At 50.0% G+C, this 72,089-nt stretch overlaps 3 protein-coding genes and 1 long non-coding RNA gene across 6 annotated transcripts in view; 1 reads left to right on the top strand and 3 right to left on the bottom strand.

The window, feature by feature from the left end:
• Positions 1 to 143, bottom strand: part of LOC142910687 (uncharacterized) — a 4,733-nt gene extending 4,590 nt beyond the window's left edge. The window contains exon 1 of the mRNA XM_076060067.1: positions 1 to 143. This exon is cut by the window's left edge and continues 376 nt beyond it. The gene's annotated coding sequence lies outside the window, so the exon portion shown is untranslated.
• A 26,186-nt stretch (positions 144 to 26,329) lies between these two features.
• On the bottom strand, positions 26,330 to 29,871 carry LOC142910686 (beta-1,4-galactosyltransferase galt-1-like). Its single transcript, XM_076060066.1, has 2 exons — positions 29,325 to 29,871; positions 26,330 to 28,178 (listed from the first exon to the last, which is right to left on the bottom strand). Exon 2 carries the CDS (start codon positions 28,092 to 28,094, stop codon positions 26,715 to 26,717), a length of 1,380 nt encoding a protein of 459 aa, XP_075916181.1. The 5' UTR covers positions 28,095 to 28,178; positions 29,325 to 29,871; the 3' UTR covers positions 26,330 to 26,714.
• A 7,701-nt stretch (positions 29,872 to 37,572) lies between these two features.
• Positions 37,573 to 54,601, bottom strand: LOC142910685 (protein LSM14 homolog B-like). 2 transcript variants are annotated; one of them, XM_076060065.1, is made up of 8 exons: positions 54,398 to 54,601; positions 50,444 to 50,601; positions 48,696 to 48,903; positions 45,680 to 45,832; positions 44,811 to 44,963; positions 43,255 to 43,357; positions 41,822 to 42,059; positions 37,573 to 38,229 (listed from the first exon to the last, which is right to left on the bottom strand). In XM_076060065.1, exons 1-7 carry the CDS (start codon positions 54,516 to 54,518, stop codon positions 41,852 to 41,854), a joined length of 1,104 nt encoding a protein of 367 aa, XP_075916180.1. In that variant the 5' UTR covers positions 54,519 to 54,601; the 3' UTR covers positions 37,573 to 38,229; positions 41,822 to 41,851. The 2 variants fall into 2 exon arrangements, with proteins under 2 accessions (XP_075916180.1, XP_075916179.1); XM_076060064.1 differs by having other exon boundaries at positions 54,383 to 54,518.
• A 9,823-nt stretch (positions 54,602 to 64,424) lies between these two features.
• LOC142910684 (uncharacterized) lies at positions 64,425 to 69,790 on the top strand. 2 transcript variants are annotated; one of them, XR_012933065.1, is made up of 4 exons: positions 64,425 to 64,612; positions 64,919 to 65,065; positions 65,532 to 65,658; positions 68,786 to 69,790. It is a non-coding gene; the product is annotated as an uncharacterized LOC142910684 (long non-coding RNA). The 2 variants fall into 2 exon arrangements; XR_012933064.1 differs by having other exon boundaries at positions 64,429 to 65,065.
• Positions 69,791 to 72,089: the final 2,299 nt, after the last annotated feature.

The following is a 72,089-nucleotide window of genomic DNA, read 5'->3' as shown; positions in this document are numbered from 1 at the left end:
GGGAGTGCGGTAATTGTTCTGGGCGCAGGCCTCAGACGTTTTCGTGATGTTTGATCATTCACGTTATGACACGTTTTTGAATGGTTCATGTTCATGCAATTTGTTAAAATTGCCTTGCAAATAAATGCTTTGCTACCTTTTAAAGGCCAAATCCTTTCACGTAATGATTTTTGACACCATCATTTATGTTAGTTCACACAAACGCTCCATCCACCACCATCACCACCAACATCACCACCACCATCACCACCACCAGCATCACCACCACCATGACCACCACCAGCATCACCACCACCAACATCACCACCACCAACAGCACCATCACCACCACCAACATCACCACCACCAACATCACCACCACCACCAACATCACCACCACAAACATCACCATCACCAACATCACCACCACCAACAGCACCATCACCACCACCAACATCACCATCACCACCACCAACATCACCACCACCGACATCACCACCACCACCAACATCACCACCAACATCACCACCACCAACATCACCACCACCACCACCAACATCACCACCACTAACATCCCGACCACCACCAACATCCCCACCACCACCAACATCACCACCACCATCACCACCACCAACATCACCACCAACATCCCCACCACCACCAACATCACCACCAACATCACCACCACCAACATCACCACCACCACCACCACCAATATCACCACCAACACCACCAACATCACCACCAACATCCCCACCACCACCAACATCACCACCAACATCACCACCACCAACATCACCACCAACACCAACATCACCACCACCACCACCAACATCACCACCACCATCACCACCACCAACATCACCACCAACATCCCCACCACCACCAACATCACCACCATCACCACCACCACAAACATCACCACCACCAACAGCACCATCACCACCACCAACATCACCACCACCACCAACATCACCACCACCACCACCAACATCACCACCAACATCCCCACCACCATCACCACCACCAACATCACCACCACCAACATCACCACCACCACCACCAACATCACCACCACTAACATCCCCACTACCACCAACATCACCACCACCACCAACATCACCACCACCATCACCACCACCAACATCACCACCACCAACATCCCGACCACCACCAACATCACCACCAACATCACCACCACCAACATCACCACCAACATCACCACCACCACCAACATCACCACCACCAACACCACCACCACCAACTTCACCACCAACATCCCCACCACCACCAACATCACCACCAACATCACTACCACCATCACCACCACCAACATCACCACCAACATCCCCACCACCACCAACATCACCACTACCAACATCACCACCAACATCACCACCAACATCACCACCACCAACATCACCACCACCACCAACACCACCACCACCACCAACATCACCACCATCACCACCACCAACATCACCACCAACATCCCCACCACCACCAACATCCCCACCACCACCAACATCACCACCACCAACATCACCACCACCATCAACATCACCACCACCAACAGCACCATCACCACCACCAACATCACCACCACCAACATCACCACCACAAACATTACCATCACCAACATCACCACCACCACCAACAGCACCATCATCACCACCAACATCACCATCAACACCACCAACATTACCACCACCACCAACATCACCACCACTAACATCCTCACCACCACCAACATCACCACCACCAACAGCACCATCACCACCACCAACATCACCATCACCACCACCAACATCACCTCCACCACCAACATCACCACCACTAACATCCCCACCACCACCAACATCACCACCAACATCCCCACCACCACCAACATCACCACCAACATCACCACCACCAACATCACCACCAACATCACCACCACCAATATCACCACCACCACCAACACGACCACCAACAACATCACCAACATCCCCACCACCACCAACATCACCACCAACATCACCACCACCATCACCACCACCAACATCACCCCCAACATCCCCACCACCACCAACATCACAACCACCAACATCACCACCAACACCAACATCACCACCACCACCAACTTCACCACCACCATCACCACCACCACCAACATCACCAACATCACCACCACCACCAACATCACCACCACCAACAGCACCATCACCACCACCAACATCACCACCACCACCAACATCACCACCACCACCAACACCACCACCACCAACATCACCACCAACATCCCCACCACCACCACCATCACCACCACCAACATCACCACCACTAACATCCCCACCACCACCAACATCACCACCACCACCAACATCACCATAACCACCACCAACATCACCACCACCAACATCCCCACCACCACCAACATCACCACCAACATCACCACCACCAACATCACCACCAACATCACCACCACCACCAACATCACCACCACTAACATCCCCACCACCACCAACATCACCACCACCACCAACATCACCACCAACATCCCCACCACCACCAACATCACCACCACCAACAGCACCATCACCACCACCAACATCACCACCACAAACATCACCAACATCACCACCACCAACAGCACCATCACCACCACCAACATCACCATCAACACCACCAACATTACCACCACCACCAACATCACCACCACTAACATCCTCACCACCACCAACATCACCACCACCAACATCACCACCACCACCAACAGCACCATCACCACCACCAACATCACCATCACCACCACCAACATCACCACCACCACCACCAACATCACCACCACTAACATCCCCACCACCACCAACATCACCACCAACATCACCACCACCATCACCACCACCAACATCACCACCAACATCACCACCACTAACATCCCCACCACCACCAACATCACCACCACCACCAACATCACCACCAACATCCCCAGCACCACCAACATCACCACCACCATCACCACCACCAACATCACCACCAACATCCCCACCACCACCAACATCACCACCACCACCAACATCACCACCACCAACAGCACCATCACCACCACCAACATCACCACCACCACCAACATCACCACCACCACCACCGACACCACCACCACCAACATCACCACCAACATCCCCACCACCACCAACATTACCACCACCAACATCACCACCACTAACATCCCCACCACCACCAACATCACCACCACCACCAACATCACCACCACTAACATCCCCACCACCACCAACATCACCACCACCACCAACATCACCACCAACATCCCCACCACCACCAACATCACCACCACCAACAGCACCATCACCACCACCAACATCACCACCACAAACATCACCAACATCACCACCACCAACAGCACCATCACCACCACCAACATCACCATCAACACCACCAACATTACCACCACCACCAACATCACCACCACTAACATCCTCACCACCACCAACATCACCACCACTAACATCCCCACCACCACCAACATCACCACCACCACCAACATCACCACCACTAACATCCCCACCACCACCAACATCACCACCACCACCAACATCACCACCAACATCCCCACCACCACCAACATCACCACCACCAACAGCACCATCACCACCACCAACATCACCACCACAAACATCACCAACATCACCACCACCAACAGCACCATCACCACCACCAACATCACCATCAACACCACCAACATTACCACCACCACCAACATCACCACCACAAACATCACCAACATCACCACCACCAACAGCACCATCACCACCACCAACATCACCATCAACACCACCAACATTACCACCACCACCAACATCACCACCACTAACATCCTCACCACCACCAACATCACCACCACCAACATCACCACCACCACCAACAGCACCATCACCACCACCAACATCACCATCACCACCACCAACATCACCACCACCACCAACATCACCACCACTAACATCCCCACCACCACCAACATCACCACCAACATCACCACCACCATCACCACCACCAACATCACCACCAACATCACCACCACTAACATCCCCACCACCACCAACATCACCACCACCACCACCAACATCACCACCAACATCCCCAGCACCACCAACATCACCACCACCATCACCACCACCAACATCACCACCAACATCCCCACCACCACCAACATCACCAACATCACCACCACCACCAACATCACCACCACCAACATCACCATCACCACCACCAACATCACCACCACCACCAACATCACCACCACCACCACCGACACCACCACCACCAACATCACCACCAACATCCCCACCACCACCAACATTACCACCACCAACATCACCACCACTAACATCCCCACCACCACCAACATCACCACCACCACCAACATCACCACCACCATAACCACCACCAACATCACCACCACCACCAACATCACCACCAACATCCCCACCACCACCAACATCACCACCAACATCACCACCACCAACATCACCACCAACATCACCACCACCACCAACATCACCACCACTAACATCCCCACCACCACCAACATCACCACCAACATCACCACCAACATCCCCAGCACCACCAACATCACCACCAACATCACCACCACCAACATCACCACTAACATCCCCACCACCACCAACACCACCACCACCAAAATCACCACCAACATCCCCACCACCACCAACATCACCACCAACATCACCACCACCATCACCACCACCAACATCACCCCCAACATCCCCACCACCACCAACATCACCACCAACATCACCACCAACACCAACATCACCACCACCAACATCACCACCACAATCACCACCACCAACATCACCACCAACATCCCCACCACCACCAACATCACCAACATCACCACCACCACCAACATCACCTCCACCACCAACAGCACCATCACCACCACCAACATCACCACCACCACCACCACCAACATCACCACCACCACCACCAACACCACCAACATCACCACCAACATCCCCACCACCACCACCATCACCACCACCAACATCACCACCACCAACATCACCACCACTAACATCCCCACCACCACCAACATCACCACCAACATCACCACCACCATCACCACCACCAACATCACCAACATCACCACCAACATCCCCACCACCACCAACATCACCACCAACATCACCACCACCAACATCACCACCAACATCACCACCACCACCAACATCACCACCACCACCAACACCACCACCAACATCACCACCAACATCCCCACCACCACCAACATCACCACCAACATCACCACCACCATCACCACCACCAACATCACCACCAACATCCCCACCACCACCAACATCACCACCAACATCACCACCACCAACATCACCACCAACATCACCACCACCACCACCACCAACATCACCACCACCACCATCACCACCACCAACATCACCTCCAACATCCCCACCACCACCAACATCACCACCACCATCACCACCACCACCAACATCACCACCACCAACAGCACCATCACCACCACCAACATCACCACCACAAACATCACCATCACCAACATCACCACCACCACCAACAGCACCATCACCACCACCAACATCACCATCAACACCACCAACATTACCACCACCACCAACATCACCACCACTAACATCCTCACCACCACCAACATCACCACCAACATCACCACCACTAACATCCCCACCACCACCAACATCACAACCACCAACATCACCACCAACATCCCCACCACCACCAACATCACCACCAACATCACCACCACCAACATCACCACCAACATCACCACCACCAATATCACCACCAACACGACCACCACCAACATCACCACCAACATCCCCACCACCACCAACATCACCACCAACATCACCACCACCATCACCACCACCAACATCACCCCCAACATCCCCACCACCACCAACATCACCACCAACATCACAACCACCAACATCACCACCAACACCAACATCACCACCACCAACATCACCACCACCATCACCACCAACATCACCACCACCAACAGCACCATCACCACCACCAACATCACCACCACCAACATCACCACCACCACCAACAACACCACCACCAACATCACCACCAACATCCCCACCACCATCACCACCACCAACATCACCACCACCAACATCACCACCACTAACATCCCCACCACCACCAACATCACCACCACCACCAACATCACCACCACCATAACCACCACCAACATCACCACCACCAACATCACCACCAACATCCCCACCACCACCAACATCACCACCACCAACATCACCACCAACATCCCCACCACCACCAACATCACCACCAACATCACCACCACCAACATCACCACCAACATCACCACCACCACCAACATCACCACCACTAACATCCCCACCACCACCAACATCACAACCACCAACATCACCACCAACATCCCCACCACCACCAACATCACCACCAACATCACCACCACCAACATCACCACCAACATCCCCACCACCACCAACATCACCACCAACATCACCACCACCATCACCACCACCAACATCACCCCCAACATCCCCACCACCACCAACATCACCACCAACATCACAACCACCAACATCACCACCAACACCAACATCACCACCACCAACATCACCACCACCATCACCACCAACATCACCACCACCAACAGCACCATCACCACCACCAACATCACCACCACCAACATCACCACCACCACCAACAACACCACCACCAACATCACCACCAACATCCCCACCACCATCACCACCACCAACATCACCACCACCAACATCACCACCACTAACATCCCCACCACCACCAACATCACCACCACCACCAACATCACCACCACCATAACCACCACCAACATCACCACCACCAACATCACCACCAACATCCCCACCACCACCAACATCACCACCACCAACATCACCACCAACATCCCCACCACCACCAACATCACCACCAACATCACCACCACCAACATCACCACCAACATCACCACCACCACCAACATCACCACCACCATCACCACCACCAACATCACCACCAACATCCCCACCACCACCAACATCACCACCAACATCACCACTACCAACATCACCACCAACATCACCACCACCAACATCACCACCACCACCAACACCACCACCACCACCAACATCACCACCATCACCACCACCAACATCACCACCAACATCCCCACCACCACCAACATCACCACCACCAACATCACCACCACCAACATCACCACCACCATCAACATCACCACCACCAACAGCACCATCACCACCACCAACATCACCACCACCAACATCACCACCACAAACATCACCATCACCAACATCACCACCACCACCAACAGCACCATCATCACCACCAACATCACCATCAACACCACCAACATTACCACCACCACCAACATCACCACCACTAACATCCTCACCACCACCAACATCACCACCACCAACAGCACCATCACCACCACCAACATCACCATCACCACCACCAACATCACCACCACCACCAACATCACCACCACTAAGATCCCCACCACCACCAACATCACCACCAACATCCCCACCACCACCAACATCACCACCAACATCACCACCACCAACATCACCACCAACATCACCACCACCAATATCACCACCACCACCAACACGACCACCAACAACATCACCAACATCCCCACCACCACCAACATCACCACCAACATCACCACCACCATCACCACCACCAACATCACCCCCAACATCCCCACCACCAACATCACAACCACCAACATCACCACCAACACCAACATCACCACCACCACCAACATCACCACCACCATCACCACCACCAACATCCCCACCACCACCAACACCACCAACATCACCACCACCACCAACATCACCACCACCAACAGCACCATCACCACCACCAACATCACCACCACCACCAACATCACCACCACCACCAACACCACCACCACCAACATCACCACCAACATCCCCACCACCACCACCATCACCACCACCAACATCACCACCACCAACATCACCACCACTAACATCCCCACCACCACCAACATCACCACCAACATCACTACCACCATCACCACCACCAACATCACCACCAACATCCCCACCACCACCAACATCACCACCAACATCACCACTACCAACATCACCACCAACATCACCACCACCAACATCACCACCACCACCAACACCACCACCACCACCAACATCACCACCATCACCACCACCAACATCACCACCAACATCCCCACCACCACCAACATCACCACCACCAACATCACCACCACCAACATCACCACCACCATCAACATCACCACCACCAACAGCACCATCACCACCACCAACATCACCACCACCAACATCACCACCACAAACATCACCATCACCAACATCACCACCACCACCAACAGCACCATCATCACCACCAACATCACCATCAACACCACCAACATTACCACCACCACCAACATCACCACCACTAACATCCTCACCACCACCAACATCACCACCACCAACAGCACCATCACCACCACCAACATCACCATCACCACCACCAACATCACCACCACCACCAACATCACCACCACTAAGATCCCCACCACCACCAACATCACCACCAACATCCCCACCACCACCAACATCACCACCAACATCACCACCACCAACATCACCACCAACATCACCACCACCAATATCACCACCACCACCAACACGACCACCAACAACATCACCAACATCCCCACCACCACCAACATCACCACCAACATCACCACCACCATCACCACCACCAACATCACCCCCAACATCCCCACCACCAACATCACAACCACCAACATCACCACCAACACCAACATCACCACCACCACCAACATCACCACCACCATCACCACCACCAACATCCCCACCACCACCAACACCACCAACATCACCACCACCACCAACATCACCACCACCAACAGCACCATCACCACCACCAACATCACCACCACCACCAACATCACCACCACCACCAACACCACCAACATCACCACCAACATCCCCACCACCACCACCATCACCACCACCAACATCACCACCACCAACATCACCACCACTAACATCCCCACCACCACCAACATCACCACCACCACCAACATCACCATAACCACCACCAACATCACCACCACCAACATCACCACCAACATCCCCACCACCACCAACATCACCACCAACATCACCACCACCAACATCACCACCAACATCACCACCACCACCACCAACATCACCACCACTAACATCCCCACCACCACCAACATCACCACCACCACCAACATCACCACCAACATCCCCACCACCACCAACATCACCACCACCAACAGCACCATCACCACCACCAACATCACCACCACAAACATCACCAACATCACCACCACCAACAGCACCATCACCACCACCAACATCACCATCAACACCACCAACATTACCACCACCACCAACATCACCACCACTAACATCCTCACCACCACCAACATCACCACCACCAACATCACCACCACCACCAACAGCACCATCACCACCACCAACATCACCATCACCACCACCAACATCACCACCACCACCAACATCACCACCACTAACATCCCCACCACCACCAACATCACCACCAACATCACCACCACCATCACGACCACCAACATCACCACCACCACCAACATCACCACCACTAACATCCCCACCACCACCAACATCACCACCACCACCAACATCACCACCAACATCCCCAGCACCACCAACATCACCACCACCATCACCACCACCAACATCACCACCAACATCCCCACCACCACCAACATCACCAACATCACCACCAACACCAACATCACCACCACCAACAGCACCATCACCACCACCAACATCACCACCACCACCAACATCACCACCACCACCACCGACACCACCACCACCAACATCACCACCAACATCCCCACCACCACCAACATTACCACCACCAACATCACCACCACTAACATCCCCACCACCACCAACATCACCACCACCATAACCACCACCAACATCACCACCACCACCAACATCACCACCAACATCCCCACCACCACCAACATCACCACCAACATCACCACCACCAACATCACCACCAACATCACCACCACCACCAACATCACCACCACTAACATCCCCACCACCACCAACATCACCACCACTAAGATCCCCACCACCACCAACATCACCACCAACATCCCCACCACCACCAACATCACCACCAACATCACCACCACCAACATCACCACCAACATCACCACCACCAATATCACCACCACCACCAACACGACCACCAACAACATCACCAACATCCCCACCACCACCAACATCACCACCAACATCACCACCACCATCACCACCACCAACATCACCCCCAACATCCCCACCACCAACATCACAACCACCAACATCACCACCAACACCAACATCACCACCACCACCAACATCACCACCACCATCACCACCACCAACATCCCCACCACCACCAACACCACCAACATCACCACCACCACCAACATCACCACCACCAACAGCACCATCACCACCACCAACATCACCACCACCACCAACATCACCACCACCACCAACACCACCACCAACATCACCACCAACATCCCCACCACCACCACCATCACCACCACCAACATCACCACCACCAACATCACCACCACCGACATCACCACCACCACCAACATCACCACCAACATCACCACCACCAACATCACCACCACCACCACCAACATCACCACCACTAACATCCCGACCACCACCAACATCCCCACCACCACTAACATCCCCACCACCACCAACATCACCACCACCACCAACATCACCACCAACATCCCCACCACCACCAACATCACCACCACCAACAGCACCATCACCACCACCAACATCACCACCACAAACATCACCAACATCACCACCACCAACAGCACCATCACCACCACCAACATCACCATCAACACCACCAACATTACCACCACCACCAACATCACCACCACTAACATCCTCACCACCACCAACATCACCACCACCAACATCACCACCACCACCAACAGCACCATCACCACCACCAACATCACCATCACCACCACCAACATCACCACCACCACCAACATCACCACCACTAACATCCCCACCACCACCAACATCACCACCAACATCACCACCACCATCACGACCACCAACATCACCACCACCACCAACATCACCACCACTAACATCCCCACCACCACCAACATCACCACCACCACCAACATCACCACCAACATCCCCAGCACCACCAACATCACCACCACCATCACCACCACCAACATCACCACCAACATCCCCACCACCACCAACATCACCAACATCACCACCAACACCAACATCACCACCACCAACAGCACCATCACCACCACCAACATCACCACCACCACCAACATCACCACCACCACCACCGACACCACCACCACCAACATCACCACCAACATCCCCACCACCACCAACATTACCACCACCAACATCACCACCACTAACATCCCCACCACCACCAACATCACCACCACCACCAACATCACCACCACCATAACCACCACCAACATCACCACCACCACCAACATCACCACCAACATCCCCACCACCACCAACATCACCACCAACATCACCACCACCAACATCACCACCAACATCACCACCACCACCAACATCACCACCACTAACATCCCCACCACCACCAACATCACCACCACTAAGATCCCCACCACCACCAACATCACCACCAACATCCCCACCACCACCAACATCACCACCAACATCACCACCACCAACATCACCACCAACATCACCACCACCAATATCACCACCACCACCAACACGACCACCAACAACATCACCAACATCCCCACCACCACCAACATCACCACCAACATCACCACCACCATCACCACCACCAACATCACCCCCAACATCCCCACCACCAACATCACAACCACCAACATCACCACCAACACCAACATCACCACCACCACCAACATCACCACCACCATCACCACCACCAACATCCCCACCACCACCAACACCACCAACATCACCACCACCACCAACATCACCACCACCAACAGCACCATCACCACCACCAACATCACCACCACCACCAACATCACCACCACCACCAACACCACCACCAACATCACCACCAACATCCCCACCACCACCACCATCACCACCACCAACATCACCACCACCAACATCACCACCACTAACATCCCCACCACCACCAACATCACCACCAACATCACTACCACCATCACCACCACCAACATCACCACCAACATCCCCACCACCACCAACATCACCACCAACATCACCACTACCAACATCACCACCAACATCACCACCACCAACATCACCACCACCACCAACACCACCACCACCACCAACATCACCACCATCAGCACCACCAACATCACCACCAACATCCCCACCACCACCAACATCACCACCACCAACATCACCACCACCAACATCACCACCACCATCAACATCACCACCACCAACAGCACCATCACCACCACCAACATCACCACCACCAACATCACCACCACAAACATCACCATCACCAACATCACCACCACCACCAACAGCACCATCATCACCACCAACATCACCATCAACACCACCAACATTACCACCACCACCAACATCACCACCACTAACATCCTCACCACCACCAACATCACCACCACCAACAGCACCATCACCACCACCAACATCACCATCACCACCACCAACATCACCACCACCACCAACATCACCACCACTAAGATCCCCACCACCACCAACATCACCACCAACATCCCCACCACCACCAACATCACCACCAACATCACCACCACCAACATCACCACCAACATCACCACCACCAATATCACCACCACCACCAACACGACCACCAACAACATCACCAACATCCCCACCACCACCAACATCACCACCAACATCACCACCACCATCACCACCACCAACATCACCCCCAACATCCCCACCACCAACATCACAACCACCAACATCACCACCAACACCAACATCACCACCACCACCAACATCACCACCACCATCACCACCACCAACATCCCCACCACCACCAACACCACCAACATCACCACCACCACCAACATCACCACCACCAACAGCACCATCACCACCACCAACATCACCACCACCACCAACATCACCACCACCACCAACACCACCACCACCAACATCACCACCAACATCCCCACCACCACCACCATCACCACCACCAACATCACCACCACCAACATCACCACCACTAACATCCCCACCACCACCAACATCACCACCACCACCAACATCACCATAACCACCACCAACATCACCACCACCAACATCACCACCAACATCCCCACCACCACCAACATCACCACCAACATCACCACCACCAACATCACCACCAACATCACCACCACCACCACCAACATCACCACCACTAACATCCCCACCACCACCAACATCACCACCACCACCAACATCACCACCAACATCCCCACCACCACCAACATCACCACCACCAACAGCACCATCACCACCACCAACAGCACCACCACAAACATCACCAACATCACCACCACCAACAGCACCAGCACCACCACCAACATCACCATCAACACCACCAACATTACCACCACACCAACATCACCACCACTAACATCCTCACCACCACCAACATCACCACCACCAACATCACCACCACCACCAACAGCACCATCACCACCACCAACATCACCATCACCACCACCAACATCACCACCACCAACATCACCACCACTAACATCCCCACCACCACCAACATCACCACCAACATCACCACCACCATCACCACCACCAACATCACCACCACCACCAACATCACCACCACTAACATCCCCACCACCACCAACATCACCACCACCACCACCATCACCACCAACATCCCCAGCACCACCAACATCACCACCACCATCACCACCACCAACATCACCACCAACATCCCCACCACCACCAACATCACCAACATCACCACCACCACCAACATCACCACCACCAACAGCACCATCACCACCACCAACATCACCACCACCACCAACATCACCACCACCACCACCGACACCACCACCACCAACATCACCACCAACATCCCCACCACCACCAACATTACCACCACCAACATCACCACCACTAACATCCCCACCACCACCAACATCACCACCACCACCAACATCACCACCACCATAACCACCACCAACATCACCACCACCACCAACATCACCACCAACATCCCCACCACCACCAACATCACCACCAACATCACCACCACCAACATCACCACCAACATCACCACCACCACCAACATCACCACCACTAACATCCCCACCACCACCAACATCACCACCAACATCACCACCAACATCCCCAGCACCACCAACATCACCACCACCAACATCACCACCAACATCCCCACCACCACCAACACCACCACCACCAACATCACCACCAACATCCCCACCACCACCAACATCACCACCAACATCACCACCACCATCACCACCACCAACATCACCCCCAACATCCCCACCACCACCAACATCACCACCAACATCACCACCAACACCAACATCACCACCACCAACATCACCACCACCATCACCACCACCAACATCACCACCAACATCCCCACCACCACCAACATCACCACCACCACCAACATCACCACCACCACCAACAGCACCATCACCACCACCAACATCACCACCACCACCAACATCACCACCACCACCAACACCACCAACATCACCACCAACATCCCCACCACCACCACCATCACCAACATCACCACCACCAACATCACCACCACTAACATCCCCACCACCACCAACATCACCACCACCACCAACATCACCACCACCATCACCACCACCAACATCACCAACATCACCACCAACATCCCCACCACCACCAACATCACCACCAACATCACCACCACCAACATCACCACCAACATCACCACCACCACCAACATCACCACCACCACCAACACCACCACCAACATCACCACCAACATCCCCACCAACATCACCACCAACATCACCACCAAGATCACCACCACCAACATCACCACCAACATCCCCACCACCACCAACATCACCACCAACATCACCACCACCAACATCACCACCAACATCACCACCACCATCACCACCACCACCACCAACATCACCACCACCACCATCACCACCACCAACATCACCACCAACATCCCCACCACCACCAACATCACCACCACCATCACCACCACCACCAACATCACCACCACCAACAGCACCATCACCACCACCAACATCACCACCACAAACATCACCATCACCAACATCACCACCACCACCAACAGCACCATCACCACCACCAACATCACCATCAACACCACCAACATTACCACCACCACCAACATCACCACCACTAACATCCTCACCACCACCAACATCACCACCACCAACATCACCACCACCACCACCAACAGCACCATCACCACCACCAACATCACCATCACCACCACCAACATCACCACCAACATCACCACCACTAACATCCCCACCACCACCAACATCACCACCACCAACATCACCACCAACATCCCCACCACCACCAACATCCCCACCAACATCACCACCACCAACATCACCACCAACATCACCACCACCAATATCACCACCAACACGACCACCACCAACATCACCACCAACATCCCCACCACCACCAACATCACCACCAACATCACCACCACCATCACCACCACCAACATCACCCCCAACATCCCCACCACCACCAACATCACCACCAACATCACAACCACCAACATCACCACCAACACCAACATCACCACCACCAACATCACCACCACCATCACCAACATCACCACCAACATCCCCACCACCACCAACATCACCACCAACATCACCACCAACACCAACATCACCACCACCAACATCACCACCACCATCACCAACATCACCACCAACATCCCCACCACCACCAACATCACCACCACCAACAGCACCATCACCACCACCAACATCACCACCACCAACATCACCACCAACAACACCACCACCAACATCACCACCAACATCCCCACCACCATCACCACCACCAACATCACCACCACCAACATCACCACCACTAACATCCCCACCACCACCAACATCACCACCACCACCAACATCACCACCACCATAACCACCACCAACATCACCACCACCAACATCCCCACCACCACCAACATCACCACCAACATCACCACCAGCAACATCACCACCAACATCACCACCACCAACATCACCACCACTAACATCCCCACCACCACCAACATCACCAGCACCACCAACATCACCACCAACATCCCCACCACCATCAACATCACCACCAACATCACCACCACCAACATCACCACCAACATCACCACCACCAATATCACCACCAACACCACCACCACCAACATCACCACCAACATCCCCACCACCACCAACATCACCACCAACATCACCACCACCACCAACATCACCACCACTAACATCCCCACCACCACCAACATCCCCACCACCACCAACATCACCAGCACCACCAACATCACCACCAACATCCCCACCAACATCACCACCAACATCACCACCAACATCACCACCAACATCACCACCACCAATATCACCACCAACACCACCACCACCAACATCACCACCAACATCACCACCAAACGCAATCAGGCGAGGGCAGGAGGCAAGGCCCCGCGTGGCTAGGCCCCGCGTTGTAAAGTTCCAACCTGGACATCGATTTCCATGCTCGCTGCTACTCAACTGACATCCCTACGAGAGAGAGGCTCTACCTTGGTAAACAACAACAACCACCACAACAACAACAGCCACCACAACTATGAGAATTTCTCACCTCGGATTTCAGTGCAAGCGCGCACACGGCAGCTTCCTGTTACCCCGCGCAACAGGAAGTAGTATGACGTCACTTCCCTCCCACGAACGGCTCTCTAACTGAATAAATTATGTTAATGAGGCTGAACCCGTCGCAATAAACTCGCGACGGCTACATTATGTTAATGAGCCACCAGTCATTGGGCGTAGCTTTGCCCAAATAAGGATTGCCACTGGAACGATATAGGCAGTGACCCAAGCGGAGGTGACGTCACGCTCAAGAGCGCGGTGGACGGGGGAGGGGTGAATACCGTGGTGACATGACGTCACTAGCGAGGTACACCTCCCCCTGGCATTTCACACCGATGAAGTAATGCAGAGTGGTGACGTCACAGAGTTGGAGTTTAATTTGATTTAGATTCATTTTCCATTGCTCCCTCCCTTGGGTGTGTGAGCTCAGCAACAACGTGGACATTATTGTGTATACACTGTGTGTACACTGTGTGTGTGTACACTGTGTGTGTACACTATGTGTATACACTGTGTCACTGTGTCGCTGTGTGTGTCACTGTGTGTCACTGTGTGTGTCACTGTGTGTGTGTCACTGTGTGTGTACACTGTGTGTACCCTGTGTGTGTACACTGTGTGTGTATACACTGTGTATACCCTGTGTGTGTGTACACTGTGTGTGTATACACTGTGTGTGTACAGTGTATGTGTACACTGTGTGTACACTGTGTGTACACTGTGTATAAACTCTGTGACACTGCGTGTGTGTACACTGTGTGTGTGTATATATATACACTGTGTGTGTACCCTGTGTGTGTACACTGTGTGTATACACTGTATGTACACTGTGTGTACACTGTATGTGTACATTGTGTATACCCTGTGTGTGTACACTGTGTATACACTGTGTGTGTGTACACTGTGTATGTGTGTACACTATGTGTATACACTGTGTGTGTACACTGTGTGTACACTGTGTGTGTGTACACTATGTGTATACACTGTGTGTGTACACTGTGTGTGTGTACACTGTGTGTATAAACTGTGTGTCCACTGTGTGTGTACACTGTGTATACACTGTGTGTGTACATTGTGTTTGTACACTGTGTGTGTACACTGTGTGTGTGTACACTGTGTGTACACTGTGTGTGTGTACACTGTGTGTGTACATTGTGTGTACACTGTGTGTCGCTCTGTGTGTCGCTGTGTGTGTCACTGTGTGTGTGTCACTGTGTCACTGTGTGTGTGTCACTGTGCCTGGCACAAGCGTCGTGGTGACGTCACCACCACTTAGTTGCGAATGGCGATTGTTGTTGTGTCACTGTGTCACTGTGCGTCTGTCACTGTGTGTGTGTCAGTGTGTGTACACTGTGTGTGTACACTGTGTGTATGTGTACACTATGTGCATACACTGTGTGTATACACTGTGTGTGTATACACTGTGTGTGTACACTGTGTGTACAGTGTGTGTGTGTAAACTATGTGTATACACTGTGTGTGTACACTGTGTGTGTGTACACTGTGTACATTGTGTGTGCACAGTTTGTGTATACTGTGTGTATACTGTATGTGCACAGTGTGTGTGTACACTGTTTGTGTGTACACTGTGTGTACACTGTTTGTGTATGTACACTGTGAATATACTGTGTGTGTGTACACTGTGTGTGTGTATACACTGTGTGTATACAGTGTGTACACTGTGTATAAACTGTGTGTGTATACACTGTGTGTGTGTACACTGTTTGTGTCCACATTGAACCGAACCCCCGGCAAGGCCATCTACTTAATGACGAGAGAAAATTCACACGAAATGTCCCTTTCAATGAAGTCTTCCAGATGTAAATTGATACAAGCTTTTAATGAAGAAATAAAATCATCTAATTCAAAACACAACACAATTCAAAGATGTTTCATTTTAAAACTTCAAAACGGAGCATGTGGTACTTGCGTGAATGCGTCCTTCGTGTGCAAATGTTGTGACTTTCCTGGCCTGAAGGCCGTCAATGTGTTGGACCCTTATTGGTGCACAGCGTCTCAACAACAGCAGTGGGGTTTGCTTCAAGCGATAGGTAACGAACATCCAGACGTCAATCAGCAAGGAGCATTCATAGTCTTAGACAAAATCTACGTCAACACGTAAGACAAAACTACAATTCGTGTTGTAGAGAATGTATCTCCTCCTATACGTTTAACTTTCAAGTGGTATGCCTTGTAACTGATGAATGATCCAAGCGTGCTCCCTATTTCAAAGACAATGAGTTGCTCCAGAGGCAGAAGCTTCGTGAACCACAAAAGTACCCTTTGACCTGTATCACAAGAACAACGGGTCTCACCCGAGTTCTCTGTACAGGTTACTTCCGAAACACACACACACTTTGTCCTAACATCACTTATTCAATGTGTGACCCTCAGACAAAATGATACATGCACGCGCACAATCAGACAAGTATTCATTCTAAATCATTGACAGGCATATTAACAACATTGAATTACTGCAGCGAAATTGACTGCATCACGTTACATCGTATTAACAAGAAGTTATTTTACAAATACGCACCGTCTGCTTAACAGACGGTGCGTATTTGGCCGTTGCATGCTGGCGTCTGGGTCAAAATGTATCAAATTCTAAACATTACGCTACAAATAATAGATCACGGCACTTCGATGGCAACACAAGCAATCGTCATCAGGTGGGACAAGCACAGCAGCAATAAGAAGAAACTGCTGGAGTAGGCGCCTACTACTTCAGCAGTTTCTCTTGCTGTGGTTGTCCCACCTGATGACGATTGCTTGTGTTGTGATCTAAACGCCGTGATCTGTTATGTTTCTACCCACGTGGTGACTTTACCGAAATAACTCAAGAGTGTGGATTCCTGCAGTCACGAAAGCTTCGAATCAAGATTGCCTACAAACTACACAACTGAGATGACGCATCAATCATCGCCCCCTACTGACAGGCTCTTGTCCACATGCAGGCTGGTGCAGGGCCACCACCTTGTGCCACATAGGGGCAGCTGCTACTTGGGGATGCTCTTCGAGTGTTTCAGGCGAGGTACGACACAAATCTCCGAGTTGCTGAGGGGATTAACCAAGCACCATGTAAAATCAATTATTATGATAACATAGTGAATGCTTGGGAGCTTATTGGCTCTTGTTCCTGGTTAGAGATCTACCCAACCCACGGGCCCACAAAGTGTTCAACTTCACGTTCCTGTCATTAAAGGCCTGTGACAAAGGTGCATCTATTGTAGCGACATCGTCTCAAGCTTACACATCTACCGGGTCTCCACTTGACTTTGTATTGTCTAGAAGCAAGTCCACCCACACCTCCACTTCCACAAACTGCTGGGAGTTGCCTCGCTCTGCCTCAGTCAGAATTCTCCTCCTGCTTCACGTTGCCTTCATCAATGTGAAGGTCCCATTCTGGAAATGAATCTTCATCTTCACATTTCACCATCACCTCTTCATATTTCACCTTTATACCTTTAAAAGTGTCCAAGCTGGGATTTTCTTCCGGTTCGTGTTTCATGAGGGATGGGCTCATTGCGGCACTTTGACTTTCACAAGCTGATTTCAGACTCCGACTTTGCTCCTTGTGATTCTTTTGTGTTCTCTGGTGTCTTCGAAGATTTGATGAATCTGCAAACGGCTTCCCGCACAGAGCACACTTGAAGGGTTTCTCTCCTGTGTGTGTTCTGTGGTGTTTTACAAGATCGGATGACTGTGCAAATGCCTTCACGCACACACTGCACTTGAAGGGTTTCTCTCCCGTGTGCGTCCTTTGGTGTACTTTAAGCTTTGGTGAAACTGTAAATGCCTTCCCGCACAGAGTGCACCTGAAGGGTTTCTCTCCCGTGTGTGTTCTCTGGTGTGTTACAAGAATATATGAATCTGAAAACGCCTTGCCGCACAGAGTTTTCCCGGTGCCAGGAGATTGGCCGACCCCCCACAGGACAGGTTACACTGCGGTGCCCCTAAATTGGCTGAAGATTTTATGGGCGCAGAAGGGAAAGGTTCACTGGACCAACCGCGATGAGTTACTCACGACCTTGGGATAGGCGGAGTGTGGAGTAATTGGCCAGAAGAGCAGACCAGTGGGTTAGAATTAATGAGCACGGGAGGACAATAGGTGAGCGGCAGCAGACCCCGTGGCCCTCCATTTAGACGGCGCAGGTTAAGCGCGCGATTGGCTGCGCGGTACAATTCCACCCTGGGCCTTTTAAGTTTAGAGAATGAAGGTGGGAGCCCCGGGACGATTGGGGCAGTTGTCTTCAACCTCCGGGCAATCCAGACCCACTGCCTGCGGTCCTGCCTCCTCGAGCCGCTCGCAGCGTCCATGTGATGCCAGCGAGTGCTGCTATGAGGCAGCGATAGGCAAGGGTTTTGCTTGTCCGTCTCCCTCTGACCCTCATAGCGTCCGTGCGATGCCGTGAGAACAGCTACGAGGTACATGGTAGGACGTTTGTGTAACTGGGGTCATAGGCAGAGTTAGGCTAGGCTCTCCTCACGAAATATTCCCCCTCCAGGTAGCGGGTTTTTGTGCCGTTAATAAACTTTAGTTCATTTCTGTGTGTGTGGGTAGAGCCTCGGCGTGGAGTCTGTGATTTTTGTGGGGAGACGGTGTGCATGAGAGGGTGTGTGCGGGGCTGCAGGGTTTCGGCGTGGGGCCCACTTGCTGGCACTCGCGCGCACTTACACAGCGTGTGCATAGTAAAAACAGCCTTAGCGGCGAGGCGTGCACCCAGAGTCCTGCCGCAGCCATCCCTTTTTCGTTATCATTAGCATTGGTACACAGCGGATTAGGGCCTCGCCACGGTACATTCCAAATCCACTCACTCACATGCTCACTCACCCTCATGCAGAACAAGGGGAGTACATTCCAACTCCACTCACACGCTCACTCACCCTCATGCAGAACAAGGGGAGTACATTCCAACTCCACTCACTCACACGCTCACTCACCCTCATGCAGAACAAGGGGAGTACATTCCAACTCCACTCACTCACACGCTCACTCACCCTCATGCAGAACAAGGGGAGTACATTCCAACTCCACTCACTCACACGCTCACTCACCCTCATGCAGAACAAGGGGAGTACATTCCAACTCCACTCACATGCTCACTCACCCTCATGCAGAACAAGGGGAGTACATTCCAACTCCACTCACTCACACGCTCACTCACCCTCATGCAGAACAAGGGGAGTACATTCCAACTCCACTCACTCACACGCTCACTCACCCTCATGCAGAACAAGGGGAGTACATTCCTACTCCACTCACTCACATGCTCACTCACCCTCATGCAGAACAAGGGGAGTACATTCCAACTCCACTCACTCACACGCTCACTCACCCTCATGCAGAACAAGGGGAGTACATTCCAACTCCACTCACTCACACGCTCACTCACCCTCATGCAGAACAAGGGGAGTACATTCCTACTCCACTCACTCACATGCTCACTCACCCTCATGCAGAACAAGGGGAGTACATTCCAACTCCACTCACTCACACGCTCACTCACCCTCATGCAGAACAAGGGGAGTACATTCCAACTCCACTCACATGCTCACTCACCCTCATGCAGAACAAGGGGAGTACATTCCTACTCCACTCACTCACATGCTCACTCACCCTCATGCAGAACAAGGGGAGTACATTCCAACTCCACTCACTCACACGCTCACTCACCCTCATGCAGAACAAGGGGAGTACATGCCAACCCCACCCAAAAAAGCACACGAGTCTGGAATCGATCCCAGACACATTCTGGTGCACCACTCTGCCCCCCAGTAGAGCGTGATTCAATTATTTCTGTCAATATGTAGCGTTGACTTCGGATGCACCTCATGTAACTCCTGAACCCCGTTAAATTGGTTGCGTTGGATTGTTGCAGCCAACTCTCTGGGAACCAGTTCCTTCAACAAAGTGCGGGCTTGCGTGTGGCGGTCTGAGTGTCTGGAGGCAACTGGAATTGGACTCTGCGATGCCTGTAATGTGAAGGTTTCTGGTCTTTTTCACAAATGTCCAGCAGGGGCGGATCAAGTTACAACAAGCAATACAATTTTGTTAGGAGTACAAAATAGAAAAAAGTAATGCAAGTCACTAAAAATGTACGCCTATAAATATAGTATCTAAGTACAAATTAAATGAGTACATACATGCCTGCCGATGTATCAATACCGAACGCAAGCTAGGGCAAGGCAGTAAAACACCAACAAAACAGTCCCAGACCACACCAAGACAACACGCAGTCATTTTATTAAATGTTCTGATCTGTGTTCTGACTTTAATGCTTCCTAACTTGTATTCTCCTGCAAGAGATGATGACATTCTAACTTGCAACGTTCATCAGCTAGCTGAGACCAGGCCAATGTGGCTTTGAATGGTGTCCTAGATGGACACCCACCACCGGAGTGGAAAATCTTACAGATGTCAAGCATATGGTCAACGGGCAGATCACCTCAACGGTAGGTCCTGGTGTCAAGGACATGGGCTTGCATTCGGTGTTCTGTTACTATATAGTCCAGCAGATGTCCCTGCTTGGACCCAGTGTGCATCCATGATGCTGTGTGGATGCGCCAATGCCGGAACAGCGTGTTGGTAAGCCCAGAGTGCCGCATAGAAGTCTAGCAGCCTCCTACCGTTGTTATTGAGCTGTTCTGGCCGATGCCTTCCAATCAATTTGGCCCAGATGCCAGTGTCATGACCCACTCAGGCATTAAAGTCACCCGACAGGATGACTCCATCCCAAGGGGCGACTTTAGCTAGTACTTGTGACAGGTCATAGAAGGCATCTGACTCACCGGCCTTGCCTCCATCCCTCCACTGGTGTTAATAGTCGGTGGAGGCGTAAGCAACCACCCTTACCATTCCTCGTGTTTTGTTTATGGGAAGGCCAGACCATAGAAGCCTGGGACTTACAGTTTCCTAAACCTCAGCGCCATGCTCCCACACCTGTTGTATATATGCCTCTTCCAAAAAAATGTTAGTGTAATATTGTCTATTTTTATATCATGGCTCCTTGGAGACAAATATGCGTTCCCTGCATGCTGAAGCTTGGGAAAACCAGATGACGAAGCCAAAACAGCACTATAATGAGAAACGGGTAAACATAATACAAGAGACATTGATCAGATGGGCATGATGAGAATAACCAGAGCTGAGGAAGGCCTTAAAGCCGTCGAATATTTCGCTTCTCAGGAATAAACCTAACTCATGTAGCAAAAGGTGAAACGTTAATGAAAGGCCATAAAGGAATAACTCTTCCATGGGCAAGAAGTGACTCAGGGAATTTCTGAGAGAGCAAGGGAGGACCCATGGCAAAACACCATAAACTCACTGCACCCAAAGGCAAACAGAGGACAAAGAGACGAGAATGTCCCTTGCTGTTTCACTCTCTGAATTAACAAACCCGAGTGCCTGGAAAGTTGAAACGTAAAATTGCCAACCGCTGCATGTGAATATTGTTAAACGTCACGATTTTAAATGTTAACTTTTGTGAACGGATACATTGTTACATGACAATACAGAAGGTTTTGACTACGACTAGTTGCATGTTTTATTAACATCCACTTATCAATATGTAATCAGCGTCTCCGACATGGGTTAAACTTCAGTTGTATTTATTCTCAAGTTGCAGTACAGCACGTGTCTCCCTGCGCGGCTGGCTTCTCTCTTGCTCCCGGGACGGCGGCGCACGCTTTGCCTCCCGCCGCCGTGGCACTCACTCTTTCTCCACCTCGCCGCTGGCTGACGGCGTGTCGGAGAGAGGGGAGGCTCAGCTGGTGGAGCCTGCCACGTGGCCGATGGGTGGTAGCGCAGGTGGTGACGACGTTCGGACCCAGGCTCTTCACACCGACGACCCAGAGTCCTCTGCTGCTTCTGCTTATATCCCTCTCGGCGGTGCTAAGCTCCGCCTCTAGCCACGCCCCTCTCGGAACATTTTAGAGGGCTCTCGAGGCTTCCCGCTAGCTCTACCCATTTACCTTTCACCCAGATGGGATCCCCCTTACTGATTGGATGTGAGACAACATAGCACGTGTCTGCAATAACCCCCCCGGTCGTCCTGTAGGTGGCGCACTCTCATTACAAATACATAAGTGCCATGATATCTGGGTTAAGCATATAAACTTGTTAACGACTTATGGAAGTTTTGTATTGAAGTATTCTACCAAAGGATCATCCCTAAGATAAACACGTACAAATTACATATATTCTCCACTCTCACTCACTCTTCTCCTCACCATCCTCCTGTCACTCACCCTTCTCCTCACGCTCACTCACCCTTCTCCTGTCACTCTTCTCCTGTCACTCACCCTTCTCCTCACTCTCACCATTCTCACTGTCACCCTTCTCACTCTCACTCACCCTTCTCCTCACTCTCACTCACCCTTCTCACTCTCACCATTCTCAATCACCTTTCTCCTCACTCACTCTCACCCTTCTCCTCACTCTCACTCACCCTTCTCCTGTCACCTGTCTCTTCACCCATCTCCCTCAGGGCAGTAGCGGCCCGAGCACGGCTCTGCCTCAGGGCAGCATCGGGGGGCGTACATGTTTGGGAGGGGCTCATCTCTGCTTGGATGGTTGCTCGCGGTCACGTGACACACTTAAACCAATCCGGGGGCGTACATGTTTGGGGGGGCGCACCTCTGGTTGGCTGCTTGCTCGGGGTCACGTGACGCACTTAAACCAATCCGGGGGCGTTAATCACAGTCACAGAATGACAGGACAGATCTGTGATATTATATATGTAGATACAGAATAGTAATAGCATTTTGCTGTATATGTTTAAAACTGGTTTGCAAGATTGATAATACGTGATAATGATGATTTCTGCTGAATAATCCATCGTGAAACTATCTAATGCAACAATTCAGCAATGTAAACTCCATGTATTGTTTAGGAATACATTAACATGGCTTTATAATTTAAAATGAGTTGTATGTATCAACAGCTGGTGTTGTTACATATTCAAATACACAACTATATACATTTGGATATATAAATATATTCCTACTGAATCTATTATAATGTTTAATGTGAGTCTTTACTAGCTCATTTGGCCCAAAACACACCTGTCATTCAAATTATCACTCAAATTAAAAGTTTAATATCGTATGTACATTTTTTTTATCACCACAGGATTTACTTTTTAAAATCCTGCCACCATCCTCTGGGATTTGACTATCCTCCGTGGACACGAGTCATGAAAACAATAAGCTCATTAGAGACTGGTAGAACATGCACACTGAACATTTATTTAAATCAATTTGTGCCACATTTTAAATGTTTTAACCTGAAAACATTTCGAGTGGTACTCCCAAAAGCAATAGAAATAATTAGGATTGGTTTAAAATAAACCAATGTTAACTTTCCTAGCTTCCATAAGACATACCAATACAACCCCTATTGTGCCCTGTTGGATTAAAATGCAGAAAAAAATGAAGATAACAAATTTTAACTGTAAACGCAATCATAAGATTAGCAAATAAATATGTCCCATACATTGACCACATTTGCAAACGGAAAACTCACAAACACCGGTGTTTAACTTAAATTGCAAGACCGCAAAAAACGCAAGACGACAATCAACGCCGCCGCCGCCACCGCCGCCCGTTGTGCCTACTCATTCCAGAAGACCCTGTTGAGGACTTTGTTGACATTTCTGATCAGAGTGGCATTGTATCTCCACAGCGTGAGGTCCACGACCAGCGAGTCGAGCGCCAGGTCGGGCTGCTCGGGCGATCGGTAGTGGTGCATGATCGCGATGTCTCCGGGCACCGTCTGCGAGATGCCCAGCGCGTTGAGCGTACTGTGCACCGACGTCTGCAGCACCGCGCGTGGGTTCAGGATCATCTTGGTCGGGTTGAAGACCTCCGGCAGGTTTGGCTCCCGTCTAATGTGGCGCATGATGTTGACGCCCGGGATGGCGTTCCACGCCTGGAACTTCGACCCAAACTCTTCCGATACCGTGTAGGGAAACACGTTGTTTTCGAATGTGTAAATGTCGGCGCCGTACTTGTCGTTCAAGTACCGCATGAGGTCCTTCCAGTTTGTGTGCTTCAAAGGGATGATCACTTCGTCGATGTCCGTGAGGACCAGGTAGCGCGTGCTGTACATGTGCCGATACACGCAGTCGTTCAGCGCCGCTATCTGGCCATAGTAGTGCAGCTCGCCTGGGTGCTTGGGGTAGTGCCACCCTCTGGACACCTGCACGTAGTCCGTGATGGGCCACTGAACGACCTCGACGAGGCCGGTCTTGATGTAGTAGAGGAGCACTTTGTTCAGCTCAGAGCTGCAGCTTGTGTTGTACACCGTCACGCGGCCCGCACCCAAGATGCGGTACATTTCGATCGCCTGCACGAACTGCAGGACGTTGCCGTAGTTCCCGAAGAGCGTGGAGATGCAGACGCTGAATTCCTGTGTGATGGTGGGGGGCATGTAGAGCCGATTTCGCACGGGCATGAAGACCCACTCGGCCTCTTCCTCGTCCGGTATTGTGCGCATGCGCTGGACGGACACGTGTCCTGGCTCGCAGTCCAGCGGCTCCGTGCACAGGAAGTCGGCCGTGCCGTACGGGAAGTCAAAGTGATCCGAGTGGACGTAGGCGCTGGCGGTGACCGTCAGGATCTCCGAGTGCCCTCGGCAGCAGAAGTGGCAGGAGAGCACGTCCGGCTCATACCGGTTGGCGATGCCGATGATGCGTGTGCTCTGACCGGCCTCGCGCTGGTCGTGGTACGCCGACACCAAGAATATCTTGGTGTCGCGCACGCGCATCATCGACGTGTTCTGCAGCGCTCCCCGTTGCCCGCACAGTGTCACGTGGTTGATCTTATCGGAAGCAGACCCCGGCTTTGGCCTAAAGACGGACGAGTTGCCGAGTGCATCGAGGTCGCGAACGAGGAAGCCCGTCCAGCTGTACATGTACCAGATGCTCAGCAGCAATGAGACGCTGAGCAGCAGCAGCGAGAGGAACAGGACCGGGAGGCGTAGCTTCATCATCTTTCGAGGCGTGCAAGGAGACAAGACGTCTGGATCAAATCTCTAGACCGCCGTCTCAGGACGAAAAGTCTGATATCGCTCGGCCTGTGATTACATTTACGTAAAAACACACACAGAGAGCTTCGCGTTAAAAATGCACAACACTTTACACAATTCCATTTCAGGTAAACCTCACAGAAAAACAAAAGCTCTCCAAAATCAAAAGACTGTATTGGCCTCAGGGCGGATATGTACAGGTACAACTCTCTGCAAGTGAATGCAATATTTGACGCTTGTGTTGCGCCCGAAACGTCGTGATTTAATTTAGTTTTTATTTTTGTTTTATTTTATTTTTACATACGTGACTTTACCGAAAGAACCAAAGAGTAACCATACGATAACCTGGATATAAGCATGCGTTAAATGTATTGCTAAACAATACGCTCCCAGCAGCACTGATCCTGCAGCTGTCAGAACGGTGAAATTGTTTTTTATTTCTCTCAATTTCAACAGATGATCTAAATAGTCGTGGCCAATAATAATTCGTTTTAAGCAAACATCAACATATTTCTTTGGTGTTATTTTAGTCTTAATACTGGCCAATACTAATTATAAAATCTATTTAAATTGAGAGAAATACAAAATATTGTCAACCAATTACACAGCCACCACCACAACCAGAGCCGCAACCACCACCACCACAGCCACCACCACCACAACCAGAGCCACCACCACCACAGCCACTACAACCACCACCACCACAGCCACCACCACAACCACCACCACTACAGCCACCACAGCCACCACCACAGCCACCACAGCCACCACCACCACAGCCACCACCACAGCCACCACCACCACCATAGCCACCACCACAGCCACCACAACCACCACCACCACAGCCACCACCACAACCACCACAGCCACCACCACAGCCACCACAACCACCACCACCACAGCCACCACCACAGCCACCACAACCACCACCATAGCCACCACAACCACCACCACAACCAGAGCCACAACCACCACCACCACAACCACCACCATAGCCACCACAACCACCACCATAGCCACCACCACCACCACAACCACTACAACCACCACTACGACAACCACCACCATAGCCACCACTACCACCACCACAGCCACCACCACAACCACCACCATAGCCACCACAACCACAACTACCACTACCACAACCACCACCATAGCCAGCACTAACACGACCCCAGGCCGCCACCACCGCACCTGCCAGTCGAGGGCGCTGTGCTCCTCCTGCTGCTGTTCCTCTCCGTAGAAGCGCCGCTTCGCGTCGCCCTTCGGCTCGCACGCGAAGCTCAATGCAGCCCGCGGGCACCGGCGGCAGCAGCAGCACAGAGGGCAGCAGCAGTAGCAGAGGGCAGCAGTAGCAGAGGGCAGCAGTAGCAACAGAGGGCAGCAGTACAGAGGGCAGCAGCAGCAGAGGGCAGCAGTAGCAGAGGGCAGCAGCAGCACAGAGGGCAGCAGCAGCAGAGGGCAGTAGCAACAGAGGGCAGCAGCACAGAGGGCAGCAGCAGAGGGCAGCAGAGGGCAGCAGCAGTAGCAGCAGCAGAGGGCAGCAGCAACAGAGGGCAGCAGCAGCAGAGGGCAGCAGCAGCAGCAGAGGGCAGCAGCAGTAGCAGAGGGCAGCAGCAGAGGGAAGGGCCGTACCCGATTCAAGAGCTGAATGGCTCACAGGGTTATACCAAATACATGGAACTGAACTGGGCCGCGTTGCCGCCAGCACCACGTGCTTCCTGCTGACCTCTGACCCCGCCGCGCGCTTCCTGCTGACCTCTGACCCCGCCGTGCGCTTCCTGCCGACCTCTGACCCCGCACTTGAACCACGACCCCGCCGATCTATGGCTGATTGTGTTAAGTTATATAAAACATAAATATACCATATACACTTCGTATTCACAATGTACAGCTAAAGTTGACAGTGTAAATGTATTACAATATTCTTGGTTCTTTGCGGTAAAGTCAGGAAGATAGAAAATAAAAATAATAAAATAACATTTTCAAATAAAAATAATAAATTGAACATTAAAAATAATAAAATCATAAAAGCGATGGTTTCTGCCTGTAAATTTTGCGTGCAAACAGTTGCTGAGTAGAGGCCCAACACGCGAGGTGGCCAGGCACAAACAGCACTCTGATGGGAGCTGTGGTTGATGGGAGTGGAACGCGGTTCTTGATCTGAGCCAGAGTCATGATTTGTTGTACGTGCACGTGTGACATTCAAGGCAGGGGTAAGCCTGTGGTCACAATCCTGCCTTGTGCTCAAAATGTCAATGAGCCAGCAACAAACAGTGCAAAAGAGAAGCGTCAACACACTTCCTGCAATAAGCAAGGTAATAAGAACTTAATAAAAGTGACGAGGGGTATTTTATGTTTATATTTGGTGTTTGCAGTTTCTCCCCGTGGTCCGGATTTCCCTCCGCATTTTTGAAACATGCATTTGGAATATTTGGCTGCTATAAATGTCCACCACACACAACATAAGCACACTTCGCTGAGCTATAATGTGTGGCCAGGTTGCTCGCTTCTGACAAAAATATCTGCCTGTGTGTAGCTCAGTGGGACCTTTCCTGGTGAAATGAAAAATAGTTCAGAGTTTAGTTTTTTGTTTATTTCAAAGTCGAGCAGTGGGAGGAAAGAAGGAGAGAAAGAGAGGACTGCAAAAATTGGCTGACTGTGATGACTTGTGGGGCTCAACATAAAAAATCGTGTTCTTGGTGACAGAACGCCTCGAGGGCGTGTGACCAATTTTCTCGGAATGCACCAGGTCATCAAAACACTCAGAAGCTAAGCAGGTTTGAGCCCGGCTAGTGCATGGATGAGTAACCACCGTGTACAAGAGGGCAGGGGCAATGCGGTGTGGTAGGAGAAGGCAGTACAGGAAAGTTCATTGTTGTAGCGTTCTTCTACGCTCCCACTTCATACGCACCTCCATTCTCACCAACCCGCACTGACCGGCGCGATGAAATGTGTTCAAATAACGCACACGGACCGCTCGGCATGGGGAGGCATTCATCCCGCAGTTGATCGACGTAAAAGAACAGCGGATTAACATGATGGGGGCAGAGAGAGAGAGAGAAGTTGGTGTTGGAAAAAATGTTTCAGAGTAAAGCCGGAAGTGAGCACCACTGTGTTGAGGAGCACACTACCTGCCACTGCTGACGTAAACATTCCATTTCTAACCACAGCGGGACTGCCAAGTCCATTGGAGAGATTGCTGAGATTTGCTTTCATAGACGTTCTTCAGCTCCTCAAACGTGACTAAAACAACGGTCTCTTAGAGATGATGCACTGATTCATGTTGAATTATTAACCTCACGATGCATCATCGTGTGTGCGTGCACATGTAAGAATAATATTTGTTTTGGTGAAATCGTATACGTATGTTGCATGTCATGGGATCGTGTAACCCTCGCAGCAGCCACTAGTGGCCGATACATTCACCACAATTTTATATATAAAAGAAGAATAGATTATTTAATCAATTCGCGACCCTGAATTGTGACAATTCATTGAATTTGCCTGGTGAGTTGGGATGGGGGCAGAGGGTTGGGGGATACACCACGGAATAAATGTTTGCTTTCTAACCTTAGGCCTTCACCCAGCAGTGGATCGATCATAGCTGCTGATGACGGTGTAGTAAATGTGGCTTTGGGAAGTACGACAAGGACTCAACAGTACCGTGGAACTTGTGCTGTGTAAGACATTACATTCATAATCATTGTAAACATCCTGCATGTGTATTCCGTGTATACATGGTACTGTGTTTGCGCGCACACATCGTGTACGTGGCGACATGGACACCGTGGAATATTGAGGAGAGTTGTAAATAAAGCGGTGTTCGAAGAAAGACAAAAGTTGTCCGAGTGAAATCGAACGCTACATATCTACCCGATCCAAATTCACATTGGTCCGGTGGATCTTTGCACCGCTTACCATATATACGCGTAAACATATACAAAGCATTTACAAAAAAATATTGAAGGTACAATTCACGCCAGCGTAAATATGCACATGGAAATAAAATGGTCCGCACCTAGAGAATAAAATGTTTCTTGCCAAAATAATCCTGCGGACCCACCCGAAGTGAGACCTGGGCTGGAGGGCCCACCGTGGGCTCCCTGGATGCGCTGAATGGAGCTCTCCTGCGCGTCTCACTTCATTTTGATTCATTCTTGCTCGAAAGGTTTCATTGACTTGCGACGGACGCCTTTTAAGGGACGTACGAAAGGCGTGCCCGTTGTGTAGATCAGGAAGCCGATTCACTGGAGGAGCGGCGCTTGACGTCACCTTGCGGGTGCCCCTTTCTCTGACGCGGGGCCACGCGCCACGCGTTGCCGTGACGTCGATAACACAAACGGCGTGAAATAAGGGAAAACAACAGCAAAGGTGGCAAACAAAATAAACGTTCTGATATTATTTTAATGTGACCATCACTAAGGGATTCGGGTACGACGGTGTTTCACCTTATTAGTTGGCTGTGTCGGGTGGTGGTGGGTTTAACGACACATTTTAATATTTACGCGATCTAAACCACACACCTCTGTTATGGATGAACTGCTTCGTTTTGCAAGTCGTCAGACTGGACGAAACGTTTGCGTTTCGTCCAGTCTGACAGGGTGACTGTAGCTGTGACACACAGCTACAGTTACCCTGTGTGACACACAGCTACAGTCACCCTGTGTGACACACAGCTACAGTCACCCTGTGTGACACACAGCTACAGTCACGTGACACACAGTTACAGTCACCCTGTGTGACACACAGCTACAGTCACGTGACACACAGCTACAGTCACCCTGTGTCACACTGCTAGTCACCCTGTGTGTCACACTGCTACAGTCACCCTGTGTGAATTGTCTTGCAATTAACGTCAAGCTGCAAACGTTTCGTCCACTCTGACGACTTGCAAAACGATGCAGTTCATCCATAACAGAGGTGTGTGGGTTAGATCGCGTAAATATCTAAATGTCGTTAAACTCGCCACCACCCGACACAGCCAACAAGTAAGGTAAAACACCGTCGTACACGAATCCTTTAGTGATGGTCACATTAAAATAATATCAGAACGTTTATTTTGTTTGCCACCTTTGCTGTTGTTTTCCATTATTTCACGCCGTGTGTTATCGACGTCACGGCAACGCATGGCGTGTGGCCCCGCGTCAGAGAAAGGGGCACCCGCAAGGTGACGTCAAGCGCCGCTCCTCCAGTGAATCGGCTTCCTGATCTACACAACGGGCACGCCTTTCGTACGTCCCTTAAAAGGCGTCCGTCACAAGGCAATGATACCTTTGGAGCAAGAATTCATCAAATTGAAGTGAGACGCGCAGGAGAGCTCCATTCAGCGCATCCAGGGAGCCCACGGTGGGCCCTCCAGCCCAGGTCTCACTTCGGGTGGGTCCGCAGGATTATTTTGGCAATAAACATTTTATTCTCTAGGTGCGGACCATTTTATTTACATGTGTATATTTACGCGTGTAGGGTGCGAAAGAAGATTCAATGTAACATGGGGGACTCACAGACGACCCGTAGACTCATAGATTCACCCATAAACTCACAACAGACACCCACACACAACAGACACCCACACACAACAGACACCCACACACAACAGACACCCATGGGTGAGTCTATGAGTCTACGGGTCGTCTGTGAGTCCCCCATGTCACGTCGAAACTTCTTTCGCACCCTAAAGCCGAGTGTGCGGTGCAACATCGGGGAGGTGATGGGGATTCGCCTCCCCGTGGAGAGGCAACAGGCGGAGTCCACGCCTCGTTGCCATGTCGTCATCTCCCGGCGAGCCAGGGGGGGTCGCGTGGCTCGTCGTCGATTGACGCCCACCGTGAAGGGAGTTGGCACAGCATCGTTTGTGGGGGCAGACGCCCACCTCCCCACTCCCCGTGAGCAGGCAGGGCGCGACATCCACCCCCTCAACTCCCCCCTCCTCCTCCTCGTTGGCCACCTCTCGCCAGGCCCCCGCCGATCGAGTGATCACCCCCCCCCCCCGCACCAGCTCCAAGGGACATCTCTACACGGCCGGCTCACCGCCGCCGGTGTTCTCCCGCGCACGCCGAGCGCTAAACAAAGAAATCGGCTGCTGCTGTGTCAGTAACACGCGCGCACCTCCTGGGATTAAGGCCTAATCCGCGTGCCCGCAATGCTAACTGAAAATAACTGGCGGCAGTATGAATATGTAGTGGAGTAGGAAGGTGTGTAGTGCAAACAGCGTGATTACATGATAACACAGACAGTACGGGTTATGTTGGGTCAGCCTGTAGCGAAGGCAAATACAGTGCAGGTTATGTTAGGGCAATTAAGCTGGGAGAGCCAAGGATGGCTGTGATTGGCTGGAGCTGTTGTTAAGGCTAGAGTGGCGCCTAAAGGTCTGGGTAAGAAACAGGTGCGAACGACGCAGAGCGTCGTTGGGGCACGGACTAATTAATTGGGGAGTAATGAGAGCGGGGATAAATTGGGAAGTCGGGAATTGGAGCGAGGTTGTTGAAGTTGGAGAGCTTGGAGTCAGCAGCGGGGAATTGAAGGGTAGAGAACTTGGCGACAGAGTTGGAGGGACAGAGTTGGAGAGACAGAGTTGGAGACGGAGCTTGGAAACAGCGTAGCGATAGCGGAGCTGAAGAAGAGAAGCAGCCAGCAGTGGCGAGAGCGTAGCGATAGCGGAGCTGAACAGAGACGAAGCAGTTAGCAGTGGAGAGAGCATAGTGACGGTGATAGCGGAGAGCGGAGACGAAGAAGTTAGCGGCGGAGTAAGCGCAGTAATCGTGGGGAGTGGAGAGACAAAGGTGGCGAGCGAGTCGAGTGAAGCACGGCGAGCGAGCCGTGGCGACATGGATACTGTGAAATATTGAGGGCATGTGGAGAGTTGTAAATAAAGCGGTGTTCAAAGAAAGACAAAAGTTGTCCGAGTGAAATCGAACACTACAAATATGCACACCCCCCCCCCCCCACCGTGGATAAGCCTTAATCCGCTGTGCACAGGTGCTAATGCAAGCGGGAAAGGAACGGCTGGGACCAGGCTATGGGGCAACGCCTCACCGTTAACGTGAATGCTACTGTGCGAACGCGCTGCGTTAGGCGCGCTGTGCAACAACACGCACGCGAGCACGGCCGCTCCGTGTGCTGCAGTACACGGAGCGCCTCACGCGCACCGCGCTCAAATCACTCGCACGGCGCTGCAGACGCGCGTCTCACACACCACGCCGAAACCCTCACGTAAACCGTAGCGGGTCGTAGAGATGGCGATCTACGCGCACAGCGGTGGAGTGGATTTAGCGCACCCCGAACCCCACCTTAATCGCTCACGCTGCGCTGCAGACGCGCGTCTTCTACACACACACACACACCGCGCGATACCCCGTGTAACCAGTTGCGGTCGTATAGACGTTAATAGATGTGTAGTGATGGTAGCGTCACTACTGCGTACACACGCACACGTGTGACGTCACTATGCGGGGGAGCGTCACTACTACGCCGGTCTACACACACACACATGACGTCATCCCGGCTGGAGGCGGGAATGACGTCAGGGCCGGTTCTGGACTCGGGAGGCCACGAGGGTGGTGTGAGGTCGTGGCCCTCTCTGTGACCCCGGCTGGACACGTGACTGGACCCCAGTGGGGGCCGGGGGCCTAGGGGGCACCTTGGGGGGCATGTGGACAGCAGGGGGGGGGGGGGGCTTCGAGAGGGTTCTCGAAGGGAGACGTGGCCGGGGCGGAGCCCGGGCATGCCGAGGCCCATATAAGCAGCCTCCTCACGAGCTTCGAGGCTGCCCGTATCAAGAATGAAGATGCATCGTGAAGACGCCAAGAAGAGATCCGTGTGTAGGTCCCAGCCGGAGGACTCTAGGATAGCGGTAGACGTGTTGTAAGTCCCGCCAAGACAGGAGGCTGTACCTCCCTAGGGTATCTGAGAAGTGTGTGTTAGCTAGAGTAAGTCGGTGGTCACCACCCTATGCGTAATGTAAGAGCTAACTGTTTGTGTTCATTAATAAATAAGTGTTGCCTCCCAAGAAGTTGTGTGTGCACCTAATTCGAATCCACTACAGATGCGCACCTCACACACCAACCCCGCGCCGACACCCTGCAGCCCCGCGCTCGCTCTCTCACGCACCCCGCCCCCCGCACGCAGTCGCTCCACTCAAAAATCACAGATACCACGCCGAAGTTCGCCCACACGCGCACACAGAAATCGCACCGCACCGATCTTCTGAACTGAAGTTTATTAATGACGCGTCTAAAGAAAACCCTGTGCGGCCCTGTAGTAAATATTCCACGAGCAGCGTGTAGCCTATCCCTATTCAATCCCTGGGTGTACCCCCCACACTCTACTTCTCAACTCGCAGATGCACTCACGGTGTCGCACGGAAGCTGCGGGAGTCGGAGGGACGATGATCCAAGAGGTCTCCGCCTGGGGTAGAGTCGTAGCGGCGCTCGCCAGCGTCCCTCGGACGCCGCGAGCGGCCGGGAGTCAGACTGGGGTGGCTGGATGGCTGGAGAACCACCTGAACGTTTTTTCACCTCCCTCCCTTTGACGCCCTGGGAATCCGAAGATCCAGGGTCACGTGGTGTTATCCCGCGCAGACCAATCGAGCGCCTACATTTCGATTTTAAACCGATGTTCCCGCCCTTACCTGGAGCGTGACTTTCCGTTGCGCCTTGACCCATTGTCTACGCACCCCTCCTCCCCACCCCCTCCTCCCCACCCGGTCCTCCCTACCCGGTCCTCCCCACCCCGCGGCGTGGCTAGGAACTTCCCTCCCACCTCCACGTCTGCGCTGCCAGCGGAGTGTTCTGCCCTCGAGGCCCCATCTCCCGTGTTGCGTGCGCTTCATTGCGGCCAGCCTGTAAATCACTATGCGCCCCTGCGACTTTTTAAAGCTGATTTTAGGGGGGGCCGCCGTGTAATCCGGCCTGGGGGGGGGGGGGTCAGCCAATCTCCTGGCAATGGGAAACCGGGGGACATCCCTGCTAGGGGCCCTTCGGATGAAAGCCCGTGGGCCAGGCCTCCCCCTTCGAGACCCTACGTGAGTGTGTGTTTAGTGGGAGTGTGCGTACGTTCGTGTGGAGGGGTGCGAGGGGATGGTGGCGCCGGCGGAGTTGCTCCGTTGCTGTGGCACCACGGTATCTATGGAATTGATAGTCATATCTATTGACTATAGTATTATCAGCTGACTATAGCAGTGTCTGCTTACGCTATAACAGTATTTAATTACTCTAAAGTAGCATCTACTCTGCAGCAGTATCTACCGACTCAACAGTAGTATATACCGACTCTATTGCAGTTAACTTCTTACTCAGAGTACCGTGGTGAGGCCTAGTCTCGTGCAGAGCCCCCGGCCTCGCCTAGATTGCCCAGCCGGCCGAGGTGGCACCTTGGCAGGCTGGGGCTGGGCTGCCACATCACGCTGCATAACATACCAAGCACAGATTCAATTTTCAAAATCGGCCCTCAAGCTGGAACAGATGCCTCAATTTATTGAAATGCACTTTACTTTTTTCAAATACAGCAACCCCCCCCCCCTCCCACCATCCCCGATCCTGTTAAAGCCATGCATTGTACTACATTACGGACAAAGTTTAGAGGAATCTAAAGCAATGCAGTAAAAATTCAACGAAGCAATGTTGTAAAGCTAACAGTTGGCCAACTTAATTATTTGCCGGCCATTTCACCACAGCGAATGCACCGATATAAATTCCGCAACATTTAATGCTGCCTTGTGAAATACAAACAAAACTCAATTAAATTGTCATGTCCATGCTCATTACAGCTTAAGACCGGTCGCACAAAATAACCAATTTTAGGAGACAATTAAAGCTTTAAAGTTAAGTCCGACTTTACAGAAATGTTTTACCACACCCATTAGACTAAAGTTTAAAACTATACTTACAATTATAAATGTGTAAAGTGTTCAACTAAACGAGGTGTGTATCTTATTTACACACCATAGACATTAAAAGAATCGCATATCAATTAACACAACCCACATACAGTCCTTGCACTACCCCTCTACGTAACGTTTCTTCAGACCCAACAAATTTTAACTTTTTAAATCAAGCAAACCCCCAATATATGTACACTCTGGGAGGAAGTTCTCTGCAACCTGCAACAACAAAAGCAAGCATTGCCGACATCAAGAAGCAAAACCAACAGATCATCGTCGACCCCACAAAGGGCTCCATTCTCATTTGGAGAATTTGGTTTGCGTGGTCACGATTTAGGCCAAGATTTGGTGACAAGGTGCCTCTCTAAACCATCCAATTCCCTTCGTCAATCTCTAAAATTGGGCACGAGAGCGTTGCCAACCAACTCCATTTGAAAGAAACTACTCTACATTTGTATTTTACCAGGTAAGGCCCACGGAGCTATGCAGCGCTCTTTCCGGAGAGACATGGCCACTGTTCTGCCCCACGGCAGATATGGGGCTGTGTTTACACAGGAACTTCCTGATATGATGGTGTCGAGTTTGGTCACGTGACCTGGAAGTGACGCGTTAAGGGTCTCGAAGCGACGAGGCAAGGCAGGGGTGTCAGTCATTACAAAGAGTACAAAATGGAGGCACAATTAGCATCTCAGCGAAGACGGGAGCATCTGCTCATTGTGGGACTTTAAGAATCATTGTCTGCAAGTTAGTTTATCTCCATATATAAAAGGCAAAGTTGTGAATGTGTGCCTGTTCAAAATGTTTAGCATACTTCCCGACTTGCAACCAACTGGAAATTGGCCATGTGGGTACTTACCAGACTGTACACCACGCAAAAATGATAAAAAAATACACTTTTTTTTTAGGGGGGGGGCGGGGAGCTCAATAATGTATAGATTTTTTGCACGGCAAGTGAGCTGTGGCGTCAAATCTGTCACGTGACCCTCGCATGTGGAAGCGTAACGCATTGCAGTGTAGTGGTTAGCGTTGTTTGTGTGTGTATGTGTCTGTGTGTGTGTCTGTGTGTGTGTGTATCTGTGTGTGTGTGTGTGTAAGCGTAACGCATTGTAGTGTAGTGGTTAGCGCTACGCTGCGCTACGAACCCGGCGACCCGAGTTCGATTCCCGCTCACGGCCACCAAACGAGTAACTGCTTGGGTGTCAACATCGCCACTGGGGAGATAAAGGCGGCAGGGCGTGCTGCTGGCCACCAAACCCCTTCGTGTTCTTATAATTACTGGGACTCCTGTTATGTTAGGATTGCCGTTATAATGCTGTAAATGCCTTTATAATGCTGTTAAATTGTTACGATAAATATGGAGGCCTGGTTAACAACGAAGCCTGCCACTTGCATTATTGTGAATAGTTGTTTGTAATTAGATAAGTCGAGCCAGACTTGTGCCCATGTAACTTTAATGCATTCTTGAGAGCAAGGATGAAGATGTATCTCGTCTACAGTTCAGTGTTATGTGCAGCAGCGCTGTACATTTGGGCTGCAGTATGGTGATTACCCAAAGTGACCTTATTGAACATAGTAGCTTATTCTCTTGTTGTAGAGCTATTCAGTGCTAATGTAGGTGCCTGGTCCATCCAGGACCTATGATTGAGATTCATGTTGTCCAAGACAATGTTATGATGTTGCAGTGTTAATTAATTATATTGATATTGCAAGTATTAACAGATGCTCTATTTTGTGCTGTGTTTTCCCATGAGTTTTATGTCGTTCTATTCGTTAAATACGTTGGAGTCGGATGGTCACCCTGGCTCTGAAGGTTTACTACTCGGACAGTGATGCAACGCAGCGTAGTGAGGCCGAGACAGCCACCACAAATGGATAGCTCAACGAAGTGGCTTATCGTGTAGACATTTATAGCAGCAAAATACTCTAAAACGCATGCTTTTAAAAACGTGGGAGGGAAAAAAAAACAGAGGACCCGGAGAAAAATCCACATGACCACGGGGAGAACTTGCAAACTCCAAATATGCAGCAGGCGTCGGGGTTGGGATGGAACCCCAGACCTCCTGCTGCATACCAGGCAAAGTGAGTTAACATCTCCTAGCCACCGTGGCATCCAAATAGAATCGTCAAGAGGACATTCTGACACTTGAAGAAAACCTGTACCAATCTTGGCCATAACCATTCTTGTACCTCTTGATCTTCCAAACACGTGTAGAGGTGTTACGGGAGGGTGACACGCGGTTGTATAACGGTGGCCACAAACACGTCCGCTACGGTCACCACCCTGGGGGGCTGTGGGGGATGCTGTGATCACTCCCAGCCCCGCCCCTCAGTGAGAGACAGTATAAAAGGTGGGACCCGGGGAGCTGAGAGGCAGTCCAACTCAAGCAAGATGAAGAGCCAGTGAAGAACGAAGATTGACTAGCCAGACCCTGGAACTCCTTTGATTCGCTGACCTTCTGAGGGCCGGGCAAAGCAAGCCAGGGTGCGACACCGGAGCCGCGAGGGCCAATGTCCCTCTGAGGGCCGGACTCGTGTGGCTGGTGATCGGGACCTGCGCCGAAGCTGGGCCAGGTCAGATAGCCTCCCGGGAGAGGAACAGGATAGAGGGAACCAGGGAGCTAGCGTGGGCTAAAGCTCGGGGAACGTTTCCCTCTATAAAGTACGGGTGAAGAGGCCGTTACCTCTTCAAGTATAAGACTCGCAACTGTAACAGAAGTGTCTGTAATAAATACGTGTTGCCTCAAGTAAACAGTCTCCGACGTCAATAAGGCCACGACACATGTAGCCCTCCAGCAGGTCAGATCGTACAAAAGCATTAAATTTGGCATGCGATTGATCGATAAAAAAAATCTAGTCATGTTTAAGATTTTATATAAATGATGATTGAGAAGTTTTTCACGATATAATATGCAAATTATATTATGTGAGCAAATGCGGTAGTGTACCCATACTCTTTGGTTCTATTCGGTAAAGTCACTCCAGCGCTGTCCTCGAGACAGCCTGATCCCTTCACCGAGAAGATGGTTTCAAATTAAGCAACCATTGGAAAGATGTTCTAAATCGAACTAAACATTAAACTAATTTTCAATGGTACAGTATATTTTTCAAGTAGTGGTACCCCAAACTTTCGCAGCTCTTAAAAATTCCCCATTCACACCATCAATAGGTAAACTCCCCCCCCCCCCCCGCCAAACGGCATGTTCACCCGCACGTACACCACCTCTATGCTAAGTCGGCCAATCAAATGCTAATTTTTATGCTAATTCCTTTGTCAAGGCACCTTGTTTCCTCGCACACAGCTTAAAGGTCGCGGTCTGAGCGTGGCTGTGTTTCACTCCAGCGCTGTCCTCGAGACAGCCTGATCCCTTCACCCGATGAAGGCCGCTTGTGTTGTGGCCGAAACGTCGTGATTTTTGTTGTTTTATTTTTTACCTACGTGACTTTACCGAATAGAACCAAAGAGTATGGATCCTTGCAGTCACGAAAGCTTTAAATCTAGAAGTGTACCCATGGCTACAACCACGAGAAGGCGAGTAGAGTCAAGGACGTAATGAATGGGAAGAGGAATAGAAAGGGGTAGAGCAGAAAAATGGAAAAATGGGATCAGAGACAATACCTTAAAAGGGTCTCTCTATCATCCTCCACGGAGCAGGGTATTTTCACAGGGGGGGGGGGTTTTGGGGGCAGAGGGTAAGGGATTCAGCAGGGATGGCCACACAAGTCACGTGACTTCCTCAGGGAGGCACGAGCAGATTCTCGATATTTTTGTTTTGCAGCTTAACGGGAGTGCAGGAGCGGGAGCTGCCCTTACCTGCACGTGCTCCTCCTCATCATCATCTGTCTAGGCCTGCACCTTGGCTGGCAGAGGAGACCGCACCCCTGCTTTGGGCATGCCCGGCCGCCCGTCCCCACCCCACAGGGTCCGGCGGTTGAGCCAGGACGCGTGGCCCCAACTGTGCCAGAAGCGGCGATTGCGCGCGGCCGGGAGGTTCTCCCCGAACGTCTGCATGTTCAAGCGCTGCTCCTCCGCCAACGTCACGCGGCAGTTCCTTACAAGATGGAAGGAAGGGGGTGGCGGGGGTTGTGAGCACAGCTGGTGCATCTTGCCAGTCATCTCAGTCTATCCATGGCCACCTGGGGTCTGTCCCATGACCTCCTGTCAGCGAGCCTTCGACATTCCACGTGTACCTTCACCGAGCAGTGAATGGCGCGTGTTGGTATTGGAGGTGGAGGGAGGAGATAAAGATGCAGTGCTACAACTTCTTGCTCGTGCCACTACTACTGGCAGAAGGGCCACAGTAAGTCACTCATTTTCATTTTGGCAAATATCGCAGTTTTTACACCGGCACACGAAAAATGCCTGCCACTTGTAAAACACGTCACGGGATTCTTTGAATGTTCCCTGCCAAGCAGCAGGCGTACATCCCGGTTAATGCGCCCGCAGTATTATAAATCAGAGCAGCCACTAGATTTGCACTGCGAATAGTTTTGTTGTTACGCGACAACGACTCTGTCTGACGCTCCGAGCAGTGGCTCACCCCACACCATGTTGAAGAGTGGCCTGTGGATGACGATAGATCATGGTACTACAGAATTGCTCGAGTGAACGCTAAACCCTACATTAGAGGTTCCCTGCACGGTTCCACACCATCCTGCGTTTTAGAGAAATGTTCGCCTCGTGCCCAGTCAAATAATTACACGGTTCTTCCTCTTATTTTCGAGCTAGGATTTTTTCCCGAATCAAGCGCAACACCGCAATTCACGCGGCATGCATTTTCTGCGCAGAGTAATTAAAGTTAACGTCACACATTTGCAACGCCCCAAAGTTTCCAGATATTCAGGAGGCGTAGTCAACCGCATACGAGTGAGAAGGCAGCCAGCAACGGCACCAACAATTGCCCGAGATCTGTCATCCTATATTAGGATGGTTAGGCCAACTCCATTTGTGAGTTTTTATTACACGAGGGACGAAACCAAAGAAAACCCACACGTGCAAAGGTGGGAGAGTGAATGGGGGGGGAACAGCAACCCCATCTCCGTACAGATGGAGATGAATCAACATGCTGTACTGCTACCTCCTGGCAAGTCGGTGCACATGGCAGAAGATTGTGAACCACCAACCCGTTGCCTCCTCCAGGCGCTGTATATAAAGGTGTGCCGCCACCACTGCCCGTCCGAGACCATCAACCCCGCGATGAGCAAGGAGACCCAATTAAAAATCACAAGTGGCAGAAATGCCATTACCTGCCGCCATCTTTGGAAATGTTGTCAAAGAAGCATCTTGTTTTGTCGTAGAAGCATTTGTCAGGAAACACGGCAGAGCTCCTGCTGGGACCCCTCTGCATGTCTGCAGCACAAAGGGAGACGTCAATGTCAGAAACTAATTAAGGGATGGCCTGGACAATTAAAGACAAAGATCCCCACCCCGTTTCGCTTCAGACTATCGGGGCAAGTGCTCTTAGTGAGTGGCACCCCGAGGCCGGCACGGCACACGAAGGCATGGGTGGGCCTAGCACCATGCCCGGCCACCTTCGTCTCCCTCATGGCGATGGCTGAGGTGAGCCACTAGAGGGGGGCGACGGTACAGATTTGTTGAACCAAACTTTTCAACAGAAACCGCCGTGGCAGCAGTGGCAACAGGCCACCGTGATGGACGCTCGTGGAGATTGCTCCTCGTGAACAAAAATTGTCAAAAGTGCATCATGGTCCTAAAGGGACCAACATTTAGCACAGGGGATTCTCCAAAAATTTTTACCATTTGTTAAAATACAACCATTTACCAATGCGAGTCAGGGCTAAAACAATAAGACCATAAACTTTGCATTATATTTCAGGCCCATCAAGCTATATGGCTCTTTTTCAGAAGAGACCTGGCCACAAATGATAGCTCAACGAAGTGGCTTATTACATGAAAATTTCTGGCAGGTAAACTCCAATAAGTGCACGTTGATTCTAAAATGTGGAGGGAAAAACCGGATGACTCAGAGAAAACAGGTTTTTTTGGGTTAGATCGTGATCCAACCCAAAAAAAAATCTATCATGGATGATATTGGTCGCAAAAGCCTACATGTTCAACCGACCCAGAGAAAAATCCACACTACCACGGGGAGAGAGACGCATGCAAACTCCAAATATACAATGGTCAGGGTTTTGGTGAAACCCACGAGGCAAGGTAGCCCCCCCCCCACAGCCGCCTAATAATTTGTTGGCACAAGAGAGGCGGTGTAATACAAATCCACTGTTGCACTGCACATCCATGCTTTACATTATCCAAGCTCCACTCTTTCTGCAACCCACACCTGACCAGAGTGATGCGAGGCCCTCACCCACAAGTGCAGTGACAGCCAAGCTTACTAAAGGCTGTCACATGCGGAGAGTTTCTCAAGTTATCATTCCTCACGATTACTCTAACTCGTATGAAAAAAAGGGCCTAATATAAATGTCCACATAAGCTACTTCATTGAGCTATCATTTGTGCCCAGGTCGCTTCTGAAAAAGCGAATAGCTCAGTGATCTTTACCTGGTAAGACAAGATTAGTTGATTTTTATTTTTTCAAGCGATTTGTTCACTTGACCTATAGACTGTGCACTCCCATCGTGTTTTTGTATTGTATGTTGTTACATTCTGACCCGCCCCTACTGAACATCTGTGGACAAAAAAACCTTTGTAGCGCATCGAAATCCCCCAGTGGACAAATAAATATTCTGATTCTAAAAGGAGACATCCCACAGGAGTGGTGGTGGTGGTGTGAAACCGGGTCCCTCAAAGTGCTCCTTTTAATAAAAAAAAGGTCCACCACCTTCTCTTTGCTTGGCCTTGTTGTTCTGGAACTCCTTGTCCAGCTCCTCGCGGTCCAGCTGTGCGTTGCTGCTCTCAAAGTCAAACTCCGCCTGAAACTCATCGCCCAGGTTCAGGGCCTGTGCCTTCTGGGGGCGCCCATGGCGGCTCGAGCCTGCGGGGAGAGAAAAATAAACGGCAGCTCGGTTTGTGATCCACCAACGCCGCGGTGGTGGCGGTGGTGAGATGTTAACTACCTAACCTGGTACGCAAGAGCTCGTGGGTTCTATCCCGACCCCCTGCTGTATACTTGGAAGTTTGCATGTTCTCCCCAAATGTGAAACATTTCCTGCAAACTTTCTCCATTGGAATAATGCATCAATGAGTACACCCTGCTGCAAAGAAAAAAACACTTTTGCTGGACCCTCATGGACAAATGTGAGTCTCTTACTTTCGACCCAGGTTTCCTGGGTAAATATTCACGACCATAAAAAAATAGCGCACCGGCTGCCCGGTATTCAGGTCGGCACCAGCGGCCAAGAATCTGTTATTCTCTCCGCCCTCTGCACATGTTCAAAAGGCCATTGCCAAAGTCCAGGCTAATGCACCGCGTCGCCTTTGAGGCAACGTCAGTGATAAAAGTGGCAAGGGGTTTTTGCCTTCCCACCGCGATTTACAAAGCCCCACGACGAATGCGTCCACAAAAGCTGTGCACGGCGAGCCTTCAATACGCAAACGCATTAATTAGTCTCCGTCGGTACGAGACGCCGACTGTAAATTGGGACACGTTGCTTCAAAACGAACTTACAAATTTGATGAAAAGATTAATGACGGCATGGGGGGGTGGCGGGTGGGGAGGGCGAACACCACCCACACCACCCGTAGCCGTACCTGCAATCTGCTTCACGGGGGCCCTCCGCCACCGCCGCCGCCGCCGGGGCGCCGTCTGCACCCCCCGCTCCACCGTGCCGCTCTTCCTCGCCGGCTGCTGCGGCGTGGCGTTGACGCGCGCAGCGGCCGCGCCGGCCGTGGGCGCTGCCGCACCTGTGGGCGATGGGCACAGCCGGCGCGCACCCACCGGTCGTCTCGGTTCGTCAGCCCGTCGGGGGGGGGCCACGTGGGACCCTCCCGGTGCGTCCCGGCAACGACCGGCGACACTTCATCTGGCACGGGCGCCGTGGTGACGTCACCGTCACTTAGTGGCGAAAGGCGGCTGTTGGTATTATGGGGCGGGGGGGGGCGTTCTACAACAGCTGTGTGGGCAAGACACAAGTGCCATAGCCCTCCATCACCCATCGTGGTGTCAGTGTCATCATCATCATCATTACCACCACCACCCCTCCCCCCCTATCGTTCCTCACGACTGCAGGTCACACGTTTGTGTTGTCACCAGGCAGAGGGGCTCACCGCACACAAATCCCAGCGTATCCGAGCGTGCCATTTTTACGTCGCTTCGAGCGAGGCCGTCAAAACCGCACAGATCACTCAGCGGCCAAGCGCAGCGTTTGCCGACCACCCCGTTTGCGTCTCCAACATTTTCGAAAAGGAAACTCCGCTTTCATTTGCTCTTGATGCAACCAATTGCCATAGCCACGTAGGTAAAAAATAAAATAACAAAAATCACGTTTCGGCCACAACACAAGCGGCCTTCCTCAGGTGAAGGGACGAGACTGTCTGGAAGACAGCGCTGTCCTCCAGACAGTCTCGTCCCTTCACCTGAGGAAGGCCGCTTGTGTTGTGGCCGAAACGTCGTGATTTTTGTTATTTTATTTTTTACCTACGTGACTTCACCCAATAGAACCAAAGAGTATGGATCCTAGCAGTCACAAACGCTTTAAATCTAGAATTGCCATAGCACCACCATTCATATATTTTGTCAAAAATGATTATTTTGCACGGGTTTAAAATATAAAAATATTAGCACACGTTTGTCGTTAGGGGCGTTTGCGCGCAACTTTTATGGGTCGGGCAGCATTACATTGGGGGGGTGTTAACATTAATAAACGAGACGGTGGAACGAGGGTCACCGGGGCTCTTGTCCACAAGCCACGGCATACTTCACGACTCGTCCTCCCGCCTGCAGAGGGAGGCCTCGGCTGCACCAACACGGACGGCACGAGGATTCACGACGCTTCCGTTAAAGTCGGTGGCTGTTGTAACCTTTGCCGCAGCCTTGCAACCCCTTTGGTTCCCAATCGTTCACAAACAACGTGCAACGTCAACAGACGTAAGGGGTTTGATGAAACAAAGCGGTTGCACTCGGCCCGCGCGCCCGCACCCAATCTGTATTTCGATGATATACCTTCGAAAGAAATCCCCAGAAAGGGGATCTTGCAACCCCCAAGGGGTGCGTGCACCCCTGGGTTAAGAACCACTGGGCGAGACGATCGTGGGGTAACACAGTAATATCAATTTACAACTCACACCCCTTTCACGTCGTCGCTTTATTATGAACACCGCTAACACAATTTACGTCGGTGACAGCATCGATCCTTTCTCGTATCCCCATCGCCTCTTGCTTCACCTACCCTGTAAACTACCCTGTGGTGTTGCGCGCATGACGACATGTACTGTGCTTTCGATAACAAAATACATTATTGATGTACGGTATTTTGGGAAAAAATTGCTTAAATTTACGTCGCACATTTCAGGAACGCATCACCAATGTAAATTGGGGTACTGCTCTACAATGCCCAATGTTCTGCTACACCATCTGCCACCCAACAAATTAAATTTGTCACCTGGAGCACCACACCAATTTATGTGGTTTCGGCAAACCAGAATGTTGAAAAAAACCCAAAAAAACAATCATATTTCCGTACGACGTCTCATTGGACATTACAAAATCGGGCATCAGGTGTTTGGTAAAAGATGCAGGTGGAGATCCGATCAGAAATCCTCTCTTCTCTCAATACCCAGCCAGTGAACAGGGTGGCCACAACCTCAGCACCACGATAGCACCTCGTTGAGATCAATATAGCAAGTTGCCTCTGGCAACCTCGTTTCTCACAAAACCACAGATTTTAAAAAAGAAAGTCTTCGTTCATCATCGCCATGGAGAAATGCATCGTGCAGGACCTTGAAGCCGCAATTAAATTTTGTTGGTGCAAATCTTAATTGGGTTAAGTTGTGGAAGAGGGGTAATTTTAAAACGTTTTTATTTTTTATCAGGCAAGACACCGAGCTATATTTGCACTTTTTCAGAAGCCACTTTACCACAAATGATCGTTGAATAAAGCGGCTTTCTTGATAAACGCCGTTATTGCAAACAACAAAACCCATTTAGCACCACATTTGTATTATCTCGTGGTAGAAGAGTGGCTCTCGCACAACTACGAACCCAACGACGCAAAAAATAACTCGATTCTCAGCCATATCACGAGCGAATTATATCCAAATCGGTGGCTGGCTCCCCACCTTCCCATTCACCACAACCGCACAAGTGAAGCGTGGCAGGTGAAATAACCACCCCGCATGACAAGACAGCGCGGCCTTCGCCGAGCAGTTCATTGACAGGGCACCAAATAATAACGCTTTAAATGACGGGTCATTTTGAAAAGGCGACAATTTAAAATACAATCACTGGGTATCACCATCAAGCGCAAAGTAAAAACAAAAATGCTCGTCCGCATGCACTACACATTATCATCATCATCGAGCTGTCATACACAGAGCCTTTTATTTTCCTGCATGCGCTTACGGAAATAATTCCATGAAGATAGCTGTAACTCAACTGCGTTCAATTAAGATCGCATTGAAATCACGCAGTTGCCTCTAAACGAGCAAAAGGCGAAAACGACCCGAGGCAAGGCCACTGGGCAACGGAAACCACGTGGCATTAAGAGGGCAAAGGTGCAGCCCTGCAGTGCCGATGTTTACCGCACACCGCACCCCCCCCCTCCCGTACCCACAGCTCCTCCGTACGCAGGCTGCACGAAGGGACGGTGCCCGACCGCTGTGGCCCAGGCGTCGTGCCGCGCGTGGCCCGGGTGGCCGCCCGTGGCACCGCGGGGGGGTCCGGTCGGCGTGCCCGGCGCGGAGTGGCAGCTCGCCGCCGCTCCGATACCGCGCGCGTGGCAGCGAGTGGCGGCCCCCCCCGGGGTGCCCGGCGAGGACTGGACGGGGGGTGAGGGTGGGTTAGGCAGCGATTAGAACAAATCACGATGGACGACGTACGCATGTCAAACTTCTTATGCACCTTCTTGGTTCTTTCGGTAAAGTCACCACCACGTAGAAGGGAAACAATAAAATAATAAAAATATAAAACTTTAAAATTCTCACGACGTTTCGACTGCAACACAAGCAATCATCATCAGGTGTAAAAACCACAGCAAGACATTTTTTTTTTAAAGTGGCAGGTTTTTTTTTAACGTTAGCACCACGGAGAGCGATTTGGCAGTTATTCAGATGGACGAGTCCATCTATGTTCGGAAAAGAGGAGGGGGGAGTCGAAAATGATGGATGCGGTCTGAAAGCCACCGTAAGCGTGAACAATTTATCAAATCCTTCCAATGATTGCTAAGCCAGAATTCCTTCCTCTCGGTTGAAATTGTCTCTGTGTTTGTATATGTGGATAGCCTCATGAACGAATCTCTCATGGTAGCCAGATGGCTTACAGAGAACCTCTGTAAGCCATCAGGCTACCATGAGAGATTCTCCCGTTTCGGTCTTAGGAGGAGGGATAATTGCGATGTCATCACCCGAGAGCCAATCAGGTGTCAAGGGTTGCGCAATTCAGCCACTGGCACGCTGGCACCCGGGCTCGGATCTTGGTAGCCTCTTCCATCTCCTCCTCCTCAACCTGTAAAAACCCTCCACAGCTACCACTGTTAGCTAACTATTGTAACTCTCAAATGCAACTTTCATCAAGCCCCCCGAGTGTGAAGTGCAGTCTCCAACCTCGTATTCTCCACCATCTCTGGCTTCCTCGATTCCAGTGCCGTGAAGGGAAAATTTGCCCGAAATGCGGCCGATCAGCGTTGACTTTTTTTTCCACATTTTGTCAACATGTTGCCAAAGATGTCCCTTAAAGTCTTAACGGACGTTCGGGGCAAGTGCAGTGCGAGCAACTACGAGGCCGGCAAAGCACACGGAGGAGGTGGGGAAGCCAGACCCACGCCCGACCGCCTTCTCCCCAGTGGCGATGTTTATACATCGCACCAGGTGCTCATTGGATAGATCTCAGGAAAAGCCCGGGACCGTTTCAGATAATCGTCACCTGGCGTTGGCCGTAAGTGGGAATCAAACCCCGGTGGGTCGTAGGCGGGTTTGTGGTGCAGCGCATCAACCACTGTGCCACCGCTCCCCTAAACCATGGCACCGCTGCAGTGGCAAGATGTTAACTACCTCGCCTGGAGTACAATAGGTCGTGGGGTTTGATCCAGACCCCCGACGCCTGCATATTTTTGGAGTTTTCAACGTCCTCCCCCGTGGTCACGTGGATTTTTCTGGGTCATCCAGTTTCTACCTCCACGTTTTAGAACCGACGTGCATTTGGAGTATTTGGCTGCTGGAAATGTCCACACGATAAGCCGCTTCGTTGAGCAAATCATTTGTGGCCGGGTCGCTTCTGAAAAGAGAGTTAAGTAGCTCGGTGGGCCTCACATGGTACAATAAATAAAGAGTTTAATGGTAAAGAGCGGCTGCACCTCTCACCTGCACCATGGCCACGTCGTGGTGCAGAGCGGACAGCATGTACTCGCACGGGGTCAAGTCCTTGATCTCGCTGATGCGAAAGGCGATGTGTTCGAAGACCTCCTCGCGAGGGGCAATGGGACGGTCGGCGGGGCGCCCCTCCGTCCCGCGCAAGCGCACTGCGCGCACACAAAGACGCCCGCCGCCGGTACAGACCTCCACGTACCCGTTTGGTCAAGCGTTGTTACGGTCGAGAGCACCTATGCAGGTCGGAGCAGGTGCGTGGTTGTGGGTTTTGGGCGCCACTGTGGTGAGACGTTAACTACCTCGCCTGGTATATATCGAAGGTCATGCGTTTCATCCCAACCCTGACAACACCTGCTGTATATTTGGAGTCAGCGAGGTTTTCTCTTCCCATGGGTCGAGCGGATTCCCCCCCCCCCCTCCAGGTCTTTCGATAAGCCACTTCGTTGCGTTACCTACCATTTGTGGGGAGGTCACTTCTGAAAGAGCGATATAGTAAGTGGGCCTTACCCGCAACATAAACAATTCTTTAAAATAGTTTCTAGCTGGTTCAGCTACCTTCATCCTCCCCAGTGCTGATTTAATCATCTTTTTTACTTACACACCACACCAGGTAACTTCACTTGAAGGCAGTCTACCTACGCGAAAACCAGAATGTGTTGGGATACAAGGCCACCACCGACGACGTTGTCTGTAGCCAGGAATCAAATCTAGCTCGCGGGGTTCCGAGCTGCACACATTTCTCAACTCTGCAAGCCATGCAAGCCAAAAATTGAGATTCATTTATTTCCTGTAACAAGCTGTATTAAATATTCTTGTTTCTTTCGGTAAAGTCACGTAGAAAGGAAATAATAAAAATAAAACATAATAAAATAAAAATGAAATGTATTTTATTTTTATTTAAATAAAATTAAAATGAAATTTATTTTATATGTATTTTATTTTATTATGTCTTAGCTGTATTAAAACCAATAGCCCGTCATCCATAAGCCATATGCCTGCAGGTATTGAATGTTTATGGGTATCAACATCACAAATCCCTATCATCACTGTCGCAAAGAAGAAGTTCTCCATTGTGCCAATTTAATCCCGACAGGTGCCGTTGACCCAAATCTGTGAATCCGTTTAGAGTATTTGGCGGCTAAACGTTCCCACGCGCTAAGCCACTTCGTTGCGTTACCTACCATTTGTGGGCAGGTCGCTTCTGAAAGAGCGATATAGTAAGTGGGCCTTACTCGCAACCTAAACAATTCTTTAAAATAGTTTCTAGCTGGTTCAGCTACCTTCATCCTCCCCAGTGCTGATTTAATAATCTTTTTCACTTACACACCGCACCAGGTAACTTCACTTGAAGGCAGTCTACCTACGCGAAGCCCAGAATGTGTTGGGATACAAAGCCACCACCGACGACGTTGTCTGTAGCCAGGAATCAAATCTAGCTCGCGGGGTTTCGAGCTGCACACATTTCTCAACTCTGCAAGCCAAAAATTAAGATTCATTTATTTCCTGCAACAAGCTGTATTAAATATTCTTGTTTCTTTCAATAAAGTCACATAGAAGGGAAATAATAAAATAATAAAAATAAAACATTAACTCAAAATGAAATTTATTTTATTTAAATAAAATATAAATGAAATTTATTTTATATGTATTTTATTTTATTACGTCTTAGCTGTATTAAAACCAATAGCCTGTCAACCATTAGCCATATGCCTGCAGGTATTGAATGTTTATGGGTATCAACATCACAAATCGCTATCATCACCGTCGCAAAGAAGAAGTTCTCCATTGTGCCAATTTAATCCCGACAGGTGCCGTTGGCCCAAATCTGTGAATGAAGGCAAAAATGAATGTGGAACATTTCCAAATTAACTGTTTTGGGGCCGTCCAGAAATGACGTCACGCACCTGGGGGGGGGGGGGGGTCAGACATTTGTGACGATGTGTGACGACTGGGGGGGGAGTTTGATAAATGTGACGTCACATCAAAATGCGCAACTTTAAATATAGACAACACGTTCCACCTAATTAGACTTTTTAATGTTTTCTCCGACAAGATCAGAGTGCAGCGGCACATTAAATACGCACTACAATGACAACAATAGTTTAAAGCGATTTGAAGCGTGTTTTATTTTGGCGGGGGGGGGAGGGGGCAGAGCTTTGTGACGTCATATTTGAGGGCGGGGGTCAAAAAAATCGTTCAAAATCGCGTGACGTCATTTATGGACGGCCCCTTATGCGGCACCCTGCCGGGCTCTTTGGCCGGGTCACGCGCCGTCTGTGACCAGCCGCGTCTCATTGCCCTGTGACTACCGACCCGACTTCAACACTTGATTTTTGCACACAGCGTTTTAATACGTTTTTTTTGTGTGGAATATTTGCTGGTTTATTCCAGAATGTTTCTGTTACGCGTCGTCGCTTTAAGATGTTCTGTGTTCAAATTTTGTTTGTTGCGGTTGCACCCGACTTAAGAGCCGCATGGCTCACAGGGGTATACCTAATAAATGAAACTTGAAACTTGAACACGCGCACGCACCGAAACCACGAACTTGTTCAGGTCAACGGGGTTAATCGCGCGTTCGTGTTGGCATAGCTGTCAACCCCTTATCAGTGCCCCTAGATTGTTACAGATCAATTCAAACCCTGATTGGTCACCCCCTGCCCTTATAAATATCAACGTTTAGCCAACGAGGTCCCGTCGCAAGGGAGAAACGCAAACAGACGGACGAAACAATGTGTGCCCGTATTGAAACGGCTGTGCACCCAATAACCTTCGTTGAAAAATACTTGAAACCACTGCGACCCAGAATCAGCAAGAACAACCTCAGAACATTCGTGATTAAGCGGGTGACGAGTTGAAGAACTTTGCCCCAGCACAGCTAGAGGCGCCGGCCATAAATGATGTCGCGCGATTTTGGACGATTTTTGCCACCCCCCCCCCCCAAAAAAAAAATATAAAACACGCTTCAAATCTCTTTAAACTATTATCATTGTAGTGCGTATTTAATGTGGCGCTGCACTCCGATGTTGAAGGTGAAAACATTTATTAACAAGTCTATTTGATTAAGTAGAACGTTTCGATTTAAAGCTTTCGTGACTGCAGGGATTCATCTCATTGGCTCTTTCGGTAAAGTCACGTAGAATGGAAATAAAATAATAAAAATAAAACATAATCAAATAACATTTTATTTTATTAAAAAATAAGTAAAAAATAATAATAAAACATTATACAATTTTATTAAAAATAAAATGTTATTGCTTTATTTTTATTATTTTATTTCCATTCTACGTGACTTTACCGAAAGAACCAAGAAGATAAGTAGAACGTGTTGTCTATATTTAAAGTTGTGAATTTTGATGTGACGTCACATTTCTCAACTCCCCACCGCCCCTCGTCACACATCGTCACAAATGTCTGACCCCCACGTGACGCATCAATGGCTGTCATTTTAAACATTTCTGGGCAATTCCCACTGAGATTAAGGACTCTCTTACAAATCCAGGTTAATTGAAAACACAAAAGTACATACAGCAATCCAATACAATCATGATTTCATTTATTTCTTTTCATTTATTTTATTTATTTTTTTCACCTACGTGACTTTACCGAAAAAAAACAAAGACTATCTTATTTGTCGTTTGAGCATCTTAACACCTCCTGTTTGATTGCCCTGAAAAGGGTCAAACCCCTCTTTAATACCCCCCCATACATTGACCCCACGACACTCACACCAATCTGTCCAGAAGGCGGCAACGTCGCCGACACGTTCACCTCCTCCTGGCAAACTTTCCCCAGCCTCAAGGCCTCCTCCTCCTCCTGCTGCTGCTGCTGCCGCTGCCCGAGCGAGTCGCCTGTTAGGACGACTCAAGCGGCTTCATTAAACCCCTAACCCGCAGCTTCGGGGTGTCCACAGTCGCCCCGTGAACCACCCCCCACCCCCCAGTGCGTAACCTTTCGCCAAGACGACGGTGGAGTCGTCCGTGTTGATGTCACAGAGGATGCCCTCGTAGCGGATGCCCGCCATGGAGAGCAAGCTCATCCTGACGCCCATGCAGGCCGCCCAAGTGGCCATGGTCGCCGGCTCTGGCTACGGGCGACGAGAGGGGCTGGTGGGGCCGCCTTGGTGGGGCCGGGCAGGAGGAGGGGGGGGAAGGAGGAAACTTGGCCCGGATCGCGAGACGACGACGATGATGATGATGGTGGTGGTGTTGGTGGTGTTGATGGTGGTGGTGTTGATGGTGGTGGTGTTGATGATGGTGGTGGTGTTGGTGGTGTTGATGATGATGGTGTTGTTGATGATGGTGTTGATGATGGTGATGATGGTGGTGTTGATGGTGTTGATGGTGGTGGTGTTGATGATGGTGGTGGTGTTGATGATGATGGTGATGATGATGGTGGTGTTGATGGTGGTGTTTATGATGATGGTGTTGTTGTTAATGGTGATGTTGATGGTGTTGATGATGATGGTGATGATGGTGGTGTTGTTGATGATGGTGATGATGATGGTGGTGTTAATGATGGTGGTGTTTATGATGATGATGGTGTTGTTGTTGATGGTGATGTTGATGATGATGGTGGTGTTGATGATGTTGATGATGATGGTGTTGATGATGATGGTGTTGATGATGATGGTGATGATGGTGTTGATGATGATGGTGTTGTTGATGATGGTGTTGATGATGATGGTGTTGATGATGATGATGGTGTTGATGATGATGGTGATGATGATGATGGTGGTGTTGATGATGGTGGTGTTTATGATGATGATGGTGTTGTTGTTAATGGTGATGTTGATGGTGTTGATGATGATGGTGATGATGATGGTGGTGTTGTTGATGATGGTGATGATGATGGTGGTGTTAATGATGGTGGTGTTTATGATGATGATGGTGTTGTTGTTGATGGTGATGTTGATGATGATGGTGGTGTTGATGATGTTGATGATGATGGTGTTGATGATGATGGTGATGATGGTGTTGATGATGATGGTGTTGTTGATGATGGTGTTGATGATGATGGTGTTGATGATGATGGTGATGATGGTGTTGATGATGATGGTGATGATGATGATGGTGATGATGATGATGGTGATGGTGTTGATGATGTTGATGATGATGGTGATGATGGCAACAACTCACGGCGTATCCCCCACGTGTTCACGGACACGCCACTGGCACTGCAATGCACTCTGGGTAGCGCCAAGTGGGCGGGATTGTGGGGGGAGGGGGAGGGGGATTTGTTTCTCTTCCGCTCAACGTCGTGGGTTTTTTGCTTTGTGTTTCATTTTAGTTATTTTTAATTTAATTTTTATTTTCTATCTACGTGACTTTACCGAAAGAACCAGGAACGTGAACTGCATCAAATATAAAGCGGGTCACGTGCACGCCTCTCGACCAATCGAAATACGCGGCGTTTTTTTAAACCGAGGGGCATTTCCCCACCCCGCCCACCCTGCCCCCCGTCCACCCCGCCCCTTACACCCCCACCCCGCCCCCTTACACCCCGCCCCCTTGCACCGCCCCGCCCTCTTTTACCCCGCCCCGCCTCCTTCCACCACGGCCCCTTCAAACCCCGCCCCTCCTCCACCCGCGTCTCTCCGTGAAGGTTTGAAGGCCCAGTTCAGTTTCAGTTTATTTTGGTAATAGCCCTGTGAGCCATTCGGCTCTTGAATCGGGGTGCAACCACAACAAACACAAAAAAACAAAAACACGAACAAGAAAAACATCTTATAGTGACTGTGTGTGACTGTGCAAACAGAAAATCCATGAAAAAAAACAGCAAAATATTCCTGAAAAAAGCACCATACACCAACGCTGTGTGCAAAAAATCCCAGTGGGATGCAAGTCAAACAACAACAACAATCACAAGAACTTAGATTAAGGCCATCAGTCTAACTCCGTACTACAACAAAACAAACATGTCCAAACCTAAAAACGTTTTCCAAATCACCCATAAATAAAGCCATAATTGCAACGTAACAGCGATCACAGGGACTGTGACCGAATTTTTACAATAAACTACATAAATAACATGTAACACCAAATCCTAGAGCCATAGTTGGCTGCATGAGTTACTCCACAACAACAGAAGCATCGGTCTGAGTATCAAATTATTCAATGTACCTTTAAGATCAGCACGCTAAATCAAAATACAGATAATACTTTGCAGCGTCATCCGGAGCGAAACATTTTATTTTATGTTACGCCAATGAATAGCAGTGGCAGCTAGGGGTGTACAACTACTCTAGAGCAGTTTTGAGAGAAGATCTCATTGGTAGCGATTCAAGTTGCAGTTTATTGGCAATAGCATTCCAGACTCTGGGGGCATCAATAGCAAAGGCCCTTCCTACGGCAATAGGGAATGTGAAGCTGGTAAATGAGCGAAGACCTGAGGTCAAATTTGTTATTTGAAACAGAGTGGAGATCCAGCAGGTAGTCTGCGGATTTTTTTGTAAGTACATCGTGAATAAATAAGATCTGGTGCACAAGCCGTCGAACATTAAGAGACGTTAAGTTTGACCCAATGTAGAGATCACAGTGGTGAGTCCTATATGTGCAGTTCAATGTAAATCTTAAGGCCGAGTGAAAGATGGGATCAAGCTTCTTCAGTACAGTACTTGGGGCTGATTTATACACGATGTCACAGTAGTCAAGTAGAGGCAGTATGGTAGCTTTTATCAATTCCAAACGGAACATTGGGGGGAAGCAGTGCTTGTGTCGATACAGAAAACCAATTTTTATTTTTGTCTTTTTACCAATATAATCAATGTGATCTTCAAAATTCAGTTTTGAATCCAGGATGACCCCAAGATACTTATAGATCTTGACTTGCTCTATTTTATAATTATTTAAGGAATGTAATTGGGGAAACATAACTTCCTGCTTTAGTCCTGGTGAGAAGCATAGCACCTTGGTTTTGTAGGTATTCAGGACTAGTTTAAGAGCAACTAGCTGATGTAGTAGTTTGTTGAAATCACCCTGTAGCTTAGCAATCACGTCATACGGAGAGCGGCCAGCAGTAATCAGTATTGTGTCATCTGCAAAAAGATTTACCCTGGAATGATCCAGGTCAGTGCCCAAGTCATTGACATAAAGAGAGAACAAAAGGGGGCCGAGGATGGAACCCTGTGGAACCCCTTTTGTTATCTTCACACTGTTTGACCTCCAACCATCTGTGAATACAGTTTGGGTGCGAGAAAAGAGGTAATTTTGTAACCATTTTACTCTGTTTTCGGAAAAACCGAGGCAACTTAGTTTACTAAGCAGGGTGTTGTGGTCTACTGTATCAAAACCTTTGGACAGGTCTAGAAAAAGACAGGTACAGTACTGCTTCTTATCAAGGCTAGTGTAAATGTGATTCAGAGAGTCTAATGCAGCAGATGTGGTGCTGTATTTTTTCCCGAACCCAGATTGTTTTAGATATAGTAGATTGTTGGTGGACAGGAAACTGCTAATTTGGTAGGTCAATAATTTTTCAAAAAATTTCATCAACGGGGACAAAATTGAGATAGGTCAGTAGTTATTTGGATCATCTTTAGGGCCCCCTTTGTGAAGTGGACGGACATAGGAATGTTTCCATTCTAGAGGAACTGATGCTTCTTTGATAGACAGGTTGAAAATATGGGCTATAGGTTTGTATATTAGGTGACCAACAGTTAGTAGAGCAAAGACGGGAATACTATCTGCTCCGGTAGAGGAAGGCCCTTTGAGGTAAGACAGTTGTTTCAGAACATTACTTTCGTGGATTGTCTGGAAACTAAATTCGTTTAATGTTTGGACAGGGGTGTAGGAATTTGCATGAGCAGAGGTGACTCCCAATACATTATAAAAAAAGATTACCAGCTTCAGAAAAATGAAGGTTAAAATTGTCAACTATTTTTTTGGGATCTGAAAAATATTTCCCCATTTCGGTTAAGCTCAATGGGTAGATTGTCTGTTTTGGATACCTTTTCGATATATTTGTTTTCCAGAAAATCCTGGCATTTCCATGTGATTCCAGGAGAGTGGAGGAAAAGTAGGCATTTTTTGCATGCCGTATTTTTTTGACGCATCTATACCTTAAAATCCTGTATTCTAGCCAGTCATTGACCAAATTACTTTTCTGAGCACATGCCCAAGCCTTGTCCCTAGTTTTCATTAGCTTTGTAATCAAGGATCAAACCATGGTGGGCGGTTGCATTTAGTTTTAAATCTAACCAACGGAGCATGTTTGTTAAGAATTTGGAGAAACGTGTACCTGAAGGTCTCCCAAGCCGTAATCTGGTTGGGGATATCACAGACCTTGTCAATATCCGAGTGAAGCACATCATTAGCAAATGCCTGAGTGCTGAAGTGTTTTCATAGAGTGCTTCTCAACCAATTTAGGGGGGGCATTGGGTCTGGCTGATGATCTCACTCCAAAAATGAAGGAGTGATCGTTAAGGTTATTACCCAGAACACCAGTCAGTGTGAAATTGTGAGGGGCATTTGTCAATAGGACGTCAAGCAGAGTTGATTGTCCCGAATGTTTTAGGTTGGGTCTTGTGGGGACATTTATTAATTGAAACAGATTAAATTCATCTGCAAAATGTGTGGCCACGGCCGGCGGGTTTAGCCAATTCCAATGTAGATCACCCACTAAAACTATTTCACCTTTAGGGAGGACCCCAAAAAGCTCTCTCAGTGCAGACGCAGCTTCAACATCCTTCCCACTAGGCGGTCGATAGCAGCACACTACCAATATCCGTTGATTATTTGGGAGAGTTATTTTGAGAGCGAGACCTTCAAAGCAGCATTTGTTAAACAAGGAGTGAGCTAGTGAACAAGCTCCTCAGCCGCCACCATTTCAGTCTCCGACCGCCAGCGCTTCCTCTGCGTCTTCGCCATCAACAACTCCAAGTCCTTCGAGGACATCCACCAGTACAGGTGGGTCGGTGTGTGTGTGTCGGACTTAACGCATCCACAAGTACAGGTGGATGTGTGTCGGACTTAGTGCATCCACAAGTACAGGTGGGTCGGTGTGTGAGTGTGTCGGACTTAGTGAATCCACCAGTACAGGTGTGTGTGTGTCGGACTTAGTGCATCCACAAGTACAGGTGGGTCGGTGTGTGAGTGTGTCGGACTTAGTGAATCCACCAGTACAGGTGTGTGTGTGTCGGACTTAGTGCATCCACAAGTACAGGTGGGTCGGTGTGTGAGTGTGTCGGACTTAGTGCATCCACAAGTACAGGTGTGTGTGTCGGACTTAGTGCATCCACAAGTACAGGTGTGTGTGTGTGTGTCGGACTTAGTGCATCCACCAGTACAGGGGGGTCGGTGTGTGTGTGTGTCGGACTTAGTGCATCCACAAGTACAGGTGTGTGTGTGTGTCGGACTTAGTGCATCCACAAGTACAGGTGTGTGTGTGTGTCGGACTTAGTGCATCCACAAGTACAGGGGGTCGGTGTGTGTGTGTGTCGGACTTAGTGCATCCACAAGTACAGGTGTGTGTGTGTGTCGGACTTAGTGCATCCACAAGTACAGGTGTGTGTGTGTCGGACTTAGTGCATCCACAAGTACAGGTGTGTGTCGGATTTAGTGCATCCACAAGTACAGGTGTGTGTGTGTGTGTCGGACTTAGTGCATCCACAAGTATAGGTGTGTGTGTGTGTGTGTCGGACTTAGTGCATCCACAAGTACAGGTGTGTGTTTGTGTGTCGGACTTAGTGCATCCACAAGTACAGGTGTGTGTGTGTGTGTGTCGGACTTAGTGCATCCACAAGTACAGGTGTGTGTGTGTGTGTCGGACTTAGTGCATCCACAAGTACAGGTGTGTGTGTGTGTCGGACTTAGTGCATCCACAAATACACGTGGGTGTGTGTGTGTCGGCGGTGGGTGGCTTACTGCAGCTACCATATCATGTGTCTTCTGCTGGAAGAAATAATGATTCCAGTTAAATTTGTGACTTGTTACACTGGTCTACAGCCAAAATGCGTTCGAGAAATAAACATGTAGTCCAACTTTACTAATTCTGTGTCACTGAGCTGTCCACTTGACACTGATGTTCCGGTGTGTCTGTTCCACCTGAAGAAGGAGACTTGTGTTGCCTCCGAAACGTCGTGATTTAATTGTTTTCTTTTATTTTGTTTTATTTTATTTTACCTCCGTGACTCCAGCGTACAAATTGATTCTCAACATTGTTTCGTGAGGAGTCGACTCCTTTTTAATCGCATTAAGAATCGACTCCCATTGACTTGCACGGGGAATCGGATTGTAGAGTTGTATTAGAAATCGATTGCTCATTGAATTGCATGAGGAATCGACTTAGAGTCTGAATCAATTCCTTGTCGACTTGTGTTTGGAACCGGTTCGTCGTGTGGAGTTGGATCCGGGTCCGGGGGGTTCAGCATCGCCTGGTGAGTTTACACTCAACGCTCACCACTACTCACCACTCACCACTACTCACCACTAGTACACTCACCACTAGTACACTCACCACTAGTACACTCAACACTCACCACTACTCACCACTAGTACACTCACCACTAGTACACTCACCACTCACCACTAGTACACTCAACACTCACCACTACTCACCACTAGTACACTCACCACTAGTACACTCACCACTAGTACACTCACCACTACTCACCACTAGTACACTCACCACTCCCCACTAGTACACTCACCACTAGTACACTCACCACTACTCACCACTAGTACACTCACCACTAGTACACTCACCACTCACCACTAGTACACTCACCACTAGTACACTCACCACTACTCACCACTAGTACACTCACGACTAGTACACTCACCACTAGTACACTCACCACTCACCACTAGTACACTCACCACTAGTACACTCACCACTCACCACTACTCACCATTCACCACTACTCACCATTCACCACTACTCACCACTAGTACACTCACCACTAGTACACTCACCACTCACCACTAGTACACTCACCACTAGTACACTCACCACTACTCACCACTAGTATACTCACCATTAGTACACTCACCACTCACCACTAGTACACTCACCACTAGTACACTCACCACTAGTACACTCACCACTACTCACCACTAGTACACTCACCACTAGTACACTCACCACTAGCACTCACCACTAGTACACTCACCACTAGTACACTCACCACTAGCACTCACCACTCACCACTAGTACACTCACCACTAGTACACTCACCACTACTCACCACTCACCACTACTCACCACTCACCACTAGTACACTCACCACTAGTACTCACCACTACTCACCACTACTCACCACTCACCACTACTCACCACTCACCACTAGTACACTCACCACTAGTACACTCACCACTAGTACACTCACCACTACTCAACACTCATCACTACTCACCACTACTCACCACTCACCACTAGTACACTCACCACTACTCACCACTCACCACTACTCACCACTAGTACACTCACCACAAGTACACCTACCACTCACCACTACTCACCACTAGTACACTCACCGCTAGTACACTCACCACTAGTACACCCACCACTCACCACTAGTACACCCACCACTCACCACTACTCACCACTCACCACTAGTACACTCACCACTCACCACTACTCACCACTAGTACACTCACCACTACTCACCACTAGTACACTCACGACTCACCACTACTCACCACTACTCACCACTAGTACACTCACCACAAGTACACTCACCACTCCCCACTAGTACATTCACCACTAGTACACTCACCACTAGTACACTCACCACTAGTACACTCACCACTAGTACACTCACCACTCACCACTAGTACACTCACCACTAGTACACTCACCACTACTCACCATTCACCACTACTCAACACTCACCACTACTCACCACTCACCACTAGTACACTCACCACTAGTACACTCACCACTAGTACACTCACCACTCACCACTAGTACACTCACCACTAGTACACTCACCACTACTCACCACTAGTACACTCACCACTAGTACACTCACCACTACTCACCACTCACCACTAGTACACTCACCACTAGTACACTCACCACTACTCACCACTCACCACCACTCACCACTAGTACACTCACCACTGCTCACCACTCAACACTCACCACTACTCACCACTCACCACTACTCACCACTAGTACACTCACCACTAGTACACTCACCACTACTCACCACTCACCACTAGTACACCGCTGTGTCTGTTCCACCTGAAGCAGGAGACTTGTGTTGCCTCCAAAACGTCGTGATTTAATTGTTTTATTTTGTTTTATTTTATTTTTCCTCCGTGACTCCACCGTTCAAATTGATTCTCAACATTGTTTCGTGAGGAGTCGACTCCTTTTTAATCGCATTAAGAATCGACTCCCATTGACTTGCACGGGGAATCGGATTGTAGAGTTGTATTAGAAATCGATTGCTCATTGAATTGCATGAGGAATCGACTTAGAGTCTGAATCAATTCCTTGTCGACTTGTGTTTGGAACCGGTTCGTCGTGTGGAGTTGGATCCGGGTCCGGGGGGTTCAGCATCGCCTGGTGAGTTTACACTCACCACTACTCACCACTAGTACACTCACTACTACTCATCACTAGTACACTCACCACTACTCACCACTAGTACACTCACCACTACTCACCACTCACCACTAGTACACTCACCACTAGTACACTCACCACTAGTACACTCACCACTAGTACACTCACCACTACTCACCACTCACCACTAGTACACTCACCACTAGTACACTTACCACTAGTACACTCACCACTACTCACCACTCACCACTACTCACCCCTAGTACACTCACCACTACTCACCACTAGTACACTCACCACTCACCACTAGTACACTCACCACTACTCACCACTAGTATACTCACCACTACTCACCACTAGTACACTCACCACTACTCACCACTCACCACCAGTCACCACTAGTACACTCACCACTCGTACACTCACCACTGCTCACCACTCACTACTACTCACCACTACTCACCACTAGTACACTCACCACTAGTACACTCACCACTAGTACACTCACCACTAGTACACTCACCACTCACCACTAGTACACTCACCACTACTCACCACTAGTACACTCACCACTCCCCCACTCCCCCTCCCTCCCCCCCAGGACGAGGGACTTTGTCACCACCATGGCCAACACGGCCTTCCTGTCTCACGCTCCGCGCCCTGTCCCTGATGCTGCCCCTGCTGCTGTCCCTGCTGCTGTCCCTGCTGCCCCTGCTGCTGTCCCTGCTGCTGCTGCCCCTGCTGCTGTTGCTGCCTCTGCTGTCCCTGCTGCTGTCCCTGCTGCTGCTGTCCCTGCTGCTGTCCCTGCTGCTGTCCCTACTGCCCCTGCTGTCCCTGCTGCTGCTGTCCCTGCTGTCCCTGCTGTCCCTGCTGCTGCTGTCCCTGCTGCTGCTGTCCCTGCTGCTGCTCCTGCTGCTGCCGCACTGCCGCTTGGCTCCCCGCTGTGCCGCTGGTGGCTCGGCTTCCTGGGCGCTCTCAGACGCTGCTGCTGCTGCACCACCAACACCACCGCCGCTGGCTGTGGTGTTGGTGGTGGTGGGGGTGGTGTTGGTGGTGTTGGTGGGGGTGGTGGTGGTGTTGGTGGTGGTGGTGTTGTCGGTGGTGGTGGAGGTGGTGGTGTTGGTGGTGGTGGTTGGTGGTGGTGGGGGTAGTGGTGGTGTTGGTGGTGGTGGCGTTGGTGGGGGTGGTGGCCGTAGTGTTGGTGGTGGTGGGGGTGGTGTTGGTGGTGGTGGCGGTGGTGGTGGTGGTGGTGGCGGTGGTGTTGGTGGTGGTGGTGGTGGTGTTGGTGGTGGTGGTGGTGTTGGTGGTGGTGGGTGTGGTGGTGGTGGTGGTGGTGGTGTTGGTGGTCGTGGTTGCGGTGGTGGCGGTGGTGGTGGTGGTGGCGTTGGTGGGGGTGGTGGCCGTGGTGTTGGTGGTGGTGGTGGTGTTGGTGGGGGTGGTGTTGGTGGTGGTGGTGTTGGTGGTGGTGGTTGCGGTGGTGGCGGTGGTGGTGGTGGTGGCGTTGGTGGGGGTGGTGGCCGTGGTGTTGGTGGTGGTGCTGGTGGTGTTGGTGGTGGTTGCGAGCAACCCGAGAAGTGGGCGGTGGGGGTGGTGAGGGCGGCTGGGACGCTGCGCTCACTCCTCACGCTGCTCACTGACCGTGAGGACGACGACCAGGTGAGACCACGCACAAGGATATGTGTCTGTGTGTGTGTAGGTCGACTCAGCCTCAAATGAGTACCTGGAGCGATGTGTAAACATCGCCGCTAGGGAGACAAAGGCGGCCGGGCATGGTGCTGGCCACCCACCCCCTCGTGTGCCGTGCTGGCCTTTAAAGGCGCTCGCTAACAGCACTTGCCCCTACAGTCTGTTAAGGCTATACGGGGTATCTTTGTCTGTGCGCGGCACGGGCTAGAGAAGAGATGGAGTGATGTGGTACAGGAGGACGTGGAGCTGAGTGGACTTGCCGATGACTGGTACCAGCGGTGTCAAGATCGGCCTCTGTGGAGGAGGCTCGTGAAGGACGCTGCTACTGGGCAGTTGGAGGCAGTCACCCTCCAACAACAACGGAGGGCGGAGGAGCGACGCTCACAACAACGAGCGGAACGCCGGGTGGCTAAAGCACAGCAGGTTGGCACAGGAGGGGGCACAGGTGGTGCATCAGCCAGTCATCTCAGTCAGTCGACCCGTGGCACCTGGGTCTGTCCCTTGACCTTCTGCCAGCGGGCGTTCGTATTATGAAATAAAAGGCATAATTTTTGTATGTAAATATCTTATCTATAAACGTCTCCGCGCGCGTGCGCTTGCGAGGGATTTGCCTCTCGAACCGTGGGGTTGACATCGAAAAAAATGTGCCAGCCAGCACGCCCTAAGCCCCACGGTGGGAATAGGCTCTTCCTTTTTCATGTCCGTCACCTTTAAATTAGTCACATTAGCGATTTCGTGGGATTTCGCTATATGAATTTATTTACTGCGCGACATTGACCGTACCAACTCACGCCAATTGCTTGGGGGGGGGAAGGGGGCGGTGGACCGCGCCAAGTGTTGTGCGTTCAGTGGAGCTCACACCGGACATTTTATTTCACGTGTTTAACAGAACACCCGGCAGCCGCCTCCCCCCCCAGGAGGGACCCCGGCGGATCCCAGGACACCCAACAGCCCCCTCCTGCTACGGGGCAAGGGATATTGCGACTGCCCCTACTGGACTATGTCAGCCCTTACAGGTAAGTTGTACACAGACCGTCGCTACACATAGCCCATACACGCCCCTCCCTACACTATTATCAAACAAATAAGTTGCCAAATATTACAATGATAATGTTCGTGCGCAGATAATAACTCGGGTTCATTGTTTACTATTCCCAAACAAATAAGTTGTCTGATATTACAATAATAATGTTTGTGTGCAGATAATAACTCGGGTTCATTGTTTACTATTATGAAACAAAGAAGGTGGCAGATATTACAATCACTTTCTTTGTGTGCAGAAAAATACTTTTTTAATTCTTAGGTTGCTACATGTTTCCTTTTTGAGCTGTGTTTTTATGACGCTGAGACCGTGCACTGCCAGTCTGTGATGTGGCTTGTTGCCTGCTGTTTAATTCACGCCAGTGCACCGCCGCTATTATACACACTGCTAATTTAGCTTTTGCCCATTATGAGTGTATGCCAGTCTATAATCTGTTGCCTGCTTCTTTACCTCACTCAGTGTACTGCCAGCCTTTCATGTCGACTGTATCCTGCTTTTTCAGCTGCTGCCCATATTGCCAGCTTTTTATGTCGACTGTAGCTATGCTTATGTCATTGAGTCGACGTACTGCCACTCTATAATCTAGACTGTAGCCTGCTTCTCAACTTACCTGTGCATACTGATGCTCATTCATGTACACTTATTTCAGCTGATTTCTTCTATGCATTTCTACTATTTCGATTGCTCACGTCACACTATTTGCTGATACGTAGTACTGCGATGCTCATAGCTGTGCCATCATCGGGGATTGCTGTGCACGTCGATGTGTGTGTGTGATTTGATGTGGGGAGCGATAGTGTAGCGGTTAGCGCACTGCGCTATGAACCTGGCGACCTGGGTTCGATTCCCGCTCACAGCCAACACCAGTGACGATTATCTGAACCGGTCCCGGGCCTCCCCTAGGTCGACTCAGCCTCTAAATGAGTAACTGGTGCGGTGTGTAAACATCGGCACTGGGGAGACAAAGGCGGTCGGGCGTGGTGCTGGCCACTCACCCCCTGGTGTACCGTTCCGGCCTTCATAGGTGCTCGCTAACAGCACTTGCCCCTACAGTCTGTTAAGGCTATATGGGGGATCTTTGTTTGTGATTTGATGTGTGTGTTTGAGTCCATACGTGTGTGCGTGTAGGACCATGCGTGTGTCTGTCTTTTTCTAACGGACAACCCCCGATGTGTGTGTAGGTCGATGTGTGTGTGTGTGTGTCAGTCCAAGGGTGCGTGTCAGTCCATGTGTGTGTATCAGTCGATGTGTGTGTGTGTAGGTCGATGTGTGTGTGTGTGTCAGTCCAAGGGTGCGTGTCAGTCCATGTGTGTGCATCAGTCGCTGTGTGTGTGTGTAGGTCGATGTGTTTGTGTGTGTGTGTCAGTCCAAGGTTGCGTGTCAGTCCATGTGTGTGTATCAGTCGCTGTGGGTATGTGTAGGTCGATGTGTTTGTGTGTGTGTCAGTCCAAGGGTGCGTGTCAGTCCATGTGTGCGTGTCAGTCGCTGTGTGTGTGTTAGTCGATGTGTTTGTGTGTGTGTTAGTCAATGTGTGTGCATGGCTCCATGTCAGTGTGTAAGTCAATGTGCGTTTGTGTGTCTATGTGTGTCAGTCGATGTGTGTGTGTACGTCCATGTGTATGTGTGTCAGTCCATGTCTCTATGTTAGTCCACATGTGTGTGTGTAAGTCCATACATGTGTGTGTGTGTAAGTCCATACATGTGTGTGAGTTGATATGTGTGTGTAACTCCATGTGTGTGTATCTAAAGTAGAGTCCATATGTGTGTGGGGCAATGTGTGTGTCAGTCTATTTATGTGTGTGCGAGTCTATGTGTGTGTGTGTAAGTCAATGTGTGTGCGTGGGTCCATGTGTGTGTATATATACGTCCGTGTGTGTGTGTGTCTTACTCGATATGTGTGTGTGTGTAATGACGTGTTTTTACGTCAATGTGTGTGTGAGTTCACCTTTGTCTGTGTGTGAATCGATGTGTGTGTGAGTCGCTGTATGTGTGTAACTCCATGTGTGTGTATCTAAAGTGGATGTCTATGTGTGTGTAAGTTCATATGTGTGTGTGTGTAAGTCGATGTCTGTCTGTGTGAGTCTATATGTGTATGTGTGTGCGCGTGTAAGTCGATGTGTTTCTACGTGTGTGGGTCGATGTCTGTGTGTAAGTTGATGTGTGAGTCTATCTTTTTCGCCCGGGCAACGCCGGGTACTTACCGCTAGTAAAATAATAAAATATAAAACAATACAATTGTAGTTTTATAAAACAATACAATTTTATTGTTTTATAAAATTGTATTCTATGCTAATTCCTTTGTCAAAGGGTACCTCTGCGGATGTGTATACTTTAACTTAGCTATTTCAATGAGCCATTTCAATGCTAAATTATATGCTAATTCCTTTGTCAAGGGGTGCCTCTGTGGATGTGTATACTTTAACTTAGCTATTTCAATGAGCCATTTCAATGCTAAATTCTATGCTAATTCCTTTGTCAAGGGGTACCTCTGCGGATGTGTATACTTTAACTTAGCTATTTCAATGAGCCATTTCAATGCTAAATTATATGCTAATTCCTTTGTCAAGGGGTGCCTCTGTGGATGTGTATACTTTAACTTAGCTATTTCAATGAGCCATTTCAATGCTAAATTATATGCTAATTCCTTTGTCAAGGGGTACCTCTGCGGATGTGTATACTTTAACTTAGCTATTTCAATGAGCCATTTCAATGCTAAATTATATGCTAATTCCTTTGTCAAGGCGCTTTGTGTTTTTCTTCTCACACAGCTTAAAGGTCGTGATCTAAGCGTGGCTTCTCCCACTCCAGCGCTGTCCTCCAGACAGTCTTGTCCCTTCACCTGATGAAGGCCGCTTGTGTTGTGGCCGAAACGTCGTGATTTTTTATTATTTTATTTTCACCTACGTGACTTTACCCAATAGAACCAAAGAGTATGTATTTTTATATTTTTATTATTTTATTGTTTCCCTTCTACGTGACGACTTTACCGACAGAACCAAGAATATGAATCCCTGCAGTCACGAAAGCTTTAGATCAAAATTTAAACATTTGTTTCACTTTACTAAGGGCCCCACTGGGACGCTGTGGGTCTCTTGTTTCAGAAGCGACCCGCCTCTGACCGCAGGTGACAGCTCAACTCCGTGGCTTGTCGCCATCATCGTCACGTGGTGCGGACGCGTAGAGCGGCGGGCAAACGCTGCCAACGCTGGATTTAAATCTGGAGTTGGAAGAATCCCGAGTACCTGGGAAAAAAAAAATATCTACACAACCACGGTGAGAGAGAGAGGAACACGCAAACTCCAAATATACAGCAGCAGCAGTAGCAACAGCAGGCAGTGTCATGGTCGTGGATCGAACCCACGACCTCCTTGTAGACCGGGCGAGGTCGTCAACATCTCCTATCCACCGTGGTGCTGACCAGAAACGATGTCTTGCAAGTCTCTCGGCGGAGTCTGGCCACGTCCCTGCTGCATTCTGGTCCATTTCTCGTTTGACGCGTGCCAACTAAATGTGAGAAGCCATCTGACAACCAAATATAACCTTGATAGAGGTTTGTTTGAATCTTGACTTAAAAGCTGTCGTGACTGCAGGAATTCATTTTCTTTGAGTCTTTCGGTAAAGTCAACGGGGGGTTTCAAAATTAACAAATTAAAAATAATAAATAAATAGACCTCGACGTTCCAGTCTCAACACAAAGCAGTCATCTTCAGGTGTGGGGGCATCAACGGGAGATCAGATTCAGACACTGTTCAGCTAAAGGTGTGCTGGAATCGACGATCGAATCTAAGAATCGTTTGTTAATGCATTGAAAGAATGGAGAGAATCGATTTGAGGATTAATCCGCAGATCGATTCTGATGGATCGAGTCGGGAAAGATTCTTAAATACGGAATATCATTGGGGTCATTTTTTTTCATAACTCAGATGAGATTTCTGATATTACCGCGTTTTATAAATATTTACATAACCAATATTTTTTTTATTCAGACCGCGCCAATGCCAACGCGAGTATTTATTGTTGATGGTGAGTTTTGTAAATTCATCGTACGGTTAAAAACAATAAAGTTTTCCCGTAAAAAAAATAAAATCTCTCCGCCTTGGAGCCAATCAAGTTTCAGTTTCTCCCCTCCCACGTGACGTGAAGTTTTCTGGCTCCTCCCCCTCCTCGCTCGCCGCCATTTTGAGAGTCGTGAGGGAGGTGAAGCCTGCGGCCTTGACAACGACGAAGATTCACCAGGGTCAGTGACAACCTCACACTCACACACACTGTGACAACCTCACACTCACACACACTGACAACCTCACACTCACACAGGCTGACAATCTCACACACTGACAACCTCACACTCACACAGACTGACAATCTCACACACACACTGACAACCTCACACTCACACACTGACAACCTCACACTCACACACACTGACAACCTCACACTCGCACACTGACAATCTCACACTCACACACACTGACAACCTCACACACACACACTGACAACATCACACTCACACACACTGACAACCTCACACACACACACTGACAACCTCACACTCACACACTGACAATCTCACACTCACACACTGACAACATCACACTCACACACACTGACAACCTCACACACACACAAACTCACACACACTGACAATCTCACACACACAGGCTGACAATCTCACACTCACACAAGCTGACAATCTCACACACACACAGACTGACAACCTCACACTCACACACACACACTGACAAACTCACACACACTGACAACCTCACACTCACACACTGACAACCTCACACACAGACTGACAATCTCACACACACACACACACTGACAACCTCACACACACACTGACAATCTCACACTCACACACACACATTGACAATCTCACACTCACACATTGACAATCTCACACTCACACAGGCTGACAATCTCACACTCACACAGACTGACAATCTCACACACACACACACACTGACAACCTCACACACACACTGACAATCTCACACTCACACACACACATTGACAATCTCACACTCACACATTGACAATCTCACACTCACAGGCTGACAATCTCACACTCACACAGGCTGACAATCTCACACACACACACACACTGACAATCTCACACTCACACACACAGGCTGACAATCTCACACTCACACAGGCTGACAATCTCACACTCACACACACAGGCTGACAACCTCACACACACACACTGAAAATCTCACACACACACACACTGACAATCTCACACTCACACACACTGACAATCTCACACACACACAGGCTGACAACCTCACACACACACACACACTGATAACCTCACACTCACACACACACTGACAATCTCACACTCACACACACTGACAATCTCACACTCACACACTGACAACCTCACACTCACACACACTGACAACCTCACACTCACACAGGCTGACAATCTCACACACTGACAACCTCACACTCACACAGACTGACAATCTCACACACACACTGACAACCTCACACTCACACACTGACAACCTCACACTCACACACACTGACAACCTCACACTCGCACACTGACAATCTCACACTCACACACACTGACAACCTCACACACACACACTGACAACATCACACTCACACACACTGACAACCTCACACACACACACTGACAACCTCACACTCACACACTGACAATCTCACACTCACACACTGACAACATCACACTCACACACACTGACAACCTCACACACACACAAACTCACACACACTGACAATCTCACACACACAGGCTGACAATCTCACACTCACACAAGCTGACAATCTCACACAGACTGACAACCTCACACTCACACACACACACTGACAAACTCGCACACACTGACAACCTCACACTCACACACTGACAACCTCACACACAGACTGACAATCTCACACACACACACACACTGACAACCTCACACACACACTGACAATCTCACACTCACACACATTGACAATCTCACACTCACACATTGACAATCTCACACTCACACAGGCTGACAATCTCACACTCACACAGACTGACAATCTCACACACACACACACACACTGACAACCTCACACACACACTGACAATCTCACACTCACACACACACATTGACAATCTCACACATTGACAATCTCACACTCACACAGGCTGACAATCTCACACACACACACACTGACAATCTCACACTCACACACACAGGCTGACAATCTCACACTCACACAGGCTGACAATCTCACACTCACACAAGCTGACAATCTCACACACACACAGACTGACAACCTCACACTCACACACACACACTGACAAACTCACACACACTGACAACCTCACACTCACACACTGACAACCTCACACACAGACTGACAATCTCACACACACACAGGCTGACAATCTCA

This window comes from Petromyzon marinus, unplaced genomic scaffold, assembly GCF_048934315.1.
Source record: "Petromyzon marinus isolate PM22_M1 ecotype Great Lakes invasive population unplaced genomic scaffold, UKy_Petmar_22M1.pri1.0 PM_G_Scaffold_15, whole genome shotgun sequence".
Classification (NCBI taxonomy): Eukaryota; Metazoa; Chordata; class Hyperoartia; order Petromyzontiformes; family Petromyzontidae; genus Petromyzon; species Petromyzon marinus.
Note: the sequence above shows the minus strand (reverse complement) of the source record. Positions and strands in the feature narration are given on the sequence as shown.

Coding starts and splice junctions, on each gene's coding strand:
- LOC142910686 (XM_076060066.1), bottom strand. CDS start 28,094: ATGATGAAGCTACGCCTCCCGGTCCTGTTCCTCTCGCTGCTGCTGCTC.
- LOC142910685 (XM_076060064.1), bottom strand. CDS start 54,518: ATGGCCACTTGGGCGGCCTGCATGGGCGTCAGGATGAGCTTGCTCTCC. Junction 50,602..54,382: donor GAAAGGTTACGCACTGGGGG/GTGGGGGGTGGT, acceptor GTGTGCGCGCAG/TGCGCTTGCGCGGGACGGAG. Junction 43,358..44,810: donor CAAGGCCAAGCAAAGAGAAG/GTGGTGGACCTT, acceptor TTTGTGCTGCAG/ACATGCAGAGGGGTCCCAGC.